A 72,089-nucleotide genomic window follows, 5' to 3' on the forward strand; every position below is an offset into this window, starting at 1 on the left:
CTCTCTGCAAGATCACCCTCATACTTGCCGCTTTTTAGCCTCCTCTTTTTCCTTAATTCATTTATGTTGGCCTTAAGACTCTATGCACTTTACCACTGCTAAACAGGGCCTCTGCTCTCCCTTTACAACATGGTAGAATTGGCTTAAAACCAATTGTCATATTTAATGTACTTATAAGTCCCTGGTAAAGTGATACAACATGTGCCTAGGTCCTGTAAACTAAATGAATTAGTGGGCCTGCAGCACTGATTGTGCCCCCCAACTTAAGTGGCCCTTTAAACATGCCTCAGGCATGTCATTGCAGAGTCTGTGTGCAGTTGTAAACTGTCATTTTGACCTGGCAAAATAAACTTTTCGCCAGGCCCAATACCTATAAGTCACCCCGAGGGCAGGCCCTGGACAGCTTACAGCATAGGGTGAATTGCATTTAACATTTAGGACATGTACTTTAAAGTTTACATGTCCTGGTAGTGAAAAACTATTCAATTTGTTTTTTACTACTGCAAGGCCTATCTTTCCCATAGGATGGCATTGAAGTTGCCTTATTAAATTTGATAAGTGTAGTTTACAAATTGGAAGAGAATACCAGAACATAATTGGGTCTTTGGAATTAGGGTGAACAGCCCTATTGAGTGGAGAAGTTCAGTTTTTTATCACAATTTTGAAAATGCCACTTTTAAAAAGTTGGCATTTTCCCATCTTAAGCGCTTTGTGCCTACATCTTCTCTAGGGTCACATGACTGGGGGTAGCTGACAGATAGACTTTGTCAATTCCTAGCACACAGCCACACATTAGAGGGGTTAGGTGTGCCTGGTGGACCATGTACTGGCAGGATTGTGGGGAGGAGCTGAGCATAGCCACACTTACAAATGAAAAGCCTCTGCTCTGCCTTCACACAAAGGGCATAATGCCCCTGCATTATCACTTCAACCAGCTTGGAGCCAGGTCAGGAGTGGCAGGAAATTCCATGTACTTCGAAGTCACTATGTAGAAGCTTCTCCCACCTTCCAGAAGCAGGGCACCAATATATAAAAAGATGACCCCATACACTACCAGTTCATCTCTCTTGCTTGACCAGGGCTCACACCGAAGTCAACCAACAACTCAATTTCTCACAGATTTGAACTAAGAGCATGATTACAGTCACTGTGATGAAACCCTACGTCTGCCTTTGGGCTGGCTCTGGGCAGGCATAGTAATGGAAACCTAACCCTCCAGATCGATATTATCCAAGACCCAAGTCTCCTGGAAACAGCAAATATCTTGTCATTTTAGGTATGCTATTCAGTTTTTGTCTTCCATTTTTTCCACAGCCCTGTTATATTTGAGCTTCTTAGCCTCAATCATTCGACAACAAAGTGGAATTTTACCCTACAAGTGTCTGCTAGGGAACTCAGCACATAATCCCCTCTAGGCCTTATATTGTGGAGTTATAAAATAATTGGACATCCACTGGACCATATATTGTGATCTTTAAACATTAACAGTGTCAGGTGCAACATTGAACCTCACGTTTGCAAGAGCTTCTTTGGTTGGAAGAGGCATGGCAGGACCACAAGCTACTTTTAAACTTGCATACTTTCTATTAATTTCTGACTCTTCATTTTTCTACTCTTTCGACAGCAATGTCATACTTGTTCTTTGTCTAATCACAGCCTCTTATTGCAACAAAGCAAAACTCTGCTGTCACTGCCCCAAGTCACCTCCAAGATCTCCACTGTCTTTAACAACTACAGTCACTGCCTCTCACTCTCAATGACCTACTCCCTGTAGAGACCCTCTCAGCTGCCAGTGACCTCCTCTCCTGCACTGGTCCACTTCCCTGTCACTTCCCACCTCTTCTGCCACTGGTCACCTTTCCCTTCAGTGCTCACCTCTCCTCTCATTGATCACCTCTCTTGTCTCCTGCTCAACCTTCCTTCCACTGGTCACCTTTCCTATTACTGCTTATCTCTCCAGCCACTAATCATCTCTACCTTCACAACTTCAATCTCCTGCCACTGATCACCACCCTTGGCATCTTTTATTTTACTGCTCATCTCTCCTGTCGCTGCTTACACATCCTGTTGCTGTCCTTTGTCACTGTCCACCTCCACTGTCATTGTTCTCTGCTTCTTTCTCCATCACTGCTTGATACTCCTCTCCCTCATTGTCTCATTGGCATGGCCAGACTGGCCTTTCATTCCACTTTTCATTTCCCAGTTGGCTGAAGACAATGGAGGCCGGTGTTCAAAGCCAAGAGCCTCTGCCAGTGCTTCTGTCACTTTCCCCAGCTCCTTGTCATTAATAGAAGTAGATACAAAGTAGTCCAGAGAATGGGAGAGAGGGGCAGAGAGTCTGAATATTCAGGGAATGTGAAGAAAGAGAGAGAAGAGAAGGAAGGGGAAAGAGATAGAGTGTGGAAATAGAAGTGTAGTATTCTTGAAACATATGTCACATGTTATAATCCCATGCCTTAACCAAGGTTTTATATTAGAGTATTAGGTTGTAGGGATTCTGTAGAATGTTGAGGGCAGGCCCCAGTTGCTCTGCCTGGTGCTCTGCCTCTGAGCAGCTTGGGGTGACTCAACATCCTGTGAACATGATGGAATAAATTACTACCTTTTACACAATATAGGCCCAGATTTAAGAGGGCCTAGTGCCATTCTAACGACACATTTGCGTTATTTTGTTAATGTTAATGTGGCATTAGAAAGCTAAAAGCACCACGCCATATTTACAAAGTGGAGCAGTGCATGCATTGTGCCACTTTGTAACCCTTTGTGCTACATTATGCCTGTGCCAGGCATAATGTAAGCAAAGGGGGCGTTCCCGCATTAAGGGGGCTGAAAAAATGGAGCAACGAAATCGAAGAGATATATTTGCGTAATTCTTTTGTCACTTTTAATGTCTGCTCTGAGCCGGCATTAAAAGGAGACTCCCATTGGTTACGATGGGCCTCTGGGTGCTTTGCAGGATTAGCGTAAACATTTTTGATGATAATCTTGCAAAGCTCCGAACTAGCATCAAACATTATGACTCTAGTTCCCTAACTACCGGCATGGTGCGCCGTATAATAAATACAGCGCACACATGGTGGTATTAGTAGCACACTAAGGGGCACTAGAAAATATAAATATGCCCATAGTGTTTTGGGGGAAGATAAAGGACCAATAATGGTTTGAGCATTTTTGCCCTGGCTACCTTTGGTTTCACAACCCAGCCTTCCTCACTGTAGCATATTTTTACTCATTGCACCTTTAAGCCATGACTCCTACAACTGCCCACCTCCACCTTTCATTGACCTTCTCCCTGTGCATTGTCCCCTCTCAACACTGCTCATCTCTCTTGTCTCAAGTCTGTTTGTGCTACAAAATCCTTCTTGCATGAGAGTCTACAGAATGATGCTTCTGAAAGTTTTGGAGTGTTAAATCTGAATCAGCCTACCATGTCACTGAATCTTCAATTCACCTGCTCCCCTTTTAAAGGGATGTAGGTTTGGAGGAGTTTAAATGCTTGGCAAGTCTAACTCAGCCCTTCATCCTTTAAAGTTAGATGAATTGTATTATTAAAACGGATAACAGTTATAACAGGTATTTACACACAGGTAAACATTTGCAACTGTTATTAACCCCTTCGCTGCCAGGCCTTTTCCCCCTCCTGTGCCAGGCCTTTTTTTGCCTATTTGGGGCAGTTCGCGCTTAGGCCCTCATAACTTTTTGTCCACATAAGCTAACCAAGCCAAATTTGCGTCCTTTTTTTCCAACATCCTAGGGATTCTAGAGGTACCCAGACTTTGTGGGTTCCCTTGAAGGAGGCCAAGAAATTGGCCAAAATACAGTGAAAATTTCGTTTTTTTCTGCAGAAGAAGGCTTGTGGATTTCCCCCTGAAAATGGCATCAACAAAGGGTTTGCAGTGCTAAACTCAGCAGCTTCCTAGCTTTCAGGAACAGGCAGACTTGAATCAGAAAACCCAATTTTTCAACACAATTTTGGCATTTTACTGGGGCATACCCCATTTTTGCAATTTTTTGTGCTTTCAGCCTCCTTCCAGTCAGTGACAGGAATGGGCATGAAACCAATGCTGGATCCCAGAAACCTAATCATTTCTGAAAAGTAGACAAAATTCTGAATTCAGCAAGGGGTCATTTGTGTAGATCCTACAAGGGTTTTCTACAGAAAATAACAGCTGAAAAAGAAAAATATTGAAATTGAGGTGAAAAAAACATCAATTTTTCTCTACGTTTTACTCTGTAACTTTTCCCTGCAATATCAGATTATGGAAAGCAATATACTGTTACGTCTGCTGGACTCCTCTGGTTGCGGGGATATATAGGGCTTGTAGGTTCATCAAGAACCCGAGGAACCCAGAGCCAATAAATGAGCTGCACCCTGCAGTGCGTTTTCATTCTATACCGGGTATACAGCAATTCATTTGCTGAAATATAAAGAGTAAAAAATTGCTATCAAGAAAACCTTTGCATTTCCAAAAAGGGCACAAGATAAGGTGCTGAGGAGCAGTGGTTATTTGCACATCTCTGAATTCCGGGGTGACCATACAAGCATGTGAATTATAGGGAATTTCTCAAATAGATGTCTTTTTTACACACTCTCCTATATTTGGAAGGAAAAAATGTAGAGAAAGACAAGGGGCAATAGAACTTGTTTTGCTAATCTATGTTTCCCCAAGTCTCCCGATAAAAATGATACCTCACTTGTGTGGGTAGGCCTAGCGCCCGCAACAGGAAACGGCCCAAAGCGCAACGTGGACACATCCAAAATTTTGGGAGAAAACAGAGGTGTTTTTTGCGAAGTGCCTACCTGTAGATTTTGGCCTCTAGCTCAGCCGGCACCTAGGGAAACCTACCAAACCTGTGCATTTCTGAAAACTAGAGACCTAGGGGAATCCAAGGAGGGGTGACTTGCGGGGCTCGGACCAGGTTCTGTTACCCAGAATCCTTTGCAAACCTCAAAATTTGGCTAAAAAAACACATGTTCCTCACATTTCTGTGGCAGAAAGTTCTGGAATCTGAGAGGAGCTACAGATTTCCTTCCACCCAGCGTTCCCCCAAGTCTCCCGATAAAAATGATACCTCACTTGCGTGGGTAGGCCTAGCGCCGGCGACAGGAAACACCACAAAGCGTAACGTGGACACATCCTAAATTTTGGAAAAAAACAGAGGTGTTTTTTGCGAAGTGCCTACCTGTAGATTTTGGCCTCTAGCTCAGCCGGCACCTAGGGAAACCTACCAAACCTGTGCATTTCTGAAAACTAGAGACCTAGGGGAATCCAAGGAGGGGTGACTTGCGGGGCTCGGACCAGGTTCTGTTAACCAGAATCCTTTGCAAACCTCAAAATTTGGCTAAAAAAACACATGTTCCTCACATTTCTGTGGCAGAAAGTTCTGGAATCTGAGAGGAGCTACAAATTTCCTTCCACCCAGCGTTCCCCCAAGTCTCCCGATAAAAATGATACCTCACTTGCGAGGGTAGGCCTAGCGCCGGCGACAGGAAACACCCCAAAGCGAAACGTGGACACATCCTAAATTTTGGAAAAAAACAGAGGTGTTTTTTGCGAAATGCCTACCTGTAGATTTTGGCCTCTAGCTCAGCCGGCACCTAGGGAAACCTACCAAACCTGTGCATTTCTGAACACTAGAGACCTAGGGGAATCCAAGGAGGGGTGACTTGCGGGGCTCGGACCAGGTTCTGTTACCCAGAATCCTTTGCAAACCTCAAAATTTGGCTAAAAAAACACATGTTCCTCACATTTCTGTGGCAGAAAGTTCTGGAATCTGAGAGGAGCTACAAATTTCCTTCCACCCAGCGTTCCCCCAAGTCTCCCGATAAAAATGATACCTCACTTGCGTGGGTAGGCCTAGCGCCGGCGACAGGAAACACCCCAAAGCGCAACGTGGACACATCCTAAATTTTGGAAAAAAACAGAGGTGTTTTTTGCGAAGTGCCTACCTGTAGATTTTGGCCTCTAGCTCAGCCGGCACCTAGGGAAACCTACCAAACCTGTGCATTTCTGAAAACTAGAGACCTAGGGGAATCCAAGGAGGGGTGACTTGCGGGGCTCGGACCAGGTTCTGTTACCCAGAATCCTTTGCAAACCTCAAAATTTGGCTAAAAAAACACATGTCCCTCACATTTCTGTGGCAGAAAGTTCTGGAATGTGAGAGGAGCTACAAATTTCCTTCCACCCAGCGTTCCCCCAAGTCTCCCGATAAAAATGATACCTCACTTGCGTGGGTAGGCCTAGCGCCGGCGACAGGAAACACCCCAAAGCGCAACGTGGACATATCCTAAATTTTGGAAAAAAACAGAGGTGTTTTTTGCGAAGTGCCTACCTGTAGATTTTGGCCTCTAGCTCAGCCGGCACCTAGGGAAACCTACCAAACCTGTGCATTTCTGAAAACTAGAGACCCAGGGGAATCCAAGGAGGGGTGACTTGCGGGGCTCGGACCAGGTTCTGTTACCCAGAATCCTTTGCAAACCTCAAAATTTTGCTAAAAAAACACATGTTCCTCACATTTCTGTGGCAGAAAGTTCTGGAATCTGAGAGGAGCTACAAATTTCCTTCCACCCAGCGTTCCCCCAAGTCTCCCGATAAAAATGATACCTCACTTGCGTGGGTAGGCCTAGCGCCCGCAACAGGAAACGCCCCAAAACGCAACGTGGACACATCCCATTTTTTGGAAGAAAATAGTGCCTACCTGTGGATTTTGGCCTGTAGCTCACCCGGCACCTAGGGAACCCTACCAAACCTGTGCATTTCTGAAAACTAGAGACCTAGGGGAATCCAAGATGGGGTGACTTGCGGGGCTCGGACCAGGTTCTGTTACCCAGAATCCTTTGCAAACCTCAAAATGTGGCTAAAAAAACACATGTTCCTCACATTTCTGTGGCAGAAAGTTCTGGAATCTGAGAGGAGCTACAAATTTCCTTCCACCCAGCGTTCCCATAAGTCTCTCAATAAAAATGGTACCTCACTTCTGTGGGTAGGCCTAGCGCCCATGAAAGGAAATGGCCCAAAACACAACGTGGACAGAACATATTTTTTCACAGAAAACAGAGGTGTTTTTTGCAAAGTGCCTCCCTGTGGAGTTGGGCCTCTAGCTCAGCCGGCCCCGGGAGGGGGGGGGCAAAAATGCCCTAAAATAAATTTGCCCCCCCCAGCCCCCCCCCCCCCCCGGGAGCGACCCTTGCCTAAGTGGTCGCTCCCCCTGCGTGACATTGGCGCCAAAAAACAAATCCCAGGTGCCTAGTGGTTTCTGCCCCCTTGGGGGCAGATTGACCTAAAATCGGCCAATCTGCCCCCAAGGGGGGCAGAAATGGCCTAAATACAATTTGCCCCCCAGGGGAGCGACCCTTGCCTGATGGGTCGCTCCCCATCTCGAAAAAAACAAACAAACAAAAAAAAAAACACAACAAAAAAATTTGCCCTGGTGCCCTGAGGGTTCTGCCCCCCCCTGGGGGCAGTTCGGCCTAATAATAGGCCGATCTGCCCCCAGGGGGGGCAGAAATGGCCTAAAATAAATTCCCCCCCCAGCCCCCACCCCCCCCGGGAGCGACCCTTGCCAACGGGGTCGCTCCCCCTGCGTGACATTGGCGCCAAAAAACAAATCCCCGGTGCCTAGTGGTTTCTGCCCCCTTGGGGGCAGATTGACCTAAAATCTGCCAATCTGCACCCAAGAGGGGCAGAAATGGCCTCAATACAATTTGCCCCCCAGGGGAGCGACCCTTGCCTGATAAGTCGCTCCCCATCTCGAAAAAAAAAAAAAGAAAAAAAAAACCCTACAAAAAAATTTGCCCTGGTGCCCTAAGGGTTCTGCCCCCCCTGGGGGCAGTTCGGCCTAATAATAGGCCGATCTGCTCCCAGGGGGGGCAGAAATGGCCTAAAATAAATTTGTCCCCCCCCAGCCCCCACCCCCCCCCCGGGAGCGACCCTTGCCTACGGGGTCGCTCCCCCTGCATGACATTGGCGCCAAAAAGCAAATCCCCGGTGCCCAGTGGTTTCTGCCCCCTTGGGGGCAGATTGACCTAAAACCGGCCAATCTGCCCCCAGGGGGGCAGAAATGGCCTAAATACAATTTGCCCCCCAAGGGGAGCGACCCTTGCCTGATGGGTCGCTCCCCATCTCTAAAAAAAACAAACAAACAAACAAAAAAAAAATTGCCCTGGCGCCTAGAGGTTTCTGCCCCCCCCCCGGGGGCAGATCAGCCTAATATTAGGCCGATCTGCCCCCGGGGGGGCAGAAATGGCCTAAAATAAATTTGCCCCGCCCAACCCCCACCCCACCCGGGAGCGACCCTTGCCTACGGGGTCACTCCCCCTGCGTGACATTGGCGCCACAAAACAAATCCCCGGTGCCTAGTGGTTTCTGCCCCCTTGGGGGCAGATTGACCTAAAATCGGCCAATCTGCCCCCAGGGGGGCAGAAATGGTTTAAATACAATTTGCCCCCCAGGGGAGCGACCCTTGCCTGATGGGTCGCTTCCCATCTCTAAAAAAAAAAACAAAAAAAAAAAAAACACAAAACATTTTTTTGCCATGGCGCCTAGAGGTTTCTGCCCCCAGGGCCTAAAATAAATTGCCCTCCCCCCCAGGGAGCGACCCTTGCCTAAGGGGTCGCTTCCTTTGCGTGAAATTCACGCAAAGAAAAAATTCCCTGGTGTCTAGTGGTTTCTACCCCCCTTGGGGGCAGATTGGCCTCATCAAAATAGGCCAATCTGCCCCCAAGGGGGGCAGAAATGGCCAAAATATAATTTTCCCCCAAGGGGAGCGACCCTTGCCTAAGGGGTCGCTCCCCACCAAAAAAAAAAGAAATGAAACATAAAAAAAAAAAAAAAAAAAAAAAAAAATGGTCCCTGGTGCCTAGAGGTTTCTGCCCCCAAGGCCTTCTCAAAAAAATGCCCCCCCTGGGAGCGACCCTTGCCCAAGGGGTCGCTCCCTTTTGTCTGTTTCAATAAAAAAAAAAAATCCCTGGTGTCTAGTGGGGTTTCAAAAGCCGGATTGCAAGCAATCCGACTTTTGAAACCCTCGGAGGGACTTCAAAGGGAAGGAAATACTTTTCCTTCCCTTTGAAGCCCCTCCGGGCCTCCCAAGTGATTGAAAAAGAAATGCTTTTGCATTTCTTTTTCAATCGCGCTGGAAGCAGAGCTTCCAGCGCGACTAGGGAGGCCCCTGTGACAAATCAGCGCGCGCTCGCGCGCTGATGTCACAGGGGGGGGGTGGGGGGGGTCGGGGGTGGAAGGGGAAGGTTTTCCCCTTCCATCCCGACTTGGGGGGGAAGGGGGGTGCACAGGGGGCGCGCTAGCGCGCCCCCAAGTTCCCCTGTGCCATGGATGAGATGATCTCGTCCAAGGCACAGGGGAACTGTAGCCTTGGACGAGATCATCTCGTCCAAGGCACAGAAGGGGTTAAGCAGTCTGGGGAATATTTACAAGCTCCATGTGCTGCCAGAGCTTTTTTGATCCATATATATGAGGCCGTGCAAAGTCACTTTGCGTGGCTTTTCATATCTTCATAGATACAGAGTAAAGCAAGGCAGTGCAAGTTGCAATGTTGCTTTACTCCGTGTCAGGAGGATATTCCATGACCATTGTGGCAGGTGTTCCCATGCAACACCTATGGGTTTTGACACAGTTTAAATTTTACAAGGCTATGGACACCTGGAACTGCATCACAACTGTATGCCTCTCCAGGAGAGTTGTAACGAGGATAAATATTTCTCTTTGTCTTTATTCTGCAGCACACATGGAAAGAGGAAAATGCCTCCACAAATTGTTTTTGGTGCAGGAAGTGAATTATGCATGCAACGCAGGCATCAATGCACCATGGTGCAAGGGTTCCTGTGTCGGCACTAGGCAGTCAAAAGAGCGCCAACACAAAGGGAGAGGACAGAAATGCACTGTATTGTGTAAATACGGGGCATTTCTGACCTTTCACTTTGGTCACTTGCAGCACTGCCCTGCTCCACTTTCTTGTAAATACGCCCCTATTTGTATAAATGTTTTGTCACAGAAGATCCCTAACAAGCCTACACTGGTGTGCTGGGTGGGTCAGAAAGCCAACTCAGGTTCGGTGGCTGTTCCCAATTTAGAAGCATTTCGCTACCATCCTATTCAGAAAACTCATACCTCAGATTGTAGATATTTACATGATGGAGGCGACAGAGTCTTGATCCATGACATTTCTTCTTTACAGATATCTGCCGTCACAGGCAGATGGCAAGGGCCTGTTCCAGAGGCTGCCTTCTTCCGATAGTGGATTGGTGGCAGGTTTCAGAAACATGGGCTTCTTTATTCCTTTGGTGATGGATGGTATATCTGGTGGAGACAAAGGGCCATATTTACAAGGCCCTGTGGCGCAGGGCAGCACAGCAAGTGCCTTGCTATGCCGCCCTGCTTCACCGGGAAAGGGCAGAAATGTGGCATATCTACAAGATATGGTGCAGTTCTGTCCTCCCTGCCCTGGTGCAAGAAATTGCTGCTATTCACCAACACAGGCACCCTTGCACCATGGTGAAATAGTGCCTTCATTGTGGGGATCATTGTTTTTGTGCAGGAATGGACATCTTTCTGCACAAAAACAATCAATGGAGGCATTGTCTCCTTCTGTGTGCTGCAAAATGCAGCACACACATAAAAAAGGAACAAAATGGTAGAAATAAAGATATTTCTCCCTGTTGCATTACTCCTACGCCACCCATGGGGTGGCATAGATTTTTGACGTATTCCAAGGTTTACGAAACCTTGTAAATCTGGGAATGCGTCAAATTCCATTGGTGTTTCATGGGAACACCCACGCAACACTCATGAAAATGCTTCCCAGATGAAAAGTTGCCCTTCGTTGCCTTACTCCATATCTACAAGGCCATGAAAAGCCATGCAGAGTGGCTTTGCATGGCCTTATAAATATAGGTCCACAGCATGCGCCGCCACTGCATCACCAAAACTGACAAACCAATGTTATTCCTGACATCCTTGACGTGGTTTCCCATGTCTTTTTACCTCTGCATCCTGTATTTTTGACTGTGTGCTGGATTTCATTTTTGATGGTTTTGGTATTCTGTGCACTTTATCAGTGCTAAAGTGCAAGTGCTCCCTTCTTAAATTGTGATTATGATTGGTTATCCATGATTAGCATATTTCATTTACCAGTAAGACCCCAGTATAGTGCACTATGTGTGCCCAGGGCCTGTAAATCAAATGCTACTAGTGGACTGATTGTGCCACCCACATGAGCAGCCCTGTAAACATGTCTAAGACCTGCCAATGCAGTGTCTGTGTGTGCAGTTGTAAACTGCCAAAGACGACCTGGCAAGTGCACCCACTTGCCAGGCTCAAACCTTTCCTTTTAGTACATGTAAGTCACCCCTAAGGTAGCCCCAAGGTAGCCCCATGGGCAGGGTGCAGTGCATTTAAAAGGTAGGACATGTATCAGTGTGTTTTACATGGCCTGATAGTGAAATACTTGCAAGTTCATTTTTCACTATTGCAAGGTCTGTCTCTCCCATAGGTTGACTTGGAGATTGCCTTGAAATATTTCTTAACTGTAATTCCCCATTGGGTGTAGATAGAGATGTTGAGTTTGGGGTCTCTGAACTCACAATTTTAAAATACATCTTTTAGTGAAGGGGGTTTTTAAATTGCATGTTTGAAAATGGCACTTTTAGAAAGTGGGCATTTTCTTGCTTGACCATTTAGTGCCACTGCCCGGCTGGGAAATACATGTCTGGGTTCGGATGACAGTTGGGCTGGTTGTGAATTCACTCTAGAGAGTCACACAAAGGTAGTTGAGGTGTGCCCTGCATATCCTGATCGGTCTTCCTGGGCTAGAGTGGTGGGAGGAGCTGACACTAGGACCTGAATAGGGCTGTTCTTGTCCTTATACAATGCAGTCTCCAACCCCCTAGAGTGTGTCTCAGACCAGGGCAGGAAAGGCAGGGTATTGTGTAGTACAAAGACTTTCCTCTGAAGTTTGCCTACTTCAAAGGCAGAAATTAGTATAAGTATTGGAATCAAACACCCAGACTTTAAGAACACTTCTGGATCAACTCTGCCAAGGAGAAGAGCTGAAGAGGTGTGAGAAGGATTATTGCCCACTTGCTCTGTGTGCTTTGCTGTGTTGGCCTGCAGTTGCTGCTTCTGCTTTGGAGAGGACAAAGTCTGGACTATGCTGTGTATCTTGCTTGTGAAGCTTCTCCAAGGGCTTGGACTGAGCTTGCCCCCTGTTAAGATGTCTCAGGGACATCAAAGACTTCACCTGCCAGCCTCTGGGTTCCCTTGGTGAGGACCCTGACTTGCCAAGCGGTGCCCTCTCCAGTTTCTGGCCCTTGGGAGTAAAATCTGGCATAAAACAAGAAGAGACAGGCACCTCAACATCCAGACAACTCAATAGAGGTTCCGCTAACCGACTCTGCGCTGCTGCCTCCTCTGAGGCTGTGGTCCCCCTTGAAGTGCGACGACTGCGACTGACACTGCAGCCTACTCCGCTGCAGCGCCACTGAAGTCCTGCAACATTGTGACTCCTGAGTGCCATGTTACCGATGTCCATGATACTTGACTCCACCTTGCGCCTGTGGCCCCGTGGTGTGACCACGACACTGCAAAGCGCCTCATCACATCTTGACCCACAGGACTCATCGACCCCACTGAATCGTAATGAACTGATGACTCACCGCCAACGCTGCCTCTCCTGTACCCCGAACGTAAGGAACCGGTCCCTCACATCCCTCGCGTATCAGTAAGGAACCAATGCCTCACCTTCCCAGTAGAGTAGAGAACGAATGCCACACTGGCTCCTGCAATGCCTCAATGTCTCACTTCCCCGACTCCCTGCCACGTCTTTGACTCTGCCTCATTTCTAAGGTATTGTACCTGCTGTCAATGTGACTCAGTGACTGGTGCTGCAGTTCCTCGCAAGTGGTGTCAGACTGTTGGGTACAACTCCATCACTATGCCCTGACACCACCGGTTGGAGCAATTGTGTTTCTAAGCACTTTATTGGGTTTTAATCTTTAAAAATTCATGTTTGCTTGTGTCTGTTAGACTTTTGTCATTTTGGTCACGTTTTACTTAGCTAAATATTGGCTATTTGTCTAAACTGGTGTGGTGTCCATTTGAAGTGTTTTCACTGTGTTACTGTGTATGTGTACACATACTCAACATATTGCCTTTGAGATTATCCTGACTGCTTGTGCCAAGCTTACAAGGGGGTGAATAGGGGGTATTTTAGGAGTGTGACTCCCTTACCCTGACTAGAGTGAAGGACCCTACTTGGGCAGGGTGTAAGTTGACTGCCAACTAGAGTCCCCATTTCTAACAACCGGAGATGCAGGCTACTTGCAAATATGGGCAAAAGGGTTTCTCCTTCCCAAAATGATAAAAAGTTTTATTTTGTGGGTGCCAGTCGTAGTTAGGAGTAACAGATGGAAGGTGCAGTGTGTTAGGTAAGGACATTAACTGTCATACTTGCTATCTACTCCATGGACTAGACAGTTGATGGCCCAACTAGTGAAGAGGCAGTGCTGACAAACCTTACTTTGGCAGGCTGTTGACTTCGTCAGGAAGCACGCTTCAAATGGAAGGTGATGTTTTTCAAGCTCTATTTATTGCCCTGAAGTGTGTCTCAACCTGGATCTTGAGGGCACCTGCATGTGTAGAGCCTGGGTAAGTCATTTCAGAACAGGGTGAGTTGGGCCAGCTTGGTGAACAAAGCTGAAAGAGGTGAAGATAGAATGTCTTTAGTTTTATTACTCACACCCGTTTGACATAGAGGTTAAGTCACCGAGGAGCAGAGGGTGTTGGTTTTCCTCATAGTTTGAGGATCCATGCACTGGAGCCCATTGAGACTGTGGAAATCATATGTACAAGTGCAATAAAGTGGAAAAGAATAGCGCTCTCAGGGGAGAATACTGCCTGAGCCCTCAAGGGGAAATAAGTGAAGGAACAATTTTATTTGGGGAAAATACCACAGATTTCATTCACACCTCTGCTCCCACAGCTGAACAATGCATTTTACAGGCTTCAAAGTTTAGTGTGCTCCTTGTGTTGAAATAAAGGAGTTTAACATTTAGAGAGGAAATAGAGAAAGAGTAGTGAGATTAGGGGTCAAATAAAGAACACTCTCCTAGACATGCTGATTATGCATATTCCTAATAGTTTTCTGGCCAATAATATGTATCCGAATGATTATCGTATACCAGTAATGATTTATCAGCAACACATTGAAAGACACACCTCAAAATATAGAAACTTTGCTGCATAATGTGAAACATCTTGTAAAATAAGAAAATCCAACATCCTGCCATTAAGGAAGAAAACGAACCAATTAAACATGATCTTCCTCTGGAGATATGATAAAAATTATAGTTGTGAAAACATGACTCTGACTGCTAATGAGTCACATTTCAAGAACAATGCTGCTCAAGAGGCAGAAGGGTCAGTTCACCTTTGTATATAAGTCTCATCTTCAGACAGGCCAGGCACGGCTCGCAGTGTCTCTTCCAATAGTTTTCCTCGTGGCTGAGTTTGACGCCGGTGCAAGAGCCGACGATGTCTGCCAAAGGAGGATACAGGGAAACTCAGAAGACACAGTGCCAAGATACTAAAGTTGTGGTGAAATGCCAGGACCGTGAGTAATTATTTCTTACTTTAACACATTTTATTAAGGGGCAGATTAAATGGGAGGAAGATGGAAACATGAGCTAGCTACAGGCAAGCACTATGGGGCCAACCTACCTTTTTAACTTTTCAGATTTAGTGATCCTGTGCGTTCTGCTGTTTTGCTAGATGCCATCTTAAGCGAACCACTTGACATGGCATAACGATTATGATGAAACGTGGGAGGAAACATTAGACAGGACATGCTTGCAACATACAATCCCCAAACAAATGACAAGGTTGGAATATTTCAACTGTAATAACTATAAAACCAAAGATACAATCTGTTCATAACTCACAGATTTCCTGTGACTTGTGGACTTTTTTACAGTCATTTTTTGTTTCTGTTTGGTAGCCTCACTAGGATCATGCTACAATTTTATTTTCAACCTATGAGGATATCACTGCTTTTTAGTGCTTGCAACCCTTTCTTCTAACTAATCACTCATAATGCTTTATAAGCGCAAAACTGAGGTTTAAAAATTAGAGGATAAAATACTGAAAAAAATAACAGGAGATTGATTGTTAGGGCAATGTTTTAGGTGTTTCAAAATTAGAACTCAGATGGAATTTTAAATAGGTGTGCAGTATCCAGGGGTTTCTTACTTTACTTTCAAAAGTTTCCAGTTAAGCTGAAAAGAGAAATGGATTTATCGCCCCAGCCCCGAACAGGAACTCCTTTGGCAGACCTAAAAAACGTTGTCTTATTAGCCAGGCTTGGAACCAGGGATAGATAATATAAAGTATGTAAATTTAAAGTGTAACAATATGCATCTATAAAAGGCAAAGCTAATGTCCTCACTTCAGTCTCACAATACATCTCTCTAACCCTTGGATATATGATTCCATTGCAATCCCTTTACTTTGGCTCTTTTTTAACTTTGTGTCAAAGTGTTAGGGTTTCAAACTCTCCAATCTGCGTTTTCATTTCAACAAAATTAATATTTAATTCTTTCTGTTGTAGTTTTGACAGAGTGTGGCACAATTTAAATCTCAATTTGCCCCACATTGCCCCACCATGATTACATTTGGCAAAATGTACACGAATCTGGAGGGACTGATTTTCCTGAAACAGATCAATCTACTTTTGTGATGCTATATGATTCTTAATTTTCAAAGACCAAGATCTGGAGACAGCATGCATACTTATTTCAACATGATAAACACAAGGTTACTCTACATGGATCACAGTTAGCATTAAGAAGCTTGGCAGTAAAAATATTAGAGACTCTGGTGTGCTCACTAAGACTTCAGAGGTCGGTATTTGATCTTTTTTAAAGCAGTGCCAGAATCAAACAAGTGGTTGCTGGATGCTCTAATAGATAGAATAGAATTTGTGATCGAATCCATGGTCAACAGGATAATACGGACATGCCTTTCTGTGTCACTGTGAACACCTTTGGATTGTAGGCTTAGTCTTCACCTGCAGAAACAGATTGGACAATAGGGAAATCTGGAGAATATCGAAATCCTCACTTCCTTTTTAAATCACGTAAGACTTGTATGGAGTCCATATTATGGCAGGTTCACCTAACAAGTGGTTGGCACTTTAGCAATTTGTAATGCTTTTCAGATTAGGGGGCATATTTATACTCTGTTTGCGCCGAATGTGCGTCAAAAATTTCTACGCACATTCGATGTAAACCGTGCACCATATTTAAACTTTGACGCCCGCGAACGCCAACATTCCGCCGTGTGCTTTATTTTCTGGATGCGGGAAACCACCTTGCGTTAATGACATGCAAGGTAGGCGTTTCCGTCCCAAAAATGACTTAAACACCCGTGCGCCTTATTTATCCAATCGCGCAAAAATGCTGCACGGCCCGCGTAAAAAAATAACGCCTGGGTCAGGGCAGGCGTTAAAATGGGGCAAACACACCAGTACTTAATGAAAACACACAGTAGCAACAACAGAGCTCCAAAAGGAAGGCATAGAGGTGCTTTTCATCCAGCATGCACGCAGATGCAGAGCACAGGACCAACAACAGCAGCTTCCACCACACCAGCAGGGACTCCAAAGGCAACGCCGAAGGCAGGAGAGGATATTCCACACCAGGACAACCCTTCTGGGACTCCGCCAACAAGACATCATCCAGAGGTACAGGCTCAACTGGCAAGCCATTCAGAAGCTGCTGCGCTATATTGAGCCACAGTTGGCACCCAGGTGGCAGACGCCCCACACCATTCCACCATAAACAAAGCTGCTAGCTGTACTCCACATGTTGGCAAGTGGCTCCTTTAAAACCACTGGCGCACTGGTCTAATGGATGCCATTATCTCCCTCACACCCCGCCACATCAGCTTCCCCCACACACAGCAGAAGCAGCAGGAGACAAAACAGGGCTGCTACCAAATCAACGGCTTCCCACATGTCCTTGGTCCCATTGACTGCACACATGTATGCATTTTGCCACCTGTTGCAACCGAACATCTATACCGCAACAGTAAGCACACACACTCCATCAATGTGCAGGCCACTGTTGATCATCGGGGTTTGATCACCAACATCGTGGCAAAGTATCCTGGGAGTGTACATGATTCATTCATCTTCTGTCACTGCACCATCAATCAACACTTCCAGGATGGACAATATGGAAATGGCCTACTTGTTGGTAAGTACATAAACCTACTTATATACACACAGCACAGCAACCCTCTAAGACACACAACACACACACCACAACATTGACACGTGGTCAGGAAGAGAATGAGGTTGTGACACTGCTAGGCATGAGTGATATCCTGACCCATTTGGATATACACCTATGGACAAATGACATAACCAAATAACAACAGATGCCACTCCATAGACACAAGGGAACAATTTAAAACAACACAATGACAATGACATGGCCTCAACTGGCAGTACAACTTGGAAGATTAATCTTTCAATATCACATCAATAACACTCAATCAAACACACTTCCAACCAATACGTACTGTGTAAGGGGTGTGTAATGTGTTATGCTGCAGGTCAAACACCATGACACACATAGCATGATGATGACTACAATGAAGGTGACATGGAATCATTGAGGCTGTACCAATATCTCACATCACTCCTGCTCTCACATTGCCCACTACCAATAAGGAAGTGGACTGTGCGAAGAACACATATTGATGTGACAATATTTAAAGTGCACATTCCTACACATACGGATTGAGACAATTTCACACACTCACAACAGATGTACAGGCATACGGACCTTCTGACACTCAAAATGACAACCTCACAACCAAGTTAGCCAGCTGAACTAGAACATGTTAAGTAGTATAGGTACACGTTACAACCTGAGTCGACTTGGTAAGGGCAGAGAAATAGGTCTGCAGAGATTTTGTCAGACATGTGAAATTTGTGCCTAGTCAAATGTAAATACGTAAGTGCTGACAACGTGCGGAGATGTGTTGTACATTGTCACTTTGCCCAATCTAAGGGTCTCACTGATGTTTAAATAATTCTATTGCATATGTGAAATTGGAGGGGATGTCCAGGGTATATAGATGCAACCATGTTATCACCACTGTGGAATTGATTCTGTGTATGGAAGTTTCATGTCACCCCCAGTTAAGACACATGGACACCTCTTTCACAGTACATAATGCAAGGGAGTACACAATGTACTGCAACTCTACAAAAAAACTGCTGACATCCAGTCAATCAGCCAAACACCTGTTCAGATAAGGAAACAATCCAATGCTGATGGTACATCCTAGAAGCCTAGGATTCCACACAATAACACAAACACAGATGAGTCACAGACAACTCAAGAGAACAACTACCATGCTAAGTGATAATCATGGTGCAAGCTACATCAACATGTTCTCACTCATTTTCTCTTTCAGCTGATCAGGGGTATGGGATCCAGCCATGGATCATGACCCCATTTGCAAACCCAAGCACTGCAGCAATGAGGCACATCGGAGGACACGCACCATAGTCGAGACGACCTTTGGCATCCTGAAGTCAAGATTCAGGTGCCTCCACATTACCGGAGGCAGCCTCCTATACTCACCTGAAATGGTGTGCAAAATAATTTTGACCTGTGCCATCCTGCACAACATATGTGCAAGAAGGAACATTCCCCTATATGAACCCGACCCACAAATGCCTGAAGAGGAGGAAGAGGAGGATGCTGTCCACCAACATGAGGGTGAGCATCCAAACACAGCTGCAGGATTGCGTCGGAGACAGCATATTGTCCAAAATTTCTTTTAACTCTACTCATTCATCACCACTGTCTTACTATATGTCAATAAACACCTATTCTAATCACTATATCATGGTCTGGATAATCATTTTTGCATGAAATTATCCCTAACTATCAGAATCAGAATGTAGCCTCATGGAGCATTGCAGAAATACAGATTAGGATACGAAAAATCCACAACAAATTTGATGCGTATGAATGTACAGCCAAATTCTCACACACACTATAAATGACATATATCCTGTACATTTCACATTTGATGGGCAATAGCAGAGGAGCACAGCTATTTCACACATACATGTTGGCAACATGGTTCATCGCAGCATATGGCACACAACTAGGACACTATCAGTCAATAAGGGAAAGAAATGCCTCATACATGAGGCAGTGGATGTGCTATTGCATTGGTGACAAGAAGGTATGACCAGACCCTTGACATCAGTAAGTGTTACATCAGCTATCTTTGCAAGGACTATGGGGGTCATTCCAACCCTGGCGGTCGGTGATAAAGCGGCGGCCAACCCGCCAACAGACAGGCGGTCAAAAAAAAGGAATTCTGACCCTGGCGGGAACCGCCAACACAGGCCGCCACTTTAACACTCCGACCGCCACGGCGGGACAGACAAACAGCGCGGCGGTCACCGCCAACAGGCAGGCGGCAGACAATGTACCGCCCACCCTATCACAACTCACAAATCCGCCACCTTTTCCGGGGCGGGAGCCCCGCCGATAAAAACACGGCGGAAACAGACTACGAACGGGAAAACGCTCACCTCTACACACTCCACGAGGAAAGAGGACAGCATGGAACCCGAATTAAACATCCTACCAGCTATTGTCTACCTGCTCATCTACCAGGAGTACGAACGCCGGCGCAGACGACAACGGTGAGTACTGCACCTACGACACAGGGGAGGGGGGAGGAGGAAAGCTTACAGGCACACACATGCGCCATACACCCACCCCTCCACCCCAAATACCTACACCCCAATGCAGAGCAACAAGTCAGAGTGACACCCCCCAAACCCACCGGAATAATGCAAAGACACAATTAAAATGATCTATAAAATATATGTATAAATAGCTCCATTGAAGGTATGGGAAATATGCTATATGAAAGATACAAAATAAGGAATGAACATAGTCAAAAACATATACATAGGCAATAAGTCCTGCACATTCTGTCAAAGTTCCATAGTCCGTGGGCCAATGTGCACAAACACATGCGCAAAGCCCACACAGGAGACCAGATACCATTGGAGAGAACACTGCTGGGGCATCAGATGATAAAACTACAGGCACCTCAGGGGGAAGGGAAGGGGGGGCACCTCAGCCACATGAGTCCACAATGCCAGATCCATGAGGGGCCTCCATGCCCACTGTCCCATCCTGGGGAGTACAAAGCCACAGTCTCACAAGTCTCTACAGTGGGTGGCTTGCCCACTGTGCCATCCTGGGGAGTGCAAAGCCACAGTCTCTCAAGTCTCTACAGTGGGTGGCTTGCCCACTGTTCCATCCTGGGAAGTGCCAAGCCACAGTCCATCAGATGGATTACCGACTCCACTGTTAATGGAGGAGGCATGGTGCCCAGAGTGCTTTGTGAAGCCCTGCTCGACACAGAACCGGCACTGTCAATGGGCCAGCGGTGCTTGAGACGGCGTTGCCCAGCGGAGCGGTGCTTGAAAGGAAGGGTCCAGCGGAGTGGTGCTTGAGATGAAGGGCCCAGCGGAGCGGTGCTTGACAGGAAGGGCCCAGCGGAGCGGTGCTTGACAGGAAGGGCCCAGCGGAGCGGTGCAGAGACGGCGGGGCCCAGCGGAGCGGTGCTTGAGATGAAGGGCCCAGCGGAGCGGTGCTTGAGATGAAGGGCCCAGCGGAGCGGTGCTTGACAGGAAGGGCCCAGCGGAGCGGTGCTTGACAGGAAGGGCCCAGCAGAGCGGTGCTTGAGATGAAGGGCCCAGCGGAGCGGTGCTTGAGATGAAGGGCCCAGCGGAGCGGTGCTTGACAGGAAGGGCCCAGCGGAGCGGTGCTTGAGATGAAGGGCACAGCGGAGCGGTGCAGAGACGGCGGGGCCCAGCGGAGCGGTGCTTGAGATGACGGGCCCACCGGAGCGGTGCTTGAGATGAAGGGCCCAGAGGAGCGGTGCTTGAGATGAAGGGCCCAGCGGAGCGGTGCTTGACAGGAAGGGCCCAGCGGAGCGGTGCTTGAGATGAAGGGCCCAGCGGAGCGGTTCTTGTCACGGCGGGCCCCTGTTCAGCAGTGCTTCTCCCGGCGGGGCCCTGTTCAGCGGTTCTTGTCACGGCGGGCCCCTGTTCAGCGGTTCTTGTCACGGCGGGGCCCTGTTCAGCGATTCTTGTCACAGCGGGCCCCTGTTCAGCGGTTCTTGTCATGGCGGGGCCCTGTTCAGCGGTTCTTGTCACGGCGGGCCCCTGTTCAGCGGTGCGTCTCCCGGCGGGGCCCTGTTCAGCGGTGCTTCTCCCGGCAGGCCCTTGTTCAGCGGTGCTTCTCCCGGCGGGGCCCTGTTCAGCGGTTCTTGTCACGGCGGGCCCCTGTTCAGCGGTGCTTCTCCCGGCGGGCCCCTGTTCAGCGGTGCTTCTCCCGGCGGGGCCCTGTTCAGCGGTTCTTGTCACGGCAGGCCCCTGTTCAGCGGTTCTTGTCACGGCGGGGCCCTGTTCAGCGGTTCTTGTCACGGCGGGCCCCTGTTCGGCGGTTCTTGTCACGGCGGGGCCCTGTTCAGCGGTTCTTGTCACGGCGGGCCCCTGTTCAGCGGTGCGTCTCCCGGCGGGGCCCTGTTCAGCGGTGCTTCTCCCGGCGGGCCCCTGTTCAGCGGTGCTTCTCCCGGCGGGTCCCTGTTCAGCGGTTCTTGTCACGGCGGGCCCCTGTTCAGCGGTGCTTCTCCCGGCGGGGCCCTGTTCAGCGGTTCTTGTCACGGCGGGCCCCTGTTCAGCGGTGCTTCTCTCGGCAGGGCCCTGTTCAGCGGTTCTTGTCACGGTGGGCCCTTGTTCAGCGGTTCTTGTCACGGCGGGGCCCTGTTCAGCGGTGCTTCTCCCGGCGGGGCCCTGTTCAGCGGTGCTTCTCCCGGCAGGGCCCTGTTCAGCGGTGCTTCTCCCGGCGGGGCCCTGTTCAGCGGTGCTTGTCCTGTGTTTCTAGAGAGCCAGACCTGGCCAAGACTTCCCTCTCAGTCGCCATCCGACCATGCGGTCGCGGGGCCCTCCTGTGATGGAGTCCTGGGCCCGTGGGTGTCGTCCGTCACAACCGGAATGGGGCTGGTGGGGCCCTCCTGGGCAGCTCGCCTGCTGCCTGACTTCTCCGCCCTGCTGCCCTTGCCCTCCTTCGCTGAAGCTCTGTGGCCCTTGCCTCCCTTTGATGATGTGGCAGGTGACGGGGCAAGGCTACTGTCCTTGGTGGCAGCCGTCTCAGGCTTGTCGCGCCGGCCCTTATTTTTTTCCGTCCTCTTCCCAGGGGGTGGGCTGGCTGTCCCCTTGCTGCTGGCCGATGTTCCTGCCCTAGGAGCTGGTGGACTCCAATAGCCCTGCACTATGGTCACAGTAGATGCTGGGCTGGTGGTGGCTGAGGTGCTTTTTTTACTCTTACCAGATGGAGGGGGTGGGTCAGTGATTGGAACGAGCTCAAGGTTGGAAAGGAAAAGGACTTGGGAAGGACAGGGACGGGTAGGTGTAGTGGGTATGGGAGTGGAGGAAGAGGATGTGGTTGTAGGAGAGTCAAGTGTGCTGTCTTTGGGTGCAGGTGCTTGTGACGGAGGCTGTCGTGAGGTGGATGGATGTTGGGTGGGTGGCTGCCTGCGTTTGTGTGCTTTGGAAGAGGGGGTGACAGACACACTGGGAGAGGACACAGGGGACGTGTAAATGGCAGTGGGGGTGGTGACTGCACGTCTGCGGACTGTAATGGAGGGTGTGCTGGTGATGGAAGTACTGTCTGATGGTGGTGTGCATGCAGGTGTGAGTGGAGACGTCACAGGGAGGGAGGAGGGAGATGAGGAGGTGGGGGACACAGAGGTGGTAGTGACTGTTGGCATGTCTGCATCTGGATGTTGCTTGGGTGAATGCTTGTGGGATCTGTGGTGCTTATGTCCGGATGAGCTGCCCTTGGGTGTAGAGGTGTGTGCAGGCTGGTCTGATGGTGTGTATGGGATAGGCAGAGGAACAGGAGACTGGTACTTGGTGGAGGGAGTCAGAAGAGGGAGGCTGGAGACAGGGACAATGGCTGCCGTCAGTGCTGAGGCCAGAGCGTTGAAAGATCGCTGATGGGCAGCCTGACCCGAATGAATGCCCTCCAGGTATGCATTGCTCCGATGCACCTCCCTTTCTACACCCTGGATGGCATTCAAAAGGGTAGACTGCCCAACAATGAGTGTCCTGAGGAGGTCAATGACCTCCTCACTGAGGGCAGCAGGGGTAACTGGGGCAGGGCCTGAGGTGCCTGGGGCGAAGGAGATGCCTGCCTTCCTTGGGCGAGCGGGCATGGAGCGAAGGCTGAGGGACTGCTGGGAGGGCGGGGCTGGTGCGCTGGGTGGCGGCTGTACCTGTTGTGGCGGTGGGCACCGATGTTGCCGCCACCGCTAGGGAGCTCCCTTCCGAGGACGTGTCGGTGTCGCTGACGTCTCCACGGGTCCCCGTTGTGGAGCTCCACGGCGGATGTCCTCCCACCTCTTTCGGCAGTGGGTGCCCCGTCTGTTGTGGACCCCCAGGGCCCGGACGTCCTTGGCGATGGCACGCCAAATGTCGATCTTCTGATGGGCGCTGACCTATGTGACATGTACAGGGTGGTAAAGGAAATCGCATCAGTTTTCTGCCTGGTCAATGTGAGTGGCCCCCCCCTCCTCAACCTTGCCATGTGGCACATGCTCTCATCTTTTGTGCGTTGCACTCCTCATTCGCTCCCCTCCCCACCATCTTACATACACCCCACTCAACACAGGCATAGCCCATTCAACGTGCACCCTGTGTACTAACCTGTTGGTCTGGAGGACCGTAGAGTAGCGCATACTGGGGGAGGACCCCATCAACAAGTTTCTCCAATTCTTCGGAAGTGAAGGCAGGGGCCCTTTCCCCAGTCGCAGCAGCCATTGTATCTCCCAGACCGAGGTCACAGCAGCACTTGCAGTATAGGTCCTCTCCTGTGGATGATCAGGTCTCGAGTGATTAAGCAGTTAGAAAATGGCGGTCACGCCCACGGCGGTGCGTACCGCGGCGGTGTGTACCGCGACCGCCGGCGCACATCGTCATTGGCTCCTGAGACCCATAGGGTTCAATGTTAACCAATGCTGCTTTGCGCAGCGGTCTTCGACCGCCTACCGCCACGGTGTGCCACGCCAGCGCAGTGACCTCACATCCCACTGTCACACTTCACATTCAGGCAGCCGCCATTTCAAGGGCCCACATGGCATAATTTCTACTGCGTCACACAGGCCTAGGCCTTGCATTGCCACTCATACAAGCCTTTCAATGCATAGCGATTCGTGTACTGTGCAAGCTGTGGGAACGAACATGTGGGTTGCTTGACTCTGTGCTCCATGTTGTCCTTCCTAGGCACCGTCCGCTGGGACTTGCGAGGAGAAGGATGAATCCTCCCGTGTACCGACCGCTGGTGGACCTGTCGACAATGGAAGAACGACATATCATACTTACATACAGGCTTGACAGAGCAACTATACATGAACTATGTGCCCAGCTGGAGCCAGACCTGATGTCCCCCATCCGCCAACCCACAGGGATTCCCCCTCTGGTGCAGGTTCTGTCAGTACTCCATTTTTTGGCAAGTGGGTCTTTTCAGACAACAGTGGCCATATCATCTGGGATGTCTCAGCCTATGTTTTCTAAGGTTTTGTCCAGAGTGTTGTCTGCCCTGATGAAATACATGCGGAGCTACATTATTTTCCCTGAGGTGGGCGAATTGGCTACAGTGAAGGGTGATTTCTATGCCCTTGGACATATCCCCAACATCATTGGTGCCATTGATGGGACCCATGTGGCTTTGGTTCCCCCCAAAGAAAGTGAGCAGGTGTACAGAAACAGAAAAAGTTATCATTCGATGAATGTCCAGGTGGTCTGTTTGGCTGACCAGTACATCTCCCATGTAAATGCCAAGTTCCCTGGGTCAGTGCATGACGCGTATGTCATGCGAAATAGCAGCATCCCTTATGTGATGGAACAGCTACAGAGACACCGTGTGTGGCTAATTGGTGACTTTGGTTACCCCAACCTGTCGTGGCTACTGACCCCAGTGAGGAATCCCCGGACCCGGGCAGAGGAACGGTACAATGAGGCCCATGGGCGAACTAGGAGGATCATATAAAGGACCTTCGGGGTCCTGAAGGCCAGGTTTAGGTGCCTGCATATGACAGGGGGATCCCTAATGTACTCACCAAAGAAGGTGTGCCATATCATCGCGGCCTGCTGTATGCTTCACAATCTTGCTTTGCGACGACAGGTGCCTTTTCTGCAGGAGGATGGTCCAGATGGTGGTGTTGTAGCAGCTGTGGAGCCTGTGGAGAGTGAAGAGGAGGAAGACAACGGGGACGACACGGACAACAGGGATACAGTCATACAACAATATTTTCAGTAGCACACAGGTAAGAATCACCCATGCCATTTTACATTTACTTAAGGCCTCATGCGTCTCCACTGTGTATGTTTCCCCCCAGTTCCTGTTAACTGATTTGTGACTTTCCCTTCCCTTTTCAGAGCTGTATGACCCACTGCCTGACTTCAGCTTTGTTTGCCCATGGACTAAAGCTTATTGAAATTGGTATGTTGTCATCACAAAGTAACTGGACATTATTGCACCGTTATGTGTAATACATTTGTTAAGAATACAAGCAGACTCCTGTTATTTTAAGTGCAATAAGTGATTTATTTTAAGTGCTACATATAGGTACATGATTGTAAAACGGTGATGGGTGGGGGTGGAGTAATGTCCATGGCAGAGTCCAGTTCTCAGTCGCACAGGTGCATTGTCCATATGCCTGTGGAAGGATGGAGCAGGGGCAGTTAAAGGTTGGACAGGGTGACAATGTGGGACAGTGGGATGACATCAGGGGGTATCTTAGGCTGGCGGGGGTCTTGCAATCCTACTCTGTCTTCTTGTGAGATCTCAGGTTCCACTTGCGGGGTGGTTCTTCTTCTGCAGGAGGTGGGGTTCTGGTGGCCTGTTGTTGTGTGGGGGCCTCCTGTCCACTAGCGCCGGCGGAGGTGGTAGGCTGTTCCTGGCCTGGGCTAGTGACAGGGGCCCTTTGGGGTGCCACATGGTCCCGCAATGTGGTGACTATCTGGGTAAGGGCCACGATGATGGTCCCCATTGCGGAACCGATATTCCTCAGTTCCTCTCTGAACCCTATGTACCGTTCCTCCTGCAGTGCCTGGATCTCCTGGAACCGGGCCAGTACTGTCGCCATCGTCTCCTGGGAGTGGTGGTAAGCTACCATGATGGAGGAGAGGGCCTCTTGGAGAGTCGGTTCCCTGGGCCTGTACCCCCCCTGTCGCACAGCAGCCCTCCCAGTTCCGCTGTGTTCCTGGGCCTCTGTCCCCTGGACGGTGTGCCCACTACCACTGCCCCAGGTCCCTGTTGTTGTTGGGGTGGTGAGTCAACCTGGGTGCCCTGTAGTGTTGGACACACCGCTGATTGACGTGTCCTGGAGACAGAGGCATGGGCCCGCTGGGTGGGAGCTGTGCTGGTGTTCCCAGAGGTGGTTGGGTCTGGTGTAGCCTGTGGCTGTCTGTGGGGAACCGACTGCCCAGAGGTCCCAGATGGGCCGGGCTGGTCATGTGGGTCCAGGGAGACAGAGCTGCTGTCATCGCTGGGGGCCTCTTCTGGGGGTGGGATGGACATCTCTGGACCCTCCGTGGCGGTGTGGTGGCGTTCGGGTCCTGCAGGGGTATAAAGGTATGGTTATTGCTTCTGTGTGTGTCATTTCGTGTGATGGGTGGGTGTCCGTGTACCCAAGTGCAGGCATTCCCTTGTGGGGGCTTTTGTGAGGGTGGCTTGTGGGGGTGATGTGTGTGTGCAGTGGGCATGCTTTGGTGATGGGTGTCCATGCTTTGTGGTCGCATGCAGGGCTTGGTGTTGGGATGGGTGGGTTGTGATGGTGAGCCTTTTGCTAGGAGTTGGTGTGATGGGGGTGGGGGTATGATTTGGCATGCAGGTGGGGTGGGGGTGGGAAGCAGTAGTGAAGATTTGACTTACCAGAGTCCATTCCTCCGCCTACTCCTGCGAGGCCCTCAGGATGCAGGATGTGCAAGACTTCCTCCTCCCATGCTGTAAATTCTGGGGGAGTAGGTGGGGGTCCGCCGCCAGTCTTCTGCACCGCAATGTTGTGCCTTGATACCATGGAACGCACCTTCCCCCGTAGGTCGTTCCAGCGCTTCCTTATGTCATCCCGATTGCGTGGATGCTGTCCCACCGCGTTGACCCTGTCCACTATCCTTTGCCATAGCTCCATCTTCCTGTCAATTGTGGTGTGCTGCACCTGTGCCCCGAAGAGCTGGGGCTCTACACGGACTATTTCCTCCACCATGACCCTGAGTTCGGCGTCAGTGAACCTGGGGTGTCTTTGAGGTGCCATGGGGTGGTGTGGATGAGGTGTGGGGTGGCGTTTGTGGTGATGAGTGTGGTGCGTGTGGTGGTGTGTGGTGTTTGGTGCGTGGATTCTGTGTGGGTGATGGTGTTGTGTGCCTCTGTGTTGTGGGATTGTCTATTCTGTGCTCTCTCTCAAGCCTTCGTCAATAATTTCGGGTCGTAGGGGTTTGTGGGTGATGTGGGTGTGTGTTTTATATTGTGTTGGGTGTGTGGGAGTGGTGCTAGTATGTGTATCAGGTGTGCGTGTTTCACACTGACCAATGTGGCTGAGTTTTCTATGTGTGTGTGTATTTTGACCGCGGCGGTGTGTACCGCCAATGGAATACCGCGTTTGAAAGACCGCCGCGTGGATTTGTGGGTCGGAATGGTATGGGCGTATTTCTGTTGGTGTGACGGTGGAGGTTTGGTCATCGCCTTTTTTACGCTGACCTTTGGTGTGGCGGACTTTTGTGGATGTCGGGTTTTTGGCGGTTTGCAAGTTGCGGGTCAGAATGACCGTGGTGGTTTACCGCGGCTGCGGCGGTGTTATGGCAGTCTTCTGACCGGCGGTAAGCGCCTTTTACCTCCGAGGTCAGAATGACCCCCTATGTTTCACAAGAATTCCATATAAGCAGCAAATGGATAGCACAAGTGTCCCAGGTATGACTAGCATTGCTCACAAGACATCCCCTGCACATGCCAGCCCAGGTCTTAAGTCCTGCCACACCCATGTTCCCTGTCTCACCCCACCCTTCTTCAGAGGTCCCTGGAAAGGAAATATATGTACCAAGATAATCCCTCCTCTACACACAACCAGACTCACATTTTGAATTCCAGTGTGCTTCCCTCTTTAGTATGGTATGCCTTAGTCATTGTACTTCTGTTTGCATGGACTTCTGGTTCAATAATGCACTGCCTTGTAGTCTGTAGGACCTGTAATCACCTGTAAATTGCTTCCCATGTGAAAGGTACTGTTGGCCTTTTGAACTTGATTCTCACCTACAATACTTGTGACCGACTTAAGCTGCACACAATTGTGAGCACCTCCATGCAGACCAGCCATTTGAACATGCATTGCCCTTGCAGCTGCCTGGAACAGCATAGAAGCTGCCATTTTATATATAACACTGTTATGCATTGCCATATAAATCACTTGTGTAGCACAGCCCTTGGATTATTGTGTTATGTTCCAACACACAGGACAAACACAGTTTACATTGTTCACAGTGTTGTTCCACCTTTGACCCGTCTCAGTCTGCTCACTGTGTATTTGCCTTGTTAAATTTTTTGATTATGATTGACCCTGCATCCTGTTAGCCTGACTGGTTCCTGTCTTTGCATTACCATAAAGGTTCCCTGTGGCTACATTTGTTTCATAGTTGCTTTCCCAGCCCCACATTCCTCCCTGGGGTAATGTGTCAGGTGGGCCTGCAATGAATACTCAAATACATTGTATACCATAATCAGTTTACTTATCGTACCATGGGGTGGAACTTGTCTCCAAATAGCCTAATCATGGCCCATCCCTTGTCTGGGTTTCATGTATGCATGAGTGACAAATAGTGACAGTGTACCATGGCTGTATGCATGGATTGGGTATGGTGCCTCCAGCACAACAAACAACGTCAGATAATGTGCATGAAATGTCAACACATGTTAGGACCCTGACAGTCCACACGTTGATTCACATTGCCCCCAACATATTGATGGGGCTCGCATGGTGAATAGCTGTGAGGTTAATCAGCACAGAGGCACTGATGTTCCCCCATGCAGTGGGAATTTTAGAGGCCATCCTTTCTACAAATGTTGTGAGGAAACCTGCCGGTTTAAAATTCCTGATCCATTAACTTTGTCAGCACACCAAGGTTGCCCTGTAGTCAGTCTCATAACACGTCTGCAGTGCCATAGCTGGACTATCCCCATGTGTGTTCTCAATTCCTCATTGGCTTTCCTTCAATTCAGCTGTGAAGGATACTTTGTAGATGCAGGAAATGGCTCCACAGACTCATGACTACAGTAGACCTGCACGTAACTGTAACAACATGGACCCCAATAATGATACAGGCTAAACATTGGCCCACACACTTGAACCGGACACCTTTGTGCATTTTACCACTGGAAATATGTGAACACATGCTGCTTGGTCTGCTGGTCCTCCACTGCCACAGTAGAGACATGGCTCATTTATATGACTCCAACTGTGGCGTGACATGACATTTGTGGATTGTATTTGGGACTCGGTGTCACAAACACCATACCCGCATAGCATTATCCCATGCCTCACTCATGGGTAGTAAACAAACAAGTGCCTAGGAAGTAGTATCCAACATTCCAGGACATGTGATGGCTTAGTTTTGGAACATTGCCATGATCAACCTTCTGCTATCTATCTTGTGCATGCTTTGTCATTGGTGGTGCTTATGTTCCAAAAAACCTAGGAAGTGAACACAGGATTTGTTGCTACGTGTATGTCATACACATTTCCTCTCTCATTTCCACACTGAATAGCATCTGATGGTTGGACACATTGACTCCACATGCATACAAGCAGATTTGCAAAAATGAGTCTTGTGATGTTCACACAGTGGGACAACTACAATAGTAAGAGCCAAATCACACACATGGACACATAGGCATTGAGTTACTGTATTGAGTTGCGTAGCCTTGCTATCCTCTCTTGAAGCAAAACATGCCCAAACTGGGTAATACCTAATTGTATTCCACACGTTTGGCCATCTATTGCGTCAATGAAGAGTGCAAATCCGGTACAACAAGTAGAGGATCATGGTCCGCAGTAGTATGATCTGTCACATGTGCCCATACACCGGAATGCACAATGTTGGTGCAATCAGCCTATCTCTGTATTGTCACACCTGTCATGTACTATTACAAATGAGAAATTACCCAAACCCCGTCAAAGACAGAAATTTTGACGCATACGCATCAAAAAAGACGCATATGCGTCAAAAAATGACTCTCATTGCCATGAAACATCCATTTGCCCTGAGCGGTAATTCCCACACTGTACCCACTGAAATTGGTGAAATATGAAACATATTTCAAAATATGGATGCAGGGTTATTTCTAAGCATGTGCGGAAAAAAAATGACGCACATACTGTAAGCATTATAATATTTTGACGCATAAGATTAAAAACACACCGCATTTGAGGCAGGAAGTCATATAATAGGATATCCTGTTTACAGAACTGGTACAGTGGGTGTACTTTCACTTTCACTTTGCAGTCTGTGATATTTCCTGACTGTGTGGCTGTGTTTTGACTTGTCGCTCTGTGCATTTTGTGAATTTGTCTCCTGTGTGCTCTTTAAATTGTCTTTTTGTGTTTCCTAAGTGTCTGTGGTATCCTGTGTTAGTGTTTGTTTGGTCATTTCTGGTGTCTAAATTTGTCTTTGTGCTATTGGGAGTCTGTTGTGGGGAGTATTAGTTTGGGGATAGTTGGGCTGTGTTCTGTAATTTTTTTTGCATGTCCCTCTCCTACTTTCCCTCCATTCTCCTCTGTACCCCCTTATTACCTTTTTTGGTGCAAGCATGTTGGGTAGGCCTCGTCTTGGCAGGATGGGAGAGGAGGAGCTGGGTGGCTTTATTTGGCTGGTGTGCCACTTCCTACCCTTAATGATCGAAGCAGGGGGGGCGTGTGATACAGGGATATCACACAGAGGCAAGGAGGCTCCGGTGGACAAAGGTCCTGTACCATCTAAAGCGAATCTACAACACACCGCGCAACGACCACCAACTGAAACACCATTAAGCTGACCAGGTTGCCAAGGAGCAAGATCTACTGGACCACCTGGGGATTGTGATTGGTGGCCCTGTTGGTAAGTACAAATCAGAGTAATGTGCACATTTAAATGCTCTGTAGTGACAGTAGCAGATTTGTTCATATGCTGCAGGCAATGTTTTTGAACATGTGGAATGCAAGTTAAACATTCAGTTGCCTGTGAGATATACAATAATTCCTACACATTACCGTCATTTGTTGACGGAATAGCTAGACAGGAGCCTGTAAATTAGTGCTGCCTTCAAGTCAATAGATGATGCAAATGTGGCTCTAACATATGTTTCATGCACGGTCTGTGAGTGTACCAGGAAACACATGTTTTAAATCCAGATTTTTTCAAGAAATATTGTGTCCCTCGATTTTTTCGGATACATGTCTGAACTGGATTCCGACAGATACGTAACAAGTTATAGCTGACCTCAGGTAACATCTTAGACTGATATTTGGACTTTGTAGTGCCACAATCAAATTAGGGATGAATGCCAAAAGTTATGCACACAGGTTCATATCTCTATGGTTGGTGCAACTTACCATAGCTGTGGCACATACAGTGAAGAAAATGAAACAAATTGAGGGCTAACAACTGTCCCTGGCCCTCTGTACATTGTACCTGCGTGTTTTAAATTGGTCTTAGTCACAATAGCTGGGTGACTGGTATTGCAGTTCTCCGGGAAAGTGGCTTTGCATGTCTCTCATGGATACACATGATGAGAGGAATACACCCCATGAATTAGTCTGCTAACTAGTGATGGAGCATGTTTGCCACCACATGATAGTTAGGGCCACTGCATGTGTGCAGATATGTGTGTATCACTCACTGTAGTCCCCGGGTCTGTACATGTTTGCAGTGGTATGTCGGATGCAGTATCGTCATGTCTGAGAGGCTTGACTTTCTGATTTAGGATTACACATACTATTTGTATTTGGAAGTGTTGTACAGTGCACAGACATTGAGCACATTTCTCCCTTCCATGCCTTACAGGTGGACCTGCTCCCTACACTATTGGAGAGGTGGCTCGATTTGAGGACCCAGACATCTCCACTAAGTGTTGATATTTCTGTTCTGTTTGTGTTTGCTACTGTTGTGTGATTGACTCCTGTGTCTTGGACACATAGAAAGGTGTGATGCGCTGGTCAATGATCGGATATGTTCCTTGAGTGGAGTATCATTTTTTCCCCATATTTGAGTTGGCCAATCATTAGCGTATTGTCATAATTTGGGATTGTAGGTCAGTCCTGTAGGCACGGACATGTGAATAGGGATGAGTTTTGTGGATAAAACTTAAAATCAGAAAATGTAGCAGAGGACCATATTTGTGATTTAGTCAGCAAGTCAGACCCTGATTCTCACAGAATAGGGATGCCAAAGTCTTACCCACAGACTTCAGCTTCCCTATTCACTAATGAACATGTTTGACCGTATGTTTGACTTCCTAGCAGCATGTAGTTCCACATGTTGTGCTACGAGTATGAGGCACTTGAGTACAATGGCCTAGGTGTGCATGCAGCTCATGGCCAAATGTGTGCTTACATCTATCTTCTTGTTGTAAGTCATGTGTTACTAGTAGGAAATGAGGTTGACAATTGTCTGCATTTCCAAACATAAGTGTGGATGGGATTGTCCAAGGTTTGGCTGTATCCTAGTTGGACTTCCTCCTTACCTGTGGTGGGCTGCCCAAACCCATGTACAGCTGTCCAAAGCTTCCTGGGTTTCCTTGATGTTTGAAAGTATTTGTTGCCTGTCCCCCTCTCCCCCAGGCACAGGCGTAGGGATGCGAAAAGTATACCTAGGTCTGATGATCCAAGTTTAGTACACAGACATGTAAATCTGTAAGTGACTTGTCCAAACCTGGGATACTCACTCATGATTAGCAACTGCATTCTATCCTGGAAATTCCATTTACAACTTGCAGATCTTGTAGCCCTTGATTGTCATCAAGAAAATAGTCATTAGTTGGCCTGTCAGTGGTGGAGGACTTGCAGCGTTCTTTTTTACCTGGCCAATGGCTGAACAATGATGCATAAGTCATTCAAGTTGTTACCCATCTTTTAGAGTATTGCTGTGCTGTTTGATAGGACATGTGTAGGCTGCATTGGCATGTACTTCCTCAGGGACAATCAGTGATCTGTATGATGATATGGTCTGTTTCTGGTACATTAGATGTATTGTCTGGTTTACTTCTGGAGCAAAATCACACAATGAAGTACCTAATGTTTGGTTTTCTATTTGTTTTAACAGCTGCCAATATGAATCCCATCCAGATTCGGGAGTTTCAGCGCAGAGCGATGCGTTACCGCCACATTCTGGATGTGGAGTCGGGGTTCCACAACATGGCAAGGCGTTATCTCCATGAAAGAGCCTCTGGAGTGTGGAGGGCATTTGCCCAAGGGGGCCCTTCCGTGTCCACCACAGCCACCAGCACCACCACTACCACCAAGGTGGCACCAACCTTAGCAGGCACCTTTGCTGGACCGTCATCCTCCACTGCTCCAGGACCTGTCACAGCACCACCTGCACCTCCTCCCACAGGCATGGCACCGACAAAGGCACATACTTCCTCAACTAGCACCCAGACCACCACTGCTACAGTCATCGACCCAGCAGCTTTTCAACAGGTGCAACGGAATTTGGACCATATGTTGCGGAAAATGACCAGGCTACAGCAGGAGGTGGAACAAGTAAATCGGAGGGTACATGCTATAAAAAAGACCCTGCGGAGGGCAAACATGTAGACAATATACACTCAGCCATGATTCCCTCCCCTCCCTCCTCTTTCCTGGTTCTTTTAATTAGTGGGTTTAGGGGGCTTAGTGTTAAGTTAGTATAGGCTGTTAGTTTAGTTAGTAGTAGCGGGTGGGGGTGGGGTTATGATACTTTTAATATCTGTTTTTTATTATGTGTGTGGGTGGGTGGGTGGTGGATGATGTTGGGGTTTTGGTGGTTTAAAAAACAATACAAAAAATATATATTTGTTTAGTATAAGATAATATGTGTTTAGGTTGGTATATGTTGTCCTCCATGTGTCCCGTCTTATAAGTGGGGTGGGGGGGGTTGATGTTTAGATCGTTTCGTTAAATGTGATAACTAAGTTTAGCTTAGGTTAGTTACGGCCAGTTGTGGCTAATGTGTAGTTAGGATAGGTTTGGTTAGGTAAGGTGTTTCCCCTGCTTTTAACTTCTGTTTTTACTGTTTAATAATTATTTAAGTAACCCTTTACAGTATGTGTCACATGCTTGGAGGTCAGGGCCTTGGCATGAGTGAACAGTGTCTCTTTTGTATTAGCTTTTGTGTCCCATGCTGCAACCAAATCCCAACTGAGCTGTTACATTGGCAGCTACACCAAAGCTACTTTGCTAGTTTTCTGCCATCCATTGCACCCACCACTCACGGTTACTATGGATCCCAAAGTGTGGTTCATTTTTGATGTATGTTTTCAATGTCACATACTTTGCTAACAGATTTGGTAATCAGGACACTGTGTTAAGTCTGCCTGCAGCCTGATGTCCAAGCAAATCCTCATAAGGTGAGTGGTTGTATGCTCTCATGTAGTATGGTACACATAACTCACACCTATCATTTGTTACAATGTTCAGCCCGGTGACATATTTGCATGTAAACTCATGCACATCCATTCATGCAGTATGGTGTGTGTTAGGTAAAATTTGGGTCCAATGTCACATACGTAAGTTTTGGCTTGAAGAAAAACTTGAAGGCAATAATCTTTGGCTTAGACATCCCTTGAGGAAGCGTTATTCTGTCCAACACAGCATTATGGTGTATAGTTTCTATTTTCCTCAGAAATAACCCTCAGGGAGTGCAGATGATGGTACAATCCAGACCACTGTGCATAGTTATCAGCCAACATTCCTTCAGGTCAGGTGTATTGACAATCTATAATCATTGACCTGAGGTAAACACCACTGATCTACCTCACGGTTGATGTGTCACATTACACAGAGACAAAGTTGTTGTGTAAGTGCTATTTATTTTAAAGTGCTGGGGTGAAGTGTCAGACAGTGCAGAGGGACAGGATTTGCCAATGAGTTAGTGAGAGACAATCACAGGGCAGGGTGACAAGGTAAACAGTGGGCTGAAGAGCAGTGCTTGAGTACAGTTGTTGCAAGACTGGCATGTTACAAAGCACAAGACCTTGGCAATAGGTGGCCATGTGGCAGGGACTAGTGATACCGGGTACTCTTACGGGTGAAGGTGTTCTGTTCCACGTCTTCATCTTCTGATGTGTGTGTTTTCTCCTCTGCCTTTGGTGGTGGTGGTGGTTGTGAAGGGGCAACAACACCTCAGTGTTTGAAGACGTGGAGTCAGACATCCCAGTAGCTGCCAACTGTGGGGCTATTAAGGGCAGTACTGCAGGAGGGAGGAGCTGCTGGTTCTTAAGAATAGCTGCCACATCACTGTGGTAGGCAGCCAGGTCGGCCCTGAGGGGTTCAATATTGCATTTGTGCATGCGTTGACAGGATTGTTGTTGTAGGTGTTGGGTCAACTCTTTTACAGCTGTGCTGATTTCCTTTAACCTTTTTTCAAGTTCCTGCAAGATTGTTGTTCGCTCTTGCATGCCTGCTGCCTGTTCTGCAGTTGACATCATGCACAAACATACCCACTCTAGGCCGGCTGCCATATTTTCCATCCCCACCCACACCTCTTTGGCCAGCTCCCTCTGTACTCCCACTACAGTTCTCTCAAAGCTGATGCCAGTGTCATCAGAGTCCTCAGCTGAGTTGGAGCTGGCAGGTCGTACAATTGGGGTGGTGGGTGGATCCTCTGTGATGGCTGCTAGTTCTGTGCTCCTCCTTGTGACTGAAGGTGGGGTCTGTAGAGTTCCAAGGACATCTTGGAGGGTCTGCTGGCTGATATTTGTCAGCTCGTCATCCATGTCATCAGGGTAGTCCTGGACAGGCATATCCGCAGGAGAGCCATCGTCCTCTGCAATGTGATATGGTACAATAAGTTTGTCTGTGTTGTGAGATTGCCTTCCTATTATTTTCACATTGTGATCTTGGTTCCTGTTCAATGTTCCTGTCTTTTATATTAGCATTCTCCCAGGCCTATGCCCCACCTGCATGTCACATGTATTGTGGTCAGTTTGTGGACTTGTCAGCATCACATCCTCTAGGTGTTGGTTCTGGCCAAATTGTGAATTGCCTCCTTCTTGTCCTAATCAACCCTCCGTCTATTTCCATTCTCATGGTGAGGCCTTTCACTGGCTGTGGGTGTTCTGATGGCACCAGCACCACACTTAACATTCTGGAACTGCACCAGTCTCTGATATTTCACATCCACCTAGGTGTACTGCTGATGTTGGGAAATGTGTGCTACTTTGGCTTGCACTGATGGTCCTAGCAGTGTTCCATTTCCTCCTCTGACTGTGCAGTTGTATTTCTTTAACCAGTTACATATGTCCTCCCCCTCCATGCTGTTGTCTGAGCAGTAGGACATTTGGGATGTTTCTTTGTGACCTAGGCACAGGATGGACCCTGACATATGCAGCATGGGTATCACATTAGTGCTGTGTACCTCATAATGTTTATGACAATGGCTGATGTTTGTAGCAACTATGGACAATCACTTTGACAGGATTGGAACATTTTTATTGATTTCAGGGTATTGATAATGTTGTCATCCTGAACCCTCTAATTTGGGCGTGTTTGATCCATGGGGACGTTACTGCCATTAGCTACTTGACCTGCACAGACAGCAGAGGTGGTAATGGCAACTGTTGTCAATGTTAAATTCCATTTGCAGATATGGCCAGAGGATGTTAATTGGGCCCTAGTTCATGTAGGGAGAATACTGGCTGACATGTGACAGCATGCTAGTTTTACGTTGTACCCTACCCTCTTGGCCTGGCTTTACGTTTCCAACATCCTTGGCATGGCAGCATACCCCCATGCAAAGGTTGTTGGTGTAGGGTAATACTGTGGCCCAGGTTTCCTCTGAACGAGCCATGCCTCTGCACCATGCTCCTTTAACCATGCCACTCCCTGATTATCATGACTTCCATGCATTGTGTAGTGGGTATGTCCCCCCCGGTTGCAGTTAACAATTAGGCATTTTAGTTCCCCATGTGACTTACCCTGCATCTGTGCTGTCTCCTGGTAGTCTGCGCTATCCTGTCCTTAAATCCCTGTGACGATCTCCTCAGGGACGAAGGCTGCCACCATCTCCTCCATGTGCTGGGCTCCCACCTCCAGTCCGCAGTGCTGCCTTCCTATTCCTGGCCATCTTTTCCTTGGTCCTGCGCTTGCAGTCATGCCAGCGTTTCTTGCACTCGATGACTGTTCTCCGTACTTCTGCCACACTGTTTATCTTGTCAACAATTTGTTGCCATATTGCCTCTCTCCTACTGATTGGCAACTTTGAGGTGACAAACAGTTGGTGCTGGTGTTCCGCCACCTCTTTCACCAGAATTTCCTGCTCCTCTGCACTGAAGCGACACTTTCTTTTCTTCTTCTCCCTGTCCTGGGTCTTGTGTGGGTCCTCCTGGCTGGTTCCTGGTCTGTTGTCATCTTCCTGGGGTCTGTGCAAGCATCTGGGATCCATTTTGGGTCTCCTTAGCACATTTTGCTGTGTTTGCGCTACTTTTTGACGCTATGGCGTCAAAAAAGGCACGTTTCCGGTTTGTGACGCAGTAATCCGGCTCACAGTAATTTTTCTTTACGACGTGAGTGAAAGATGCACTGGGCCTTAAGGAGTTAGGACTCGAAGCTGGAAGGAATGGGGCCACCACCTGCTTCTCAATTGGGGTCTCAATGAAGGTCACACGCAATCCATTTTCAGTACAAATTTCCTGTATGTCCCCACTTATGTGGCCCAGCCACCATCTGCCATCAAAACCAGAAACACTAGCAATTAGTTGATTTTATGTTTTGCTAAAGTGGATAGTGAGGGAAATGTATATCTTTTCATTTAAATGTTCATTAAAATTCATTTAAATGTTGTCATCCTTTACATAGAGGTCGTGATGTTTCGTCCTACAGGGGCGATGAGAACATAACCCCCCGGGACATTCCAGGCCTCCAAACAAAGACTCTTTCAACAATAGCCATTCCGATTGGAACCTGTTCCACAGCCAAGCTGGTGACACAACAAAAAATCTCTTTATACTAGTTCTGTGAATGAACATGTCAGAGTCAAATTCAGACATACATTATGTAAATAGTAATACAGCAGTGCTAACAAAGAATTGTACGTGTTAAACATGTATTGGAATGGCTTTTTGGGGGGATTTATAAACAGTCGATGTCCATGCAGATGTAATCTGTGCATATATGTGAGTAAATGCATGAAAATGACCTCAATAGTTGAAATAGTCCTATTTTTGTCAACCATTATGTGTTCATGCGTTTGTTTGACCATTTCGGGGAAGAGTTTTGAAAAGGTACTGTCGTCACACGCCGGAGTTTAATCAGAAGTTGATTTTATTCAAGTTATGAATTAACAGCTTCTACCACCGTCCTATCGCTTCAGCCGTCACGATCAACTGCCCGTAACACTCAAACAAACCACAACATTCTTTTCTCCATTCCACATTCCCTTGGCCCTGTCGCATGGGGCGCGCGAAGGACACGTCCCAACACATCTTTTCCCTTACAAAAAAGTTTGTAAAGAACAGTAACAAAACTTGCAATAAAGATTATTATATCTTACATAAATAGCTTTTGTCTTCTAACATTGTAATAGCATAATAAACCACATAAAAATTATGGTTAGCCTCTAGGAGAAATACTTAACATTGCATCAATACACAGTCATCACATTTTTTAGGTACTTTGACAATTCTGGAAGAACGTACACAATGCTGTGCAGGTGGAACAGTTGTATTGGAAACACAATTGTTATCATGCACATCCTGCATGCTGGTATTCGCACTCTGCACATCTTCCTTAATCACAACCTTCAATACGGATATTTTACTCTTGTTCCACCACTTGCCGTCGTCCAATTTGATGGCCCTATCACCCACCAGAATTATTCTCTTCCAACCACTGAATTTAGATGTGCCCTTGACCATGGCTCTTGGTGACCGCACTCTCACCAAATCGCCTTCCTTCAACTCTCTCTTTCGGTTACACGTTTTCTGTGAATCTGACATGTATCTCTGTTGAGCAATCGCACGTTTCTCCATCACGCTATCTACTTTATACCAAGGTACACTAAAATGACCCATCCTTTCTCTAAATAGTTTTGAGGATGGAATGCGACCACGTAACAAAACAAATGGAGAAACATGTGTATCAGAGTTATTAGTGGTGCTCACTGCCCACAACAATTTTGCCAATTCAGACTTGCAGTGTAGTCCACTCGCCTTGGACAATTGAATGTTGTCTTTTAGGACCCTATTGAACCTCTCCACAAGGCCATTACTCCTTGGATGCTACAACGAGGTTTTTGATTGTTGAATACCTAAAAACTGCATAAACTTAGTGAATTGCTCAGAAGTAAATTGAGGGCCATTATCGGTCAAAATTTCATCAGGAATGCCCCCTCTAGCAAAAATACCCTCCAACCATCGGATCACATTACTAGAGTCAGGGATCTTCACAAATTTCACTTCAGGCCATCTGCTGTAGTAATCAATCAGTACCAACCCATATTCTTGGGTTCCGTAAGACAACTTCATGGGTCCTATAATATCAATTGCAAGTTTGCTCCACGGTTTGTCGGGCACACGTACTGCTTCTATCGGGCTTGGCACTGTAACTTGGGACTTGTCACTGGTGGCGCAATGTATACAATCTCTTACAAAATGTTCTATACACTTATCAACACCAGGCCACCAAAAACCTTCTCTTATCCGCCTCTTCATGGCGCGCATCCCAATGTGACCTTCATGCGCCAAACAAAGTACTTTATTCCTCATTCCACTTGGCACAACTATCTGCTTGGACCTAAATATTAAGCCCCTAATGACTGACAACTCGTCAAAGACATGTTTATACTTATTTCTTAGTTCACTTTCTGAGGACCACTGTGACCACCCCAAAACCACTGCATTCATGACTGAAATCATCTCATGATCTACTTTACAAGCTTCCCTCCATTCCTGTTCACACAACGCACCATCCAACTGTTCATTAACCGAGCATACAACAATGTCACTATTATCGTCCTTAGGGCCACTAACAGCAGAAGAGTCTTCTAAAGGATCGGTACCAGGTAATCTAGACAGACAATCAGCCAAAATGTTTTTCTTACCAGGCACATACTCCACTTTAAAATTGTGTTCACACAGTCTATATTGCCGCCTAGCAATCCTAGGAGTGGCTTTCTCAGCACCCTTGGCTGTGAACAATTGAACCAATGGTTTGTGATCCGTTCTCACGGTGAATCTTGAGCCCCACACAAATTGTTTAAAGTGACTGATGGCCCACCAGCATGCTAAGGCCTCGCGTTCAATTACTGAATATGTCGCTTCAGCACCCTTCAGACTCCTTGATGCGAATGCGACCATTGTCTCCCTGCTGTCCCTCCTTTGCAATAACACAGCACCTAACCCTTTTTGGCTGGTATCAGTCATGATAATGGTATGATCTCTGGTGTCAAATGGTTTCAAGGGAATTGCCTGAGCTATTTCATGTTTAATACGTTTAAACTCACAGTTACAACATTCGTCCCACACAAACTTAACATTCTTTTTTAGGAGATTCCTTAAATTATAAATTTTTTCTGAAAAATTTGGGACAAATCGAGCGTAAAACTCTACTAGACCCATGAAAGACCTCAATTGATCCTTGTTCTCTGGGCTTCCAAAATCTTGAATGGCTTTCACTAAACATTCTTTGGGTTTAATTCCATCAGCCGACAATTCAAAACCTAAGAAGTTGACAGCAGACACACCAAAACGACATTTAGTAGGTCTTAAGGTCACGCCTTTAGATTGTACCGTGTTCAAAACACTACACAATATCTCATCATGTTCCTGCACATCCTTCCCATAAATCAAAATGTCGTAATAAAGGCCGTATAATGTCTAGAATTAGTGTGTCTAATTTGGTGGTATGCTGACATCATGTCGAGCAAGGAAAATACCTTAGCACCTTTAATAGAAGATAACATTTTTGATATGTTTGGTAGGGGAAATTGGTCCACTCAAATCTGATCATTCAGGTCACATAAATCGACACACATACGTAATTGACCATTCGATTTGCGAGCCAGGACCACAGGTGCCACCCAGTCAGAAGATTCTACTGGTTCTATTAAATCCTGAGAGCACAAATCATCTAGTTCTTTCTTAAAATCGTCTCTCAATGTGAGGAGAACTTTCCGTACTTTATGGACTTTAGGTTGAGCAGCCTTATTAATTTTAATTTTATGAGTGAAGCCCTTGAATAAACCTACACCGCCTTTAAAAATTTCAGGATAACGCACTTCCCATTTATCACTCATGACAGTTGACACCTGCATGAACTCATCTCTCAGTATAACTTGTTTTGGATTATTCAAATCTAATATTAGTTCCAATTTACCTTGATCGAACCAACCTAACAAACATGCATCATCTTTAGCTACATATATGGTTGCGCGTATGACATTGCTCTTAAACTTGAGTTCAGCTTGAAATTCCCCCAACACTTCAATAGAATTACCACCAAAACCAATTGGCTGAATACGTGACTGATTTAAAGTAGCCTCATGACTTTTAAACAAGTCGTTCCACTTATTCTCACTCAACAGTGTGAATGGTGACCCAGAATCGGCCATCATCTGGACTTGAACACCATTTATTTCTACTGAACAGAACAGTCTTTTCTTGTGAGAATTCTTTATCTAGTTCTCTTGCACCATAAATACTTCTCCTTCATCGCTACTGGAAGAAATGTAATTATTAGTAACTACGCTGTTGACACAGTTGGAACTAGGTCTTTCAGCATCATTAACCTTGTTTGATTTGCACACTCTCGCGAAATGACCTTTTGTATAACACTTGGCACACATTTTATCAATGGCCAGACAGAATTTAGCATTGCTTAGATGAGAAGTGCTGCCACATCTGTAACATTCTAAAGGTTTCAAAAGTTTTTTCTCAGTTTTTCCTCCGGTTGATTGTAAAGTATTCTCACTCTTCTTGTTACTTTTTTTGTATTTAGGTTTTACAGCAAATACATCCGATCGTGGGAGCTGATTCTTGTTATCTGAAACAGACATTTGTTCCATAAATGAAACAGTGCTTTCTATTCTGGTGGCAATTTCCAATGCCTTTTGTTAAGTTAAGTTTGGTGTAGGTAATAAAGCCTCTTGTACTTTCTTGTTGTTAGTTTTTTCCACTAGCTGATTCTTTATCATTTCTTCTTTGAACTCTTTATACTCGCACGAAACTGCCAAGAGTCTCAAAGCTCCAACGTAGCTGGACACAGATTCTCCTTCGGCTTGGTCTCTTTTGTAAAATTTGTGTCTTTCTAAAGTGACGTTTCTGCACTTTTTAAATCTTACATCTAAAGACTTAATAGCAGTACCATATTCATCTTCAACACCATCACCTTCACATTCAATAGGTAATACAGACACTCTAGGTATATATTTCAAAAATGTTCACTCTTCGTTGCCTAGGCAATGCCTTAAGATTGCATATTTTCTCTTGTGGGTGAAGGTTTCACCTTCACGAGCATCTAAATATGCCTCAAATGCCTCTTTCCATTGTTCCCAATCTGCGTCAGGAGAGGCCGGATTGGGAACAAAAGGAGGCGGCGGAGAAATAGATTGTTGCATTGGTGATGTGATTATCACAGAGGTTCAATACAAAATGAAACTGAAACTTCAAATAGAAATGAAGATGACACTACGGACATACATTTTCACACATCTAATTGACAACGTGTGCCACAATAGGATACTTTAAAAATAACAAAATGAGTTCGTCCAGTAAAGGTTAACAAATATGTTTGCTAAAGTGTTCCCCTTTTCTCCTATTTCTTTTTAATGGTGTGCGTATCACCATGACACGCAGGTACTAATTGCAGAAATGTGCCAGTAAATGCATGTTGCCAATAAATCCGTATGTAGACTTGCTTAGAAATTGAGGAAACAAGGTGTGCGTGTCACTGTGACGTGCTATGTTAAATGATGTAAGAGGTTGAGGAAACGTGGTCTAGTTTCCCTTACGCGGACTTCAAAATGGCCACTGAAGATGTGCATGTCACTGTGACACGCTATCCAAAGCCTGCGCTAATATGGCTGCCAGCGCGGTCTAGTTTCTCATACGCGAATATTCCCCAAAATGGCCGCTGAAGGTGTGCGTGTCACCATGACACGCTATCCCCGGCCTGTAGTAATGTGGCTGCCAGTGTGCGCGCACTAAACTCGCAATGACGTACTTACATGGGGTGGGAGAGAGTTTCTGGAAATGTTACTCTCTCCCCGAGGCACGTCAACAGGGAAATCGGATCCTCTTAGAAGAAGAGAGGCAGTGGGGAGAGGCTCTTCTAAAAACGCAGCTGACGGACGGAGAAGCTGAAATATATCTTCACATTGCCATCACATGAAGTCGATACGTCGACCCTCGTCTCCACTAAAAGGTACTGTCGTCACACACCAGAGTTTAATCAGAAGTTGATTCTATTCAAGTTATGGATTAACAGCTTCTACCGCTGTCCTATCGCTTCAGCGGCCACGATCAACTGCCCCGTAACACTCAAACAAACCACAACATTCTTTTCTCCATTCCACATTCCCTTTGTCCTGTAGAGAGGGGCGCGTGAAGGACACGTCCCAACAGTTTTCATTCTATTTTTTGCTTTGAATTTCCATCAAAGTCACTCCTTACTTAAAACTTTTTGATGTTTTCTTCACCTCTTTTTCTGTCCAGGCACGAATCACACATACATTTAAGAAAACCAAATTTACACTTGAAAAAAGGCTTTGTAAATCACTCTGCAGAGTGAGGCCAAACTCATTTTAGATTTATTATTGCTATGGAAAACAACCCCCTTTTTATAAGCAACTTTTATTGAATAAAATGACTTCTATTCACTTGGCTATCTTTGGTCAACTGTTCTCCAAATCATTAATAGCCATTATTCAGTGAATGGCCGTCACAGGGGATACTATCGATACGTCATGTTTTATATCACGTGACAACATTTTCACATCCACTACATTGATCTAACCACTACATCTCATGGTAACTTAGATAAGGAATTCAAAATAGTACAAATATACTTAATGGTGTAGCAGATGCGATACTTTTGCAGCTCGATATTATGGACCTCGATGCAGTTGCATAAAACGCAGCAGGATGTGAATGGGCTTGTAAAGCCATGCCCATGTATGATTCAGTAGCCTTGGTTTAATTTGAGTGCTAGGTTTGGTAATATAGATCAGATGTGCAGGCTACCTTATAGCAAATGTTCGATAGTAATATGTATCTTTGTCTTTTTTTTTAGCATGTGCACCAGTGGTGGTGTGCCAGGACCCAGTCCCTCAATGTGAACCTCAATGTGAGCCCCAATGTGAGCCAGGTAAGTTTCGTTTCAGGAAGATATCAACATCCCTGACCATCCCCGATTCAGAAACGTAAGACTTGTATTTTAGAAAAAAAACACTGTTATTTAGCAAAATGTATCTGCTTTCAAAATGTTAGGTATTTTTGTAGAGGGTGGTCCTGTAATTTATAAAGATCTCTTTTCAGATTCCAGAATCAGAAGATGGTCGTAAGATTTAGGGACATATTTATCATGGAATGACATTTACAAAGCCACGCACGATCACATGTTGTTTAGTAAATGTGGAGTAGTGCAAGTTAGCATAAGTCGATGCCTGGCATTATTCTACCGCAGGGAGGCATTCCATGGGTGAAGTTTAAGTGTTCCCACGCATCCATCATTGACTTTTGGTGCATTCTCAGATTTATAATTAGTTATAGATCTGGGAATGTGTCAAAGAGTAGAAATATGCTTATTTCTACTTGTTTTTTCCTCTTTTACACATGCTGAATACTGTAGCACTCACAGAAAGAGGAAAAAGCCTCACAGGACTGTGTTTATGCATGGAAACTGTTCCTTCCTGCACAAAACAATCCTGCCTACAACACAAGCCTCCTTGCACCATGGTATAAGGGTGCCTTCATTTGTGTTAGGCAACAGTTTGTACAGGCTGAGAGCACAAATGTGTCCTTTTGTGTTAAATACAGCTGATTCCTGCCCTCTTCCTTTAATGCAGCACAGCACAATACAGCAAGGTGGCTTGCTCTCTTGCATTAATATTTGATAAATATGCCTAAAGTTGTAAGATAAATGCTGTCAACTGCAAGCAAAGCAGTATCTTTAATTTTAGTGACTGTACTGTGAAATCTGGAGCACTGCAGATGTAAGCTTATTGGTCTTTCAGTGGAAAGTAAAAGCTACCTACAGGTGGTTTATACACTTGTAGTGAAGGGGCTCTTAAGGTTGGAAAGGTGCAATCACTTCCTGTGTGACACGTCAGTGCAGGACTACATTGAAAGACCCACTTTCTGTGAGATAACTGATGGCTGATTATGGAGGATTGTTTCAGCATCAATATATATGGCTTCAACGTGTGCCCCTTTTTCAGAATACATAGGTTAAGCTTCGTACTTAAGAATTCTTATGGAATGAATATTGACCCTCATTCCGCAGTTTGGAGCGGTGATGGGCATATGCCGAATTTCTTAGTAGGATCCCCCAGCTCTTGGTTTTCCCTAAAAGAGACAGGATGGACAATGGTGCCAGATCCTGTCTGGCTCTTTCCTGTATTATAATGGACTACACGTATCAACTTCAGAGCATGGTGCCTTTCTCTTGAAAAAGATTAGGAAAGAACATCAAGCTTTAGGCTTATTAAGAATATAGGCAGGCGCTAGCATGAGGCAAAGCTTGCCTGCTACTTTCTATCCCATACAAAAGGGGTTTTGTGCTGGAAAGGTGCACTTGTCATTGCAAAAACAACTTTGAATTTTTTGGTCAAGAAGGTTTTAATGGGACAAATCAGCGCAGGGACTTGTCAGCTTTAATGCAAAGCCCAGTCTACTAAGATAACCGGACTGGGCATTGTGTCAAAACTAACGCCTACTTAAAGTAGGTGCAAATAAGGGGAAATGTGTTCATTTCTCAAAAAAGGCACATTTTATATGTGATGTAGGGCACGCCTCTTATCCAATGTGTGGGAACCTTCTTTGTCTAACCAGAAAAATGTATAGAAAAATTTCTTCTTCAGAACAGATTATTTGCTGGACAGTGCGCACTCATGTCTGCAACTGGGCGTCGATCAAGGCAGTCTCGTTGGAGCCCAGCACGGGGATGACACCACCAGCCGACCAATATTTTTGGATATAGCACTGCCCTGTAGGCTCCCTCTTGTGCAATGCAGCACAGCAAACTTGAGTGCTGCACTGTTTTCTATGAAAAATTAGTGTATCGGAATCCAAATTCCCCATTTGCTCTAATTCAGAGTCTACTCTTTATAGATGGGGAAAGACTCACATTGCAACAAAGTCTCATTAACACATTGTTATACACATCTTCCCTTTGGCAAAAAATACACAGCCTAGCTTTTGGTGAATTATTTGTCCGTATCACACATTTTCTGTAATGACTCTAACTGTGGCCCATGGATATTCTGATTCTTAATCAGTTTCTACTCTGCATATTGATATGTTGTATATGCCTCAAATTTAGAGCCATCAGCATAAACACTTGCTTTGTAACATGGTTCATCACTGCCCTGACTTCAGAGCAACATGACATTGGGCTCCACAACTATGAATCTAGTGGGCATTAGTCTGCTGCCTTCCCTGGGTCTCTGAAAACCCATGGTAGGTGGACAATCAAGGTAGAATCTTGTGCACTGGTCAGCGCAGAACAATGCTGACAAGGAAAGCGGGCCAAACGAAGTTGACCTGTGAGTACACGTGTTCAGCTTCGATGAATGTGTCCAGTGTTTCGAACTAAGACACCATGGCCAATATTTATACTTTTTGACACAAACCGGCGCCAGCGCTGGTTTACGTCAAAAACTTTCCCGCCGGCTAACGCCATTCCATTGTGCCAGGTGGGCGCCTTATTTATGGATTGACGTTAGCCGGTGCTGCGGGCTGGTCAGAGTAAAAAAAAATTACTCTAACCAGGTAGCGCCGGCGTAGGGGAAAATGGGGGTTGTGCATCAAAAAATAGTGCAAGTCAAGTTAGAGTCAAAAATCATGGCTCTAACTGGACTTGCAACACTTTTTGACACACTTAGCAAAGACAGGAGTCAAGCCCCCCCTGCCCAATGGCCATGCCCAGGGGACTTCTGTCCCCTGGGCATGGCCATTGGGCACAGTGACATGTAGAGGGTGGGCCCAAGTTAGGCCCCCCCATGCCAACATTTGTTTTAAAAAAAATACTTACCTTAACTTACCTGTACTTACCTGGGATGGGTCCCCCCATCCATGGTTGTCCTCCAGGGGTGGGAGGAGGTGGCAGGGGGTGTCCCTGCGGGCAGGGAAGGGCACCTGTGGACTGCTTCCATGGTCAGAGACCATTGAAATGAGCCCACAGGTCCCTTAACGTCTGCCCTCACCCACTCATTAAAAAACGGCACACATCAGGCTGGGTACAGTTTTTTAAGGCCCACCCCCTCCTGTGCGTCAAAATGATGCGGGAGTATAAATAAGACGCACAGGCCTTAAAGTCATTTTTGGGGCTGGAAGGCCTACTTTGCATGTCATTAACGCAAGGTGGTTTCCCAAATCCACAAAATGGCACACATGGAGGAATTTTGGCGTTCGCAGAGTAGGGCGTCATAGTATAAATATAATATAAGGTTTGCGCCGAATGTGTGTCAAAATGTTTGACGCACATTCGGCGCAAACAGAGTGTAAATTTGCCACTATCTCCAGTAACACAGATTCAAAGATCAATGAAAGTGAGCCACAGAGGATAAGCAGGAATGATGAAAAGCTCCAGTAGGGAGAAAGTGTCTATAGATGGCAGAAAGATGATAAGAAGTTTATCAAATGGCATTGAAAGCTCTTGGCTAGCTCACCTTTTGCAGGGGTTCTCGTGCTTTTTAAGAGTTCATCAGATGCTGCTGTGGAGATGTGCTACACAAAGTTGGTCTGCGAGCATGGTTGTTTTTGTGAAAATAAGCAACTTGACACAGCTGTTAAACAGGTTGCGCTCGGGTATCCTCCACACTCAAGCAGTACAATACATGGAAGCCAATGGTGCTTCTCACAAGTTCAACAATGGGTCGCGTGTCGTTTCTGAGCACCAATGTAGTTTTCCTGTGGTCAGCAGAATTCTTCTTTTCAGGTTCTTTCAGTTTAAAGTCACTTCCAGCCCTTGAATGCAAGCTCCAGAGCGAGTTGCAGCCTTCGAACTTAGATCAGACTGAGAATAAATCCCTGTAGAAGTATTCAGAAAACGTTGCTTGAGAAGTCCTTGGTAATTCCCTACAGACAGAGTTTTATGTGAAGGTTAAGATGACTTCTTATATTTCTTAAGCAAGTCTAGAAATAATCCGCCAGGGTCCTTTTTGAACCAAAGAACCCAGGGTCCACCGTGCCCCTAAAATAATCCCTAGCTTTCCCACAATATGATGACCCGGCCTTACTGGCTTATATGTGTGTCATGACGTTTTCTGTTCAAATCAAGGTGGCAGAAGCCTTTGTCCTAGGACAAGGCCTCTTTTCGGCACTTATTGCACTACAGTACAGAGACCAAGAACAAAATCTTGTGCTGAACTTATGATAAGATCCACCTGATTTTCATGGGACCATCCGTGCTATGGAGTTACAAGATTCAAAGGGGTTGTGTGAGTTACATCTCAAACCATATTTATCATTTTGAGGCAAAGTCCTGCAATTCACCCACTTTGTCACTCTTCTGTACATGGATCCTTTAAGAATGTGGATGGCAGTTGGGTCACTGGTCAGCCCACTTGCAATCTGAGCTCAGAGATGTAATGAAACCCTTACATGCATTGGGTTTATATAAAAAGATAGATGTAAATCCCTCATAACCAGCGCTCATTGAAATCTTGTTTCTGATTTGAGAGTTTTGACTCAAAATAAGCACACGTCTAAAATATCCTGTCTGTGTTTACCACCCCAATTTCACAATACAATTTAGAACAGGAACAGCTGTAGGTAATATCGTTAGTACTGCCGCAGTGATACATAAAGCCTCATGAGAAATACAGAGGGAAATATTAAATATTCAATAGCCACAAAGCTATACACAAGATCAGACGTGGGTGTCATTTCTGACTATAGTAAACATATATCACACTAAATATTACAATTTGACACCTAAAAGTGTCAGCTTACTGATCTGGCACACCATCTTGCCAGATCCATGTTGAAAGACGATACACAGGATGTGATGGGAACACCAAGTTTGCAGAGTAATTGATCGATGAGGCCGGGGTTATCAGCCTTCTATTACAGCACCGGTCCACGAGCCAAAGTGTTCAAAAGATAATGTTCTGAGGAACACCTTACTCAGGTATTGTCCATTCATGTTCTTCCTTTGAAGAAAAAATGCCTCCCCACTCGTGTAGCTGTGTCAGAAAATCCTTTGATTTTATTTCTTGCGCGGAAACTAAAATTCTGCACACAGTATGTCTTAAAAACTACTCATTAATCTTGCACCTTTTTCTTCAACAGTCCCATGTGCTCCTGTTTGCCAGGACCAGCACTCAGTAAAAGGAAGCAGGAAGTGTTGACCTGAGAACACAAGCACCAGCCTACTTGTCATCCGTCTGCGTTCCACTCCCTGTGATTAAGAAGTAACACTGTTGTGAAAAATGTTTCTGTTTGCACTGCAATTGTTCAGATTCCATTATGTACTACAATGTATCCAGAATATATGCCATTTGAATGAGTGCAGTAAAATATGAAATTATTAATTGTTATTTTGTCTGACTTTTTTCTTATAAATAATCTGATCATTCATTGAGTAGCATGTAAAGCTCAGATGCTAAAGGTAAAACATCTGGTTATGCTAGGGTCGTGTGCAGGATCAGCGAGTGAACTTTGCATGGATGGCAGCATTCTCTTATGCCACCAAGGACATAGCGGTCCCAGAGAAGAGACCTGGGCCAGAGGAACAGTAACACTTTGAGCCATACAATTTAGTCCCATACCCAGAGAACTCTGGGTGCCTTCTATGAAGTTTGGGAAAACTGTAGATGCATTCTCTTACGAGAAACACCATAACCCTATCACCCCCTGTATTCTATCAATACAAACCTGCAGGAAGTCAGAATGGGAACATTATGGATATATATCACTCAAGCATCCTAATAATAGGGCTTTTTATTCATGGCATGTCTGTTTAAACTGTGATCTGCATTGGGTAGACGATGCACCTCATGACAAGGTCCTTGGTTTCGGACATTTGCATGGAGATGTGGAATCACAACTTGGATTTGCATTAGGTTCTCCCTACTTTTCATACATACATTACAATGCAGCAGAATTGTGTAAAGTCCATCCAATTCCTATGGGATTTTGTAAGGTCCATCTACCTTTCCATACATAAATTACATTGCAATGGGACACTGGAGTCCCTAAGCATTGTAGATTTCCAGTGTTGAAGATAGCCACCTCTGATAGATGTCTACCAATAACTGGCCCCCAATATCTATGAGGCAACCACCGATGAATTGTAGTGACTTCTTGACAGCAATTGTTTTGTTGCACTTTGCATGGAGTTAGTTGAAATGCTGTTGCAGGGCTACCTGTTACTAGGTCCTGCAGAGGCCTAAGATGCAATGCCATTCACATATGTGGTGCCTTTGTTCAGGTTGGAGGACTTCTCACGGGGAGAAGAAAGCAGAAGGGGATACTTTTTCTACTTCATTGGTTAGCACGTCAGGGAAACGTGATCGGAAGAACATAATACACAGCTTCTCTATAACCACCTGCCCAAGCCGCTGTCTCAAAGTTCCCAGTAATATAGATACTATAATGACACACTTAAAGGGGGAACCTTAATCTTTGACTTGGTAGACAAACAGGGTGTATGAAACATATATAATTTCTCATGAAGACAGGGGAAAGAATAATGCATTTTAAGTCTGTAACATTTGTGCTTATGTCAGAAGGATAAAAAGTGTGTGTGTGTGTGTTTGTGTGTGTGTGTGTTACCACCATTATATAAAACAAACCCCCTTAGTTCTGGAAATGGTGTTTGCATCCAATCTTTATATAACATTGATAAGCATGGGGTTAGTGTGGAAGGAAATTAGGGTGAACCATTAAATGATTAACTTTGGTGATGTTCAACCTATTCCGAATTGACATTCGGATACACATCAAATTCAGTCATGTCATGAAGTTCTGGGCGTTTACGTCATGAAGGTCTGGGCATTTGGGTAAATCCTTCACCACCTTCTTGGAGAGACAGAGGTAAGTGTGACACCATATGGAAGCCACACTGTCTCTTGAGGTACTGTCTTGAATATGAAAGAATGCTTTAGTACACAAATTGTAGCAGAAGAAAAAAATAGAAAATGCTAAAATAACCTTTGAGGTTATTGTTCCTGGTTTCAGGAACGCAGCTAAATGCTGGAGACTGCAGAATTGAAGCGTACAAGAGAGAACCTATGGGATTGGGTCCGGCAAGACTGGACACACAGTGTTGGAGCAGGCAGGATGGGCAGTCTAAGAGTAGAGAATGTGATGAGCAGTAAAGCAAAATGAAGGAGTGTAACTCTTGAAAAAAGCCCCCTCTACCGGGTCAATCCCAAACTTTTTGCCTTCCTCTTCCTACTTTTTGCTGGATGTTTGCTTGCTGGACTTAGAACTCTGCACACTTTACCACTGCTGACCAGTGCTAAAATGCTTGTGCTCACTCCCCAAAACATAGTTTGATTGGCATATACCTGATTGACATATTTTTTAATTTACATGTAAGTCCCTTGTAGAGAGGTATACCATATACCTAGTGCCTATAAATTAAATGCTACCAGCGGGCCTGCTGCACTTACTGTGCCACCCACTTCAGTGGGACTTCATAACATGTCACAGGACTGTCATTGCAGCCTGAAGGCTGTGTCCTTCTGCCATGTTGACTTGGAATTTTAAATCCAGTGGCAAGCCTTAAACTCCCCTTTTATTACATATGTCACCCCTAAGAGACTCCAAGTACTAGTTTTTCTGGCCTCCTGTTTAGAACGCATAGACATAACAGGCTCCCATCATCTTCATCGTGCACCTGGACCCAGCCTTAGTAAGTCTTGAACCCCCAAGAGGTCTTCATCCCCTCCTGGCCCCTTTGTTGTGGTGCTAAATGTGCCCATGAGGCCATTTTCCAAAACTCAGGACTTTTTTTTAACCTTAAACTTTAAAAATTCATAACTCTGGTTCAACTATTTAGATTTTGATGGTTTTGGCATCAAATTGGTTTGAGATTTTTTTGTGTTGTGCTTTCACTTTATCACTGTTTGTGTGCTGCATAAATACATTAGTCATTGCCTCTAAGTTGGGACTGAGTGCTTTTTGTGCCAAGGTCCCCAGGGTTAAGTACAGGTAGATTTAGTGACTTGTTATGGTTCACACCCACAAGGGATTGTGGCTGTTGCTTGACCAGGGCTCACACCCGTGTCAATCAACACCCCAATTTCTCACATTTTATCATTAATGCACTTTTCATAGACTCTTTGTGTGTAGATGGAATTCTTTGGAGTGAAAGACAAGGCCTTCAAAGATTGGTGAGAAGTAGGCAGATATCAGCCATCATTTGTCAGCAATTATGTTTGACTGGGATTTAAGAGCAGCCGTAGAACATGCTTTATGGCATCAGCTGACAACATTTAGGTGTCCCAACAATGTTCCAATGTCAAAGGTCCAGGGGGTGAAGAGGGTGAATTTAAATGTAAGTGCATTAAGAGCCATTTTAATATCCACATCAAATACTCAGTAACACTTTCCTTCTTCTAAACCCTTGATTCTGACAGGAAATCCATGCTGTTGAATGGCAATGTAATTGTGTTCTTCATATCTACTATACATTGAACATTCCATTTTCTTATTACAACTTTCAGGAACCCAAGTAAATAAACATTATTTACAGAGATCGCTAGCTTTCTGTTGTACCCTGAAAATGTTTTATCCCTTTGTTATGTCTTGCAAGGGCACACTTACAATACTGAATTAACAGAATAATTTTGGTTTGACAGTCAATCAATATTTTTATTGAAAAACCTAATTTTTATTTTGTTAATGAACATAGAAAACCAAACTGCAATAAGGAACCCCTGGATTTTTCATATTTGAATATTTCTTTTTCCTATGTATTGCTACATATGTGTATGGTTTATATAGTTGAAAGCCTTCTATTTAGTTTATTGTACAATAGAGTATTCAGAGGCCCCATTTGCCAAGATGTGACAGATGTCCCAACAGCCTTATTTAGAGTGCCACTGACATCAGTGTACTCTAAATACAAAGACAGGACATTTTGCTGCAACCGCCCAACTCTAAATAATGCCCAGAGTATCCTCAAATAGAAACAGTTTTGATTATGGTAATTTCCAAAGATCTACTGTCCTGGCCAGCTAAGAACTTGATGGACCTTTTATTTACTCATTGTATGCCATCTACAACATACCCATGAAGTATCTGAAATCAGGGTTCTCATGTACTGTAGCACTCTTCTCAGTGCCTAATTTGAGCCAGTGATTGCCAGTGCGGGCCACCAGCACTCATTTGTGGGGACCAGCAGGTATTTTTATTCTTTAAACATCTTCCGAGAGCAAGAGAGGGAAGAAGACATACAGGGGAAAGAAGAAAATAGAAAACCTGTCACAAAAGGAGAAAGCAGAAACCCATAGGAGGGACGTCAAAGATCACAGGGTGTCTGGTAGTGGATTAAAGAGACCTGTGGTGGATTCAAGACTACGAAGAGTTGGTATTAGGTGCCATGAGAGCCGTGGAATTCTGAACACATCCTTGGGCCCCAGTACTCATTATTTTACAAACCAAGCACCGGCTCCTCCTTGTTTCACTTTTCTGTCTGTGATGTATTACAGCAAGCCATCCACATTTAGCTGTCTACTCTGACTGATGGGTCTACTCGCCTATTTAACAAGTAAATCTTCTCAATGCAGAACAGTCAGATTGTGGAGTCACAGTCTTACCATCTTAGGGAAGATGTTAAAAAATGTGCATACTGTGAGGCAGTTGTAATGTAAAAGACCATCTATGTGGTTAGATGAGAACATTATCTTCCGTATGCCTGCATCGGTCATTCACCTTTAAGCCATTTCCTGCAGTTTCAGTTGAACCCAAAATGACCCCTCAAACACTTCTTTTCTGTCCCAGGTGTGTTAACCAATCCTGAGCCTTCTTCCTCTCATGCTTGTCTTTAACAATCAGCCTTCAGTACATGTGAAGCATCCACACTATCCTGCTTATTACTCATCTGCCATCACTCTGTCATATCTTCCTTTCCAGTACAGGTATAATAATACCCACGATGATATTTGCACAGTAAATGATCCTGTCTTCTCCAAAGAGTTCATTGGTTCGCTGTCCTGTCCCCACAACTTGCTGTAGGTCTGTGATCACAGCTTCTAGCATGATTGTAGCAGAACTTCAGGTCTGGTCCTGACCATTCAAGGTAATTGGATGCCAAAGACGGCATTCCTTAAGCTCAGAAATCTTCCCTCACCTAACAGATGTGTATTTTGCCTGAACACCAGCCAGTAGGAGATCCATGGAACACTAATTTGAACAATCTACCCCATATTTATACCTGACAAGCACATTAAACCCTGAATTTCCCAAGTCTCCATTTTTTGGGGTCATGTCTAGTTTTAGAGGGGTTTGTGCTCACATTAGCTACTCAGCAATATCTCTTGATCTGCAGATTTGTCAGGAAGGGAGTTGGAACTGGTGGTTTTGTGACTCAGGTTTTGAGAAAATAGTACAAAAGGTGCAAATATTTCCCCACCTGTCCAGTTCATAAAACTGTTTACCACACACCTCTGGAGAAGAATCCAGCCTCATGGGCAAGGAATGTCTCTACACTTTAAATGAGCCTCTGTTTCTCTCCTTAACTTCACAGGAACATAGTCAATTTCAGAAAAAATATTTGGGTTGTTCTGTACTCTGATATTATTGTCCCTGTCTGTCTGGCTCTATCCTATATCTTCTGAATTTCACACTCTAAGAGACACAAAATAGGTTCTTATCACTATAATGCCAAACCTAATACAGACATTCCACATTCACTGTGCCTGATACTTCCAGAGCAAACATATGTTTGGCCTTCCATGTCCACACATGAATGGAGCAAAGGACCAAGTTGAAATGAACTGGCAGACATTTCAAAACAGGGGATGCCAGTAAGCAACTCTCCCATGGAAGGTAGCATGTGAAAATGGCCACTCACTCAAATCCTTTTTACAACTGCCATTTCTCCTCAACTCGGTGAGACAACAGTAGTTGTTCAGAGAAAGAGGCGGTGTCTACCTGGTGTGACCCTCTGGACCACAAAGTCCTGCTGTAGGTCTCAGTCCATTTATAACTCGCAATCAACATTCAGCATGATTGTGTTTGTGAAGGTTCAATGCCCTTTCTGTTGTCTCCTATCATCTGACATGCAGGTCACCATTAACAGTGATATTTTAATGCTGGGATCAGATCTGCTGATGTTTTATTAAGGTTCAAACATAGATTTGAGCAACCCATAGTAGTCAATGTAGTATGCAGAAAGGAGAACCATGGTAATTGACAGGCACTGGGATCATCTAACAATTCATGAAGGGCTGGTTTGTATGTTGCATGGGTTGGTGAGCTCCATAGTTTGAACCAGTAGCCTAAGAGCTTAAATCTTATCTCAAAGAAGAGGGCGTGAAGGGACACAGCTATATAAATTGGCAAAGGCTGCTCCATCTTAGAAAGAAGTTATAATTTGTAGCTAGATTAGTGCAATTACAATGATCTGAAAGTTTAGCTTCATAAATAGCCATGATCACTGGTTTGACATTTTTGTAATATTGCTCTACCCCCAGACATTGTGGAAAATCTCTTTACGCCCCACCTCTAAACGCAAGTGTGGTTGAGATCTTGACCAGTTGGGTATCGCATTGAATGGTTTATTGAAAGTTGCATATGACTTCTAAAACAATAGTCTTCAAACTTGCTATGTTAACACATCTGATGAGCCGTTGCATCAAATGGTTTATTTAGGGTTCAATATGCTCTATAGTCTTCACACTTGCTATGTTAACACATATCACTCTCTGAGAAAAACATTTTTGAGTCAGTCACCCATACCCAAACATTTGGAAGGTGAGACTGAGTGTGAGGGTTGGAGATGATTAGGGGCACAATAGAGATTGCACTGAGGCACTTTAGCTACAATACTGCATTCTAGGGCCTTACTCTTGTATGTTAATGTCAATGAATTTGAGATCACCCTCAAAAATAAAGTCTCTACTGGTATCAAGGCACAGATGTCCTGTCACTGCCTAGGTCACAGTCACAATCCCACCCTCTACAACAGTTTAATTCACTGCCTCTTGTAGTCACTATCTTGCCCTTACCAGAAACCACTTCTCAAGCACTTGCTCCCTTCTCTCATTTCAAAGCCTGCTTCTCCCAACATTGTCCACATCTATGTTCAGAGTTCACCTCTCCCACATCTTGCTAACCTTTGTTGCCACTCTCAACTCTCCTGTTATTCTGCTCTCCTCCCCCAAATCACTTGTTCAAATACTTTTCACCTCTCCTGCCACTGTCCTCCTGCCACTGCACACTTCATTGCCATTTTCCTTCTCTTGTGACTAGTCTCTTCTCATGCCACTGGCTGCTGATCTTTTCACTGTCTCGTTCACCCTTCTGACCTCTTGGTCATTGTTTCAGTGCTCTCACATCACTGCCTCGTAGTTGGTGCTTCAGAAAGGTGGGTAGGCTAAATGAGAAGGAGCCTGACAAGATCTACCTACCTTTTAAAGACCAGTATATCTGATGTATGAATGCTTCGCAAGTCCATCTAAGCCTTTCCTCCTTCAACCATTGATGATTTCAGTAGTGGCACCTGGTATTTACAGCACGTATGAAGGGGTACAACTGTGTTATTAAGCCCTATATTTGGAAAGGCCTAAGATAAAAAGCTGCAACAGTGGGGAATGAGGTGGAAGGAAAAGGGTTCATAGAAAGGCAAAATTAGCAACCATGTTTCCAGCCCTCCCTATGGACGGCACACTGTACTGATTGGTGCAGAGGTAGTATAAGAATAGCTTGTTTTCACATGCCACTGATCCCTAACAGTACCAGATCAAGGAAGCAAGCCCAAACAGAATGAAAGTGCTTCCAAGCTGTATCTATTGCCAGGAAATGCATCCCAACCCAGAGTGTGAGACCTTTGTACACTTCGTTTGTAGAGCAGTTTGCAGTATATCTTAGAGTAGGCTGACTTGGGCAAGCCTGCTAAAACAATGATGAACACCAAGAAGGTACCATGCTTTCTTTGCTGTGGGACTCAAGTCTCCCTGGTATGATGCTGGGCTAATCCCTCTCCTCTGGATGAAGTCTTGCACCACAGTTTGAAATCCCCTTCAATAAATGGAGCACTGGGAACCTTTGAGTACAAGGATAGCTTTCAGCACAAATGCAAGAAGAATCGAGAAAGTAAAAAACAGTAGCTGTCTCTAAGTAGGTCACTTCTTCAGCCCTTCCTGGAACTATTTTACTGCTTTGTTAAAAAGAAGAAGAATTAAGTGTAAGAGAGGAAATAATGCAGTCACAATTTGGCAGGTGGCAAGATCTCTCTCCCCCTGACACCAAATACTAATTTCCTGCAGGGGTAGTGTGCCTGCTGTGTTAAACTCTAGGTAATGCACATCCATGAATGAAGCCGGAAAGAGCTTTGGGTCAAATGAAAACCCTTTCCTAGATGTGCTAGATAGACCTTTTCTTTATTGTCTTTCTGATCACTGATATATAACAGCAATGAGTTATCAGCTAACTCCATTAGGAACCTGTTTCACCACAACAGTTCAAATTATATTTGATCTTAGAGTCATACCTTCAAATATAGGAAATGTGATGTATATGTGTGAAATATCTTCCAAGACAAGGCAAGGCCAGAATACTAAACACCCCATGCCCAGGCAATAAAACAAATCAATTAAATATGGTATTCTTCTAGCAATCTTATGGCTGTGCATTCCTCTTTAAGACTGTAAACAAGCCACTTTAAAGAACAATGTTGCTCAACGCGTTCATTGACCTGTGTATAAAAGTCACATCTTCCACTCCCAATATCTTCCCTTGTAACAGAGTTTGTCACTGCTATGAGAGACAACCACGTCTGCCAAGAAGAGATACAAGAAACCCCAAAAGGCAGTGTCAAAAGCCTCAAGGAAATGACAAATTCTGATACTATAAGTAATGTTGTATTGTGTTAATACACATTATCAGAGGGTAGATTAAATGGGGAACACTCTGCAGGAAGATGAGAAAATGAGATTGCTACAAGGAAACACTATGTAGCCAAACTATCTTTTCAGAGTTACTGTGCTGTGTGATCATGTCATTTTGACAGATGTCAGATTGTGAGAACCAGTTACCATTAATAAAGATTTTGTTTTATCCTCCAGCAGTTAAAAGATATTTAAATTTGAGACCACGCTTAAAAAATGTTGGTTGGAATATTTGCACTTCCAAAACTGTGGAACCTGTGTCAGGATCTTCACAAGATGTAGAGTCCCTGTCTGAAGCACCCAGGGGCCAGTGGTCACACTGTATGAGACACTTAAACCTTCTTTGCTGTCAACATCCATATAAATGCTGTTGTAGCTGTATTGACTTCATGCTACAATTTTAATATTTAATTAGCCTTGACGGCTCTCAGAATATTGCTTCTAATCAACACAGAATGCTATATAAATTAGAAACTCACATTTAAAAATCGAATTCACCAACATTTTCTTTTCTGAAAGTGTACGGACGTTTGGAAAAGCAGGTCAATGTTTTACACATTCCTAAAAGACTTCTCAGATGGACTATTTCATGTTTCCAAGTAACTTAAACTAGGTAGGCCCAGTGAATACCTTCCTTAATTTGAAATGTTTCCATTTAAAATTATATAAACAAAAACACTTATCTTCTAAGCTTAAGAACAGGAAATCCTGAAACAGATTTTGAAAACTGTAGGTTAATTTTAGCTGATCTTTTATATACATTCATCAATGCCAGAGATAATAGAGCATATTCTAAATCATAAAAGCAATGCAACAACATGCAGCTTTACAAAAGCAAAATTTGTTTTCTGTCCTCAATCTCACACTATATCCCTCTTGGAGATTTATGCTTTATGGTAATCTCTCCACTTTGACATCTTTTTGTGTCAAATCCTTGTACTTTCCAGCTCCCCAATCATCATCTACTGTAAGTGGAACCCTTTCCATATCCTTATCTCCCACTAGAATCAAAACATTGTTAGCAAATGATGTTACAAACCAAAAGGAACCAATTGTGCTGGTTTACAAACTGATAGGCCTCTTTGCGACTCTCTGTTTTTCTAGTTGTCATCCAAAAGACACTTACTGGTAGGCATTCTGAATATTTACACAAGCATCATATTCACAAGGGCTACATCCATGCAACCAATGGCAATCATAATCAGCATTATGGAACGTGATAGTCAGTTGGGGAAATGTTCATTAAGCCCTGTGAAGTCTGATATCCAGGAGTAAGAATTTATATTTTCTCATTCCAGTGTGTTCCCATCTATGTGTGTGTAAAGTGTACAAATGCATTATAGTCATGTGTATGGCTCCTCTTTTCCTAAGCCATTGTGGGTCAATGCTTGTAAAGCATTGGTAGGTTTTAGGGCGTTTGCATTCTTTAATTAACATTTCTATCCGTTTTTATGTTTTTATTTTTCAAAGAAAATGTGATTTCTCTGAATGTCACTCCTTCCCAATTTTTTCCACATTTCCCTCACCTCTCTTGAGTATGCCACCCACTAGCAAGTCAGATGTGCAGATTGCTAAATTAAATGTATGCCTGGGATTTTAGAGAGAATGGTGGAATGGATTACACAGGCTCCCTTTGGACTCCTGGTCATTGGAGGGATCATTAATTCGATGCTTCATCAAGATTTGGACAGGTTCAAGACAGCTAGGCTCCCAAGCCATGACAACGGTCATCTACTACAGTTCCCAGCGGCCTTTGGGCTTATGGATTTCTGGCACTATGCCTACCCCACTAACAGAAAATATTCCTATGTGTCCTGGCATTCTTTTTCCAGCCTTGATTACCTCGTCCCCCCATCAATGCAGGGGGTATATTCAGGAACACACAATTTCTCCCACCTGGAATATCCGACTACTCCCCACTCATGACTATGCTATATTCCGCACAGACCCGGGTTAGATCCAAGTGGAGACTGAACCCATGGGTTGTGCAAGACTGTCAAATGAGGGCTCAGTTGAGGTAAGTCACAGATTACTACTTTAAGGAAAACACAGTGTCAGTGGACTCAGGAGCGTCTCTCTGGGAAGCATATAATGCAGTCTTTACGGGGCACGTTATAGCCACAATGTCAGGTAAAAAGAAGAGTGAAAGAGAACATAGTGCAGCATTGGGAATACCATCTGAGTATATAGGTAACCCGAGCGGAGAACTGCAGCATCATATAGACCTACTGAGGGAGAAACATGGACAGTTGGTGGAGAATGAGGCATAGATGCTTCACTGAGCAAAACAACACAGACTCATGAGACAGGCAACAAGACGGGAAAACTGTAACCTGGTTGGTATGTAGAGAAGAAGGCCAAAGATGAGTGGGGCCCATTTTGATGTAGGTGGGTGACCTGGTAGAGTTGGTGATGGGCATCGTACAGGCATTCGCCATGCACTTGGAGGGCATATATTGGTCTAACTTGAGCTACTCCTCAGAGGAAGTGGAGCCATTAGTGCAGGACTTTCAAAAGAGGTTCTGACAAAAGAGGATGTCGACCTATTGGATCAGAAAACAGTGGTGTCTGAGGGTCTACAGGCCATTAATCAAATGGACTCTGGTAAAACTCCAGGTCCCAATGGGTTGTTAGCAGATTTCTTTAAATTTCTGGGGGGAAAGAGTGCAGAACCTCTCCTACACATGTTTTATGAAGAAGTTAAAATGGGACCTTACCCAGAGACCTCGTAGTGGTCAGCATTACCCTCATCTAGAAAAATGGTAAACCCTTGGAAGACTGTACCTTGTGTCTCTCCACATTGCTACTAGACACAGAGGTGAAAATACTGGGGAAAGTGTTGATGAACCACTTGTACCAAATAACTGACAAACTTTACACACTGGTCAATCAGGGTTCATGTCCTTCAGGTCAGCCAGACAGAACCTCAGATGCTGGTACAGGGTCACTGTGCATGCAGCAACATTTCAAGACCCAGTGGTTGTACTGGCACTTGATGCACCAAAGGCATTTCACTATTTGGAGTGACCCTTTCTATTGGAAGACCTTGGTAAGATGGAGATTGGCCCAGAATTTTCAGCATGTATCCAACTGTTGTGTACAGGCTCCAGAGCAAGGGAATGGGTACAAGGTTTAGTTGCAGAGGAATTTAGTCTGGGTCACGGAACCAGACAGGGCTGCCCACTCTTCCCTCTGTTGTATGTCTTGGCAGTAGAACCACTGGCCAACTGGGTGCGGTGAGATCCCCAAAGGTCTTAGATGTGAAACAAACTTATATGCAGACGACCTCCTCCTCTATGTAACAGAGTCAGAACACTCCATAATGAGGATGTTGAAAATGCTTAACATAGTTGGTGATTACATAGGAGTCTGCAAAATCTTGCATAAGTCCATAGTGTTCCTGCTCACCTCCTGACATCCCTGCATACTGGAGAGGCCACTTACAGTGGCAGACAGAGGGATTCATGCATCTGAGAGAGAGTACATCACTGGGATTTGCAAGGTGTTCATGTGCAACAACCTAGATAATATCCATGAAAATTACAAGGCAGATGTTGCCCACTGGAGAATGCTGCCACTGTCTCTGATGGGACAGGCAGTGCTTCACAAAATGATCTTTCTGCCCATAATTTTTTACGCACTACTAATGTGCCCTATGAAGCCCCTCACTCCTTTTTATGGGAAGTTAATGCTTTGAGGCAGCCATTGCTGTGGGATGAGGTCACCCCTAAGATCGCACTGCGCAGACTGACGAGGTCCACATATGATGGGGGCCTAGCCTTACCCAACCGAAAACCTTACTATTAGGCTTCTTTATCAATGACAGGGTATTTGCTGACTTGCAGAAGCCATCACTTTAGCCCAACAGGAGGGCCATGACCCTAAGAGGACACCCCAGGGAGCTGTATGCAAGGGAGTGTGGGGGTTGGAGACTGACTTTGCTGGCCAACTGTTATAATAATGACAAAATATTCTTCTTTCAATTAGTAATCTTTATTTCCATCTCTACTGTTCCATCTTCACACAGCTGATTCTCTTTAGATCTGTCAACATTCTACACTGAGCTCCTGTCAATTCCTGGAATGTACTAACTCTCTAAAGGGAAAAGTGGAGTTGGAACATACTACTGTTAAATAATAATTATACTATAAAATATATATATAAAACATGCTACTATTGATTTTATTACAACACCAACATTATTCAAATCTGGTGGGAGGTCACCCAGACACTACTGGCAAGGGCATCTTAGGATAGAAACATCACTGTGGGATTCAGCCCTACTCCCAGACCTGAAAAACTACAAGGTTTTTACAAGTGGGATCTTCTGGGCATTTCAAAGCCTGTTGATGTGTGGGGTCTCACAGGCCTCTTATCATTTGAAGAACTCGAACAATAATCTGTTTGTTGGCACTCAGTGCTACCACTACGTACAGCTTAAATGTGCACTGACCAAATATGGACTCCTCCTTGAGTCCCTGGGGGACGAGACTCCCCTGAAATTTAGACTCTTGGTGGCACCACTCCAAAAACATGCCATCTCACAAATCTATGGGACACTGCCCACCAACACTCAAAGCCTGCTTGAAGTTCTCAGGAATAAATGGAGGTAGAACTAGGCTAAGGGCACTGGGTGACAGAGACTGGGATGAGGACTTTAAGTACCTGAGAGATGCCACAATTAGATCAGGCATCTGTCTCATCCATCTAAAGATCCTATGCAGGGCACATTTAACAGACCCAGGGGGTCATTCTGACCCCGGCGGGCGGCGGTTGCCGCCCGCCTGGAGGGAACCGCCATTTGGCCGCCCCGCGGTCAAAAGACCGCTGGGGCCATTCCAACTTTCCCGCTGGGCCGGCGGGTGCTACCTAAGGTACCTAAGGTAGCGCCCGCCGGCCCAGCGGGAAAGGGGCCTGCAACACTGAAGCCAGCTCCGAATGGAGCCGGCGGTGTTGCAGGTGTGCGACGGGTGCAGTTGCACCCGTCGCGCTTTTCACTGTCTGCTAGGCAGACAGTGAAAAGCAGGCTGGGGCCCTGTTAAGGGGCCCCTGCACTGCCCACGCCATTGGCATGGGCAGTGCAGGGGCCCCCAGGGGCCCCAGGACACCTGTTCCCGCCAGCCTGTTCCTGGCGGTAAAAACCGCCAGAAACAGGCTGGCGGGAAGGGGGTCAGAATCCCCTGGGCAGCGCTGCTTGCAGCGCTGCCCTGGTGGATTTGCCCAGCTGGGGGAAATCCGGCGGGAAACCGCCGGACCCGGTTTTCCGACAGCGGCTTTACTGCCGCGGTCGGAATGGGCTTTGAAGCACCGCCAGCCTGTTGGCGGTGCTTCAGTCATCCGCGACCCTGGCGGTCATAAACCGCCAGGGTCAGAATGACCCCCCATGTCTTTTAGAATTGGAAGGAAGGGCAACGCTAAATGCTTTTGAGGCTGTCACATGCCTGGTTCCCTGAGCCACACCATCTTAGAGTATTACAACCATTCTGGTCCAGGATAGGACATATACTGTCACTCATCATGAAGCTCACACCACAGCTGGTGCTCCTGAAGATCTGGAGCAACCAAACACCTCCTAGGTATGCCTTGCTCTTCTGCAACGTTCCACTGCTGGTGGCCAAGAGGGATACTGCCTAACTGTGGGGCAGTGAGACGATCTCAAAGGTGAACCAATTGGCCCAAAATATGGGATGAATGCAGAGGCGACTCTATACCAAGCCCGGGGATGCCCACAAAAATTCTCCAAAGTGCAGGTAGAATAGAGAGAATATAGTGACACTGTTTGACCCTAAAATAGTAAATGTGGGTGTTCGCAAAGACTGTAGACTTGTGGCCCCTGACCGCATGTAGCTCCAGACATCAATAAAACTGGCTGTAGACCAGTGCTGCTACTGATTTGCAGAACTGTATAGTACCCAATTGTACACATGATGATGCAATGTACTCGGAGATTGCCAAAACTTTTATTTGTTATACCCTTACAGGTTTGCTAAATAAAAAAATAAAAATAATTATGCCTGGGAAAATCTTTGTAAATCAGTTTCATACAGCATTTTCGAACCCTCTTTGGCTAACATTTACAAGGGAAAAATATGTTTTAACTTCTATTAATGAATCAAGCGACATTTATGTAATTAGTAATCTTTAACCACTGTTTTTCAATTTTTATTCTTTGTGTTAGTACACATGTGACTAAGCACAGGTTGACACGCTCAGAGAAGATTTGGTATTCATTGTCTGTTGTAGGAGTGGTAGGTTTATCAATTTAGAGCAGCCTTGAAGGCTAATTTATTTTATATATGAATTAACAATAAAAAATACATCACCTGGCACTACAGTCATGCTTCATCAATGTAACCAAGAGGTTAGACAGACTACCTGGATACACTTTTGAGTTTATGAAAAGATTGCTTTCTTACAGAGGTAGAATAAAGTTCAAATTACATTCTCTGCCCTCGGCTACACGCACTAATTGCTCCTATTATCAAACTAATACATCGAATTCATTATAACCCTTCCAACAAACTAGCCACTTTTGTTTTGCTTTAATGCATTCTTCCCCTCTCGGGGTCCTCTAACTTTCCCATTAACTATCTTTTAACTATTCATCTTCTACCAGTCCCGTACCTGGACCACTGGCCCCCATTTGACCTTCTAGTTCAGCATTCCTTCAGGAATTCAGATCGACTGGGCTTCTGGTAAAATCGACTGGGCTTCTACCAGAGTCGCTGATGTGTTCTTTCCTACTGTTCATTATATCATCCCACCAAATCGTTCGCACCCATTTTATTTCACCTGAGAATTTCATCCACTACTTGTGGGAACATAGATTGCTTCTCACGAACTCACTCCTGTTTCCGCAAACAGCTCTCCTCACCCCCATACACCAGAGACAGTGGCGAGCTCTGCGCATTGCAGAGGGAATTAAATTCTCTTTATTTATGTACGGGCCTCATACTCTTAACATGATAGTTGTGCAGCTGGTGCATTACTAGCCTCCAACGCTTTTTTCCTTTTTTCTTGTATTTTTACATTTTGTCCTCAATAATGGGAGTCCCTGGATCTTTGACCAATAATATTGTATCATCAGTGTACACGGAGAGTATACATTTTTATGCATACTGAATTTAATTTCTATATGATATTGATATTGTAGTAAAATGGTGGCTAGTGGCTCAATCGCCAAGGCAAAAATCAGAAGCAAGAGGGGACAGCCCTGACTGGGTTCTCTTAGAATTTGGATGGTTGAAGAAAGTCAGTTATTTATTTAAGTCCTAGCCATCAGTTTAGTGTAATAACCCATTTCATGACTGCCTAACCCATGCCCATCCTTTAGATTGCTAAGGGATATGGTCAGCGCCACTTACCCTACGCCCCTTAGCACCCCCCCCCCACCGCCACCATGTGTACGCAGTATTTAAAATACGGCGCACCATGGCGCAGGCTAGGGGGCAATAGAGTAATTTTTAATATTGATGTACTCTGCACAAGTAGCACCAAAATATTGGTGCTACTCCTGCAGAGCACATATGGCCCAATTCTAAAGAATGGAAGCCCCCTTTTAACACCTGCTTTTGAGCAGGCGGTAAAAGTGCCGTAAAAAATGGCGCAAGGAAATCTCATAGATTTCCTTATGCCATTTTTCCAGCTCCCCTAACTGGAGAACGCGCCCTTTGCATACATTATGCTTGGCTCAGGCATAATGTAGCACAAAGGGTTACAGAGTGGTGCAATGCATGCATTGCACCACTCTTTAAATACGGTGAAGGGATTTCGTTCCGTTTGGGCCACATTAACATAAGAAAATAATGACGTTATTGTGGCGCATGGTGGCTCTCGGGCATTATAAATATGCCCCCAAATCTTTTAACAGCATCCAGAAAGGCTGCTGCAGCCTGGATATCAGGGTCAATTTGGTGAGTGATGGTCAATAATATACTGAGGTTATTTGAGGTGGAGTGGTTCGGCATTAACCCGGAGTGATCCAGCCTGATCAAACCTGGTAGTAGGGGAAAAAGTCTGTTTGCAAGGGATTTGGCCAATGTTTTATTATCATTTTTTAATAATTATAATGGGTGGTATGATTCACAAAGACGAGGAGGCTTGTTTGGCTTTCGTAGAGTTATTACAACAGCCTTTCCCATCGTCGGAGGCAGTTCACTGCACACAAAAGGCCTCATTATACAACTCCAGGAGAAATGGGGCGAGTTCCTCAGAATTTTCCTCGTAGAAGTCGATAGGGAGAAAGTTTACCTCAGGGGTGACTCATTGTGCATTGATCAAATTAACCCTTTAGTTTCTTGGATAGTGATTTATGTGGATGCGCTCCAGTCAGTCCAGAGGGACTCTTTTAAAGTAATCTTGCATATCGGGGATCACAGCCTGTCTCCTTGCAGTGTAAATTTCTCTGTTGTAGCCAATATGTTAGAGTAGGATGTCAAGATGGTGACAACCTGTTATATTGTCAGGTGTTGTTATCTATCAATGCTGCTGGTTGCTCATGCCAGCTGGCTCATGCCTGCCAACACACGACCAGGTTGCTCTCCCTCACTGTAATGCTTAGCAACATTGTATTTACTCAAAACGTTAACCATACTTTCCACGGCTTCTGTAAATTCGAACCTTTTGAGATTCTACTCCTTGACCATATTCAGATCAGAACAACCAGGCTTCCCCTGCTTAAGAATTGCAGTTTCAAACTCCAGCTTAGACAGGCTGTTACGCAATGATTTAAAAATACCATGGCCCATATTTAAGAAAAAGTGGTGCATTAGCTATGCGAACCCCCCTTCCTGGGACCTAATGACACCATGGTTGTGCCGTATTTATAATATGGTGCACCATGGCGGTTTTTAGCACAATAGCGGCAACATTTTTGATGCTATTGCTGCACTTTGCTACACTGGTGTAAAAACGTTTGACGCAAGTGCAGCAAAGTGCAAGGAGGCCCATAGGTTACTATGAGAGCTTCATTGTAATGCCTGCTCTGAGCAGGCGTTAAAAATGACACCAAAAACGGGGCAGGGAAATCTTTTAAAATTTCACTACACCATTTTGTTGGGCCACCTAGTGCCGGAACACCATACTTGAATACATTATGGCTGGTGCAAGCAAAATGTGGCGCAAGGGGATACAAAGTGAAGCAATGAGTGCACTGCGCCACTTTGTAAATATGGCACAGCAGAAAAGCTAAATGAGAGCCGCCTTAGAGTAAAACAAATGATTGTATGGTGGCACTAAGCTGGCACTTGGGACTCTTAAATATGCCCCCATCAATTTTTTACAAGCATTTACCCCTTAGAAATCACTTAAATGCTTCCCACAGTGTGAACACTGAGGCCACTGAATCGTGGTTAATTTCAAAGTGAGACAATTTTGCCTGTTATTTCTCAGCTTTAAAAACTAGGTCTAACAGCGGGTAGGTTGCAAACCCCAAGTAGCTGCCCAATTGTGGGCAATCTGACAGTGAGGGTGACCGAGAAGTGGTCATTCAGCATCCTGAACAGGTAGGAAATGGACTCCAGCATCCAGTCACATCTCAGCACCCCAGCCAAAAATCTATTGAAGACTGTGACCCATGCACAGCAGAAAAGGATGAGTAAGAGTGAGTCAAACGTTGTGTGACATGGTATAGGTCAAGAAATATGATACCTCAGGCTGTGTTTCTACTGACTTTTACTAAATCCCTGGGAAGACAGGAATGTTCCTACCCATCAACCCTGGGCCACACTGATGTGACTTTAAAACATATGTGGCATTTGAAATCTCAGATAGGTATGTTGGAGAAAATGGATTGTAGTATTTACCCCTGCCCTCCTTATTTCAGATGCAGACCAGTGCAGCAGTGCCAAGATCAAGCCTGTGAAAATGACAACAATTGTGTACATTCCTGATCAAGGAATTGTAGTATACATTTATATATACATATATATTTTTTTAAATCTTAATTTTGAATTTGGATCTGAATTTTTAATGTGACGTTATTGTGTGTTTGTGTGGGTCAATTTAATAAACATCTCTTTTTCATTTCTGAAAAAATTACATGACCTTAAGAACAATGCCAAAGGAATGCGAAAGACTGGTGGTCAGAGTAATAAATGAACTGTGTTGTCCTAAAATCTACAAAGGTACTCAAGAGCCAATTTGCACTGCCTTGCATGGCTTTGTAAAGAAATGTAATGCTTGTGTTGTGTTACTTGACATTGCCAGCTGGTACGTATTCCATGAGTGGAACATAGGCACTCCCATGCATTCACCCGTGAAGTTGATGCAGTTCCAGATTTACAAACGTTTGTAAGCCCAGTATTGTTTTATACTAGTATGTTTCCCAGAGGATGGCATAACAGGGAGAGAAATACATTTTTTGTTTGTTCTGCATTGTAAATCACGCATAGAAAGCAAAAAATACCTCTTTGGATTGTTTTCATACAGGAAGGTATCCCTTCCTGCACAAAAACAATCTTGCCTCTAACGCAGGCACCAGTGCACTATGGTGCAAAGGTGATTGCATTGGCGCTAGGCAGTACACAGTGCACCAGCTCAAGGAGGGAGGAAAACAGCTCCATATTTTTGTAGCTTTGGAGCATTCAACTCTATCCCTTTCATACAACTCAGTGCTGCAAGTTCCCCAGCTCTGCTGCATTGCCTGAAATAATATTAAATATGCCATCTAGGTTGTAAGAAGATTGTTCACAAGTATGCCTTTTTCTGGACGAGTATTTGTAATTTTAGAAACCCTTCACAGAAGCCATTGTGAGTTTCTCTTAATCTGCACAATAGATCCCAATGTACTCTACAAACATTTGCAGTTCTTCCAGTGGGTAGCAGACCTCCTTCGTTTTAGGTCCCTTTAGTTGAACTCACTCCCAGCCTTAGCAGAGACGATTACCAGCAAACAAAGACTTGGGGGTTTGGACCTGCTGGTATATTAAAGAAACTGCCTTCAGCAGCCCTCGAGCAGTTCTGTCCAGCCAAAGACTTATTTAGGTTAGAACAACTCTCCTTATTATTCTATGTTGAAAAGAACGGATCAGGCTCCTCTTTTAACAGAGTGATAATGAGTTCATCATTGATAGGTGGTCCGTCATATCAGTGTTTGAACAATTCCTAGTTTGCCTTTATGCTCATGTGCCTCTTTTTCCTAGCAGTGAGATGGACCTTCCATATGGTTTTAGATATCTCACTTGCCATTTTATGTTCAAACTAATGCGGGTGAGGGTTTTGTCCTAGGACCTTTCATGACAGAGATCCCATTGCAGCACTAAGTTCAATTCCTCATCTCTATGCTGAGCAAATGCTAGGATGTCCATATGGTCAAGTTCTCCAGTTACAGAGAAACTACACCATGAATGATGAATATTTTTAAAATGCTGGTATTTTGTTTAACAAACTCATAGATAGAAACTACATTAGAAAATTGGTCAAACCTATATGAAAAGAGCCTAGTTTACACTGGTTTACACTGACTTCTGCAAGCCAAAACTAGACAGAATTCCATACCCATCACATGACATTAAATACTGCCCTAAGCAACAAGATTAATAAATTGTTCTAAACAAATAAGAAGTTATTGGAAGCCTTTTAGCTAGCCACTCCACTATTCATCTTCACAAAATGCAAAATAAAATACAACAATTTTTAATAAGACCCTCTATGGTTGTCATCGAAAAGAAGTTGACTACTATTTTTATACTATCATGATACTTTGATCATTACAAATGTGTTCAATGGAAACAGGTCACCGTAAATAATATTAATGTGCAACAGCTGGCATTTTTTATAAATTATAATACCAAAAATGTGATCTACGCCCTCACCTGCCCATCTAATAAAAGCATATGGGTCAGACCACTTACACTCTGCTTGTCCTTCACGAGCAGGAGGATCGTGTCCTAATCCATGAAGTTAAACAGCCTTTCTAGTATGTGTCTTGGCAGGGCTCCTGGCAGAGGCGGGGGCAGAGTCCCAGGGAGTGGAGCACAGACGTCACAACAAAGAAGGGGAATAAGGTGTTAGCACCACATTTGTCCTTGCGTAGGATTTCTATTTAGTCAGCCATGTTAAATGTGTTGGTAGACTCTAGTAGGCCCATTAGTCATAGATTATTATGTCATGACCTGGCCTCCAAATACTTGTTCTTCTCCTGAATAACCTTGGCCATGTCAAGATGTTTGGTGTTGTTTCTTGCTGTGATTTCTTCAAGTGGCAAGACCCTGGCCTCAGCTTTAGAGAGTCTGTTTTCATGTTTATTGAGTTTGGCTAACATCTTGTCAACTCTAGCTGTAAGGATGTCCAGCTTCCCTTCCATAGAAGTGAGGTTATTTTGCATACGAATTAGGAGTGACAACATCATGGTCCTGGCTACCCTCTGAGGCTTTCTGCAGAATATCCATGTTACCAAATGCCACTGTACCCTTGGTGCACCTCACCTCGTAGGATAATTTGGCGTGCTTGTTATCACATTTTCCCATGCTGTGAGCTTGCATCTGGTATGAGATTCTTCACTGAGGTAACCACAATGTGTCCAGTTTGGCCAGTGGGGCAATCATAGTGTTTCAGACATTCAGTTCACCCTACTGCGCCCTATGTGACTATTCAGAGTTTCTTAGATGAGGGTAGCTCTAATGTCCAGCACCCCTAATGAGGCTTTAAGGTCCAGCTGAGGATCCGGCAGGGGGATGACCCTCTGCTGCACCACAGAGCACTTAAAGATACTGTGACAGAGGTACAGGTCACCTGCAGCCCCTAGGTTTGCCACCACACCTACAACATCCTCAAACATCCTCAGTGCAGCCTTGATATATAGTATGCTCAGGCTTCCCCGTCTGATTCAAATCTGGTGCCCTTATGGTGTGTGGTCCAACAATGACTTTGCACCATCTTTGCCGCCGTCACAGCAGCATGCTCACTGATTACAGGCTCCCAATTGGTGAGGGCTGAGGAGGCAGAGCCATGCCAGTCAGCAACAGTTCCAAGCCAGACCCGCTCCCCTCAGTTCACACAGGGGCCAGCCATTTATGGCACTGCAGTTCATGGGTCTGCCAACCACATGTTTGAGCCAACTTAACTCACTACGGCTGGCCCCCTGCATGATGGCCTCTGTGGTATGTGTAAGTTTGGGGCTGGGATCCACAAGAACACTAACAAGAGTCTTTGGCTGACCCTGCTTTCCCTAGTTCTCTATGGGGTTGTCCCCTGGACGGAGGATGGAGACCACTCACTGAGTTATGTCCCCTCTGCCACAGCACATCGACCTCGGAAGCTGCCATCTTGACAAGCATGGGTCTAAGCATGGCAGCTCAGGACACTCCTACTTGGCCATAATTCGCTCCAGCTGTTACCAGTGTTTCTACCAGTTATGTTAGCATCACTGAATATTGCCTGATGGAATATCTTGGAGCTTTGCTAAAGTATGAGTCTAGTGAAACTAACTAAAAAAGCCACATATTTAAGAATTGTTTAAACTTTCC

The 72,089-nt window shown here is 45.4% G+C and overlaps 1 long non-coding RNA gene across 1 annotated transcript; it reads left to right on the top strand.

The window, feature by feature from the left end:
- Positions 1-14,478: 14,478 nt before the first annotated feature.
- On the top strand, positions 14,479-50,056 carry LOC138302127 (uncharacterized). Its single transcript, XR_011205292.1, has 3 exons — positions 14,479-14,622; positions 44,631-44,705; positions 49,853-50,056. It is a non-coding gene; the product is annotated as an uncharacterized lncRNA (long non-coding RNA).
- Positions 50,057-72,089: the final 22,033 nt, after the last annotated feature.

Source organism: Pleurodeles waltl, chromosome 6 (assembly GCF_031143425.1).
Source record: "Pleurodeles waltl isolate 20211129_DDA chromosome 6, aPleWal1.hap1.20221129, whole genome shotgun sequence".
NCBI lineage: Eukaryota > Metazoa > Chordata > Amphibia > Caudata > Salamandridae > Pleurodeles > Pleurodeles waltl.